This window comes from Canis lupus, chromosome 17 (assembly GCF_048164855.1).
Source record: "Canis lupus baileyi chromosome 17, mCanLup2.hap1, whole genome shotgun sequence".
Taxonomy (NCBI): Eukaryota; Metazoa; Chordata; class Mammalia; order Carnivora; family Canidae; genus Canis; species Canis lupus.
In genome coordinates, this window is record NC_132854.1 from 61,812,628 (window position 1) to 61,884,716 (window position 72,089).

At 45.9% G+C, this 72,089-nt stretch overlaps 1 long non-coding RNA gene across 4 annotated transcripts; it reads right to left on the reverse strand.

Moving 5' to 3' along the window:
• Nucleotides 1-1,729: 1,729 nt before the first annotated feature.
• LOC140608451 (uncharacterized) lies at nt 1,730-36,341 on the reverse strand. 4 transcript variants are annotated; one of them, XR_012010485.1, is made up of 4 exons: nt 36,266-36,341; nt 24,170-24,906; nt 3,126-3,262; nt 1,730-2,062 (listed from the first exon to the last, which is right to left on the reverse strand). It is a non-coding gene; the product is annotated as an uncharacterized lncRNA (long non-coding RNA). The 4 variants fall into 4 exon arrangements; XR_012010486.1 differs by having other exon boundaries at nt 24,170-24,901; nt 36,266-36,317; XR_012010487.1 differs by lacking the exon at nt 24,170-24,906 and having other exon boundaries at nt 36,266-36,338.
• Between the last annotated feature and the right edge of the window lie 35,748 nt (nt 36,342-72,089).

A 72,089-nucleotide genomic window follows, 5' to 3' on the forward strand; every position in this document is an offset into this window, starting at 1 on the left:
ACATCTAACCTAAGCCTAACCACCAACTGCCTCCCCTCCCGACCCTACCATTCATTCTACCCATTCACTTACCCTGTGGTTCTGAGTAGTCCCTTCTGATGTGGAGGTGACCCCCAACAGCGCCTCCAGAGTCCTCCAGGGGGTCCTGAGGAAGCAGGGCTCCTGTGAGTATGGACATGGCCCCAATTGTTCCTGAGTCATAGTCAGAGGGTCCTGAGGATGCTGGGTCTCCTGTCACTGTGGACTATGCCTCACATCGTCTGGAAGCCTCACAGCAGGTCCTCAGGTGGCCCGGGGCTCCTGTCAGCCTGGACATGGCCACACGTCCCCCAGAAAACTCACCACACGTCCTGAGGAGCTGTGGGCTCCTGTCAGCATAGACGCAGCCCCATATTTCCCGAAGCCAAAGTGCATGTCCTGAGGAGGACGGGGGTCCTGTTAGTGTTGAGGTGGCCCAACATTTTCCTCAAGCCTCACCAGAAGACCTGAGGATGCTGGGGGCTCCTGTCAGCATAGATGTGGCCCCAAATCTTCTCAAACCTTCACAGTGGGTCCTGAGGAGGCTGGAGACTCTTGTCAGTGTGGATGCGGCACCCACATTTTTCTTAGGCCTCACCACAGGCCCTGACAAGCCTGGGGTCTTCTGTCCGCATGGATGCATCCCATATTTCCCCAAGTCAACACCAGGGATCCTAAGGATTCAGCATCCTGTTGTGTCGATGTGACACAACGTCCTCCCGAAGCATCACCGAGGGTTCTGAGGAGGCCGGGGCTCCTGCCACCATTAATGCGGCCCGCAGCTTCCAGAAGCCTCAACTTATGTCCTGAGGTGGCCCAGGGGCTCCTGTCAGCGTGGATGCGGGCCCACATCTTCCTGAAGCTGTGGCTCATCAGCGTGGACGTGTCCCCACGTCCTCCTCAGGCCTCCCCAGCACAGGCTGGCTCCTGTTAGTGCAGGCAGAGGAGGCCTACTGCACATTCATGCCCGCTGGGTGGGGCCTGGGCTCGGGCGCCCCCTGCAGGACGCTCAGGCGCTGCAGGAGGCTGTGCAGAAGGAGGCAGGCGCTCCAGGGGCTGCACCTGCCTCCTTCCAGGCTCCTGCTGTGGCCTGTTAGCTTTAGAAACGTCTCACTGAAACGGAGCCCAACACCTGGCTTCCCCAGAAATACTTAAGGACAAGGAATTGGAGCCCACAGGATGCAAAATGAAATGTGGACCAGGGTTTTACCACGTCCCGCAAAACCCACCCAACCCTCTTCCACTGTGGGCGGGATTGCGGGCTGGTGCAGCCACCCTGGAAACAGTGTGGAGGCTCTGCAGGGCGACTCTATTTGTAACATCCTGTGAACAGCAGGTGAACGGCCTGATTTCACTCCGAAGATACAGATGCAGTGAGACTTGGGACACCTGCACCCCAATGTATACAGCAGCCGGGTCCACAGTAGCCACACTGTGGGAGGAGCCTCGGTGACCTGTGGCAGATGATGGATAAAAAGGATGGGAGATAGATGATGGTCATAGAGAGAGGAATGGAACTCAGCTATCAAAGAGAAGGAAATATTGTCATTTGCAATGACGTGGATAGAACTAGAGGGATCATGTTAAATGAAATAAGTCAGTCAGGAAAGAGAATGACCGTGTGGTGTCATTCATAGGTGGAATTAAAAAGCAAAGCATATAACAACTGTGAAGGGAAGGAAAAACAAATAAGATGAAAACAGTTGCAGGAAATACAGACTCTTTTTTTTAATTTTTATTTATTTATGATAGTCACAGAGAGAAAGAGAGAGGCAGAGACATAGGCAGAGGGAGAAGCAGGCTCCATGCACCAGGAGCCCGATGTGGGATTCGATCCCGGGTTTCCAGGATCGCGCCCTGGGCCAAAGGCAGGCGCCAAACCGCAGCGCCACCCAGGGATCCCCGAAATACAGACTCTTAATGATAGGAAACAAAATGATGGTCGTTGGAGGCGGGGAGGTTAACAGAGGACCTGCATGAAGGAGGTCACGTGATGTCACGAGCACTGCTGTTATCTCCAACTGGTGAATCCCTGATTCTTCCTCTGAAAGTATAATACACTATCCGTTAATTAATTGGGTTTAAATTAAATTAAGTTAAAAAAATCCATTGTATCAGAGCACATTTCCTTCTGGACTCTCTGTTTTGCTCCTTCAGCTTATGCCCGAACCACCCCCCATGGGACTGGTTTGCCTAAGTAGGCTCCACGCACCGTCCATGGCCCAGCCCAGGGCTAGAACTCATGACCCCTGAGATGAGTACCGGAGGTGAGGTCAGGAGTCAGATGCTTAACCAACGGAGCCAGCTGGGGGCCCGAGAACCACACTGCTTTATCCTTTGTGTCTGTGACATCGTTTGAAATAGGAAAGTGCTGCGTCCCACTCTCTCCTGCTCCTCCAGTACTGATTTGCTGTCCGGGGTCATTTGTGGGGGCAGATTGATGTTATGGTTTTTTTTTTGTTTTTTTTTTTTTTTTTTGCTATTTCTAAGATATGCCACCATGATTTTGATAGGAATGACTTTGAAACTGAGGGTGGCTTCAGAAACTGTGGACATTTTCACAAGATGAGGCTCCCACCCCTCGAACCCAGGACGGCCTCCCAGAACAGAGCCATGTATGGCTCAGTGAACAAGTCTTGTGCTCCTATGGTTCAGTCTCATTATTTATTCTCCTTGATGCTCCTGAGAAGGGAGTCACGTCCTTCCTTTCCTTCCTGAGTGCTCATTGTCGGGACAGAGCAAGGCTACTCTGCTCTGTAGGGTCAGTTTGTGTCCGTGACTTTACTGAACTCACTCCTTAGTTCTAACAGGTTTTGGTGGAGGCTCCCAGGTTTCCTGTTTCCAGTATCGCGTCTTCAGCATATAGGGACAGTGTGACGTCCCCCTTCCAGGTGTGGAACCTTTTCTGTTTACAGCTTAATGTCCTAGAAAGCCCCACAATAGAATCAAAACTGAGCCCAGGCCAAGGGCAGGAAGCCCCTATTAGAATGAGAACAGAGCTCAATGCCCTTGAAGGCCCCATATAAAAATGTACACAGAACTTGAGGAATTGCTCTAGCCCTTCTGGAGGTCCCCGAGACAAGCCCTTATCCTAAGCAAAAACTCACCTCGGGATCGAAGTCCCTGCTCCGCATTGTCAGGTATACTTGGACACAAGCTCGAGCTTGTAAATAAACCCTCGTGTGTTTGCTTCGGTGTGGGCTTCTCCATGGTTTTTCGGATTCGCAATCTTGGGCACAACAGTCTGAGATAAAAAAAACAAAACCAAAAGCATTTCGGACGCGGGCAAAGTGAAAGCAGGGTTCTGAGAGATGCGCTTGGGGGCTCTTCTGTGGAGGGCTTGCAGACTGGGTGGTGGGATGCTTAGCCCCAGAACCAGAGGACCCAGTGTCCCCTCCCAAATCACGCCAAACAGCGCCAATCTCAGGGAGCACCACTGCGCCACCTGCTGGAGGCCAGAGGCGCTGAAGACCACCCCAACCCTGACACCGCAGGTGCATCTCCCAGGCAGATGTGCACCTGACAATCAGCACCATGGGCCATCCCCAGACCCCACACAGACCATTCGCTGCCACCAAGTTGTCAGACCCAAGAGGCTGCAGAGCTTCAGCGCTGCCTGGAAAGAAGGGTCTAGCTTCCTTTGTATTTTGTGCTTTATTTTCATTTATTTTTTTTATTCTATTTTATTAATTGCCTTATTTTATTTTTTATGTATGTACCTTATATATTTCTTATTTTTACTTTCATGGAACATTAATTGTGTTTGTTATTTTGGGATTTAGAATCTTTTTACAAGGAGGCCAAAATAATCTAGTGGTTTTTTTGGGGGAGGGCAGTTGTTATTGTTTTTCTTGGTTTTTCTTTTTCTTCCTACTTTCTTTTCTGGAAAATATAATGAGATCGAGAAATTCACCTCCATAAAATAACATGAGGTAGTATTCACAGCCATGAAGTCCATCAAAACAAATATATGATGTCTAAATACAGTTTAGGGATCCCTGGGTGGCGCAGCGGTTTGGCGCCTGCCTTTGGCCCAGGGCGCGATCCTGGAGACCCGAGATTGAGTCCCACGTCGGGATCCCGGTGCATGGAGCATGCTTCTCCCTCTGCCTATGTCTCTGCCCCTCTCTCTCTCTCTCTGTGTGTGTGTATGTGACTATCATAAATAAATTATTAAAAAATAAATAAATAAATAAATAAATAAATAAATACAGTTTAAAACAATGATTATAAAGATAGCAGCTGGGCTGGAAAAAGAGCACAGAAGAAAACTAGAGAATCCCTTACTGTAGAAATAAAAGAACTAAATTTTAGTCAGGCGAATGTTAAAAACAGTATAACTGAGATGCAGTCCCAAGTGGAAGCCTTAAAAACAAAGAAAGTTATGGACCACAGACGCAGATTTAGGGAACTCAGCCACTTATTAAAACAATAACATTCATATCATAGGAGACTCAGAAGATGAAGAGAGAGAAAAGGTGGGCCTTACTCATCCAATAGAAACCACAAATACCCACCATTGCTTCAATGTGGATGTAACTGGAAGGTATTATGCTGAGTGAAGTAAGTCAATCAGAGAAGGACAAACATTGTATGTTCTCATTCACTTGGAGAATATAAATAATAGTGAAAGGGAATATAGGGGAAGGGAGAAGAAATGTGTGGGAAATATCAGAAAGGCAGACAGAACATAAAGACTCCTAACTCTAGGAAGCTAACTAGGGGTGATGGAAGGGGAGGAGGTCAGGGATCTGTATGAATGGGTGACGGGCACTGAGGGGGGCACTTGACGGGATGAGCACTGAGTGTTATTCTGTATGTTGTCAAATTGAACACCAATAAAAAGTGAATATATTATTTAAAAAAAAAGAAAGAGGGAAAGAAAGAAATAGTGGCACCTTGGTGGCTCAGTCAGTTAAGCTTCTACCTTAAGTCAGATCATGATCCAGGTCCCAATGTAGGCTCCCTGTTCAGCAGGGAACCTGCTTCTCCCTCTCCCTCTGCCCCTCTCACTCATGGTTTTTCTCTCCTCTCTCTCTCAAATAAATAAAAAACATCTTTGAAAAAGAAACTAAAAAAAAACAAAGCCACAAGAAGAGAAATCTCCCACGTAGAAGAATTTCAAACAATTTGTGCAGACATTCCACCCTCAAGTTGATGAGCATAGCTTCCCACTCTTACGTGTGGAATACACATAGTAACTTCCTTCTACAAAATATATTATGAAAAACTTAAAATAATAATGATAATAATAATAATAAGAAGAAGAAGAAGAAGGAGGAGGAGGAGGAGGAGGAGAAGAATCACTTAACTACGGAGAAAGATGACAAACACTACCTCAGCAAGATGATCAGATCGATACCAAGACTGATAAATCATGTTGAAAGTATCTATCCTTTATATGATATAATGAAAATGGCAGTATATCTTTGTATATAATCCACAAAAACAGTTCAATCATGAGATAAACGAAAGACATGTCTCAACTGAGGGAAATTTTCAAAATACTCTACTTCTCAAAGTATTCCAGTGCAACAACAAGGAAAGGCTGAAAGACTGTCACAATCCAGAGGAGCCTAAGAAAACAGGAGGACAAATGGAATGTGATATGAGGGATGGTAACTTAGCAAAAACTAAGGAAATCTGAATAAAGTATGGTCCTTGGTTAATGCAACTATTTTAATATTGATTCATTAGCTAATATTTGTACCATACTGATATAAGATATCAATAATTGGAGAAATTGAGTGCAAGTGCATGCGAATGCTCTGTACTATCTTCTCAATTTCCCTATAAATCTTTCTTTTTTTTCCTAATAAATAAGATTTATTTTGAAAATTGACTTAAATGAATCAGGCTCCAAGTGTGAAGACATTTTAAGAATAGTTAAATTAACTTTTGCCTTATTCTTAAAGACTTCCTTCGATGGGAACAAAGTAATAATTTTATATCAGAAGGAAAGAAAAACACTTATGAACACGTATAATGTCTCCTCAACCTGAAAAGCAGGAACGGATAATAAATAGCAAAAATCAGATAAAAAATACTTCTATTATAATAGACACCAAATTGCAAGGGCATTTAAAATTAGCAATGCATAACATTTATTTCCTTGACATTTGTCTTCCAAAGAGTTCACAGTGTTTCAGTGTCAGTTGAAACAGGGGAAGAATCTCAGGGAAGAATCCTTCACATAATAATAGGACCACTGGTAATAATATATCTCAGTTCTTTCCAAATCCATAAAGATGCAATTCCTGAGGAGTGACTGAGCTGTGAAGAAAAAGATGAGAAACCCTCATCCCTCTGAATTACTTGTGTCAGAATATTTTAACCATAGTACTATGGATAGTAGTAAATTATCCTTATTAACAGGAAATACGTCTCAGATTGGAATCTGAGCAATCAGAAGGGCAGAGAAAAAACACTTTGAATCGCTCTTCATCTTATAAAGAGAAAGGACAGCTTTTTTATGTACGAAGTCAGTTGTCAAGATAGCCTTAGAGAATAAGATTCTGCAGCATGGAATCCCGCTGCACAGCTGGGACGCCCACGCCCCAGGTCTTCCTGATCCCAAATCCCTGGGCCTGTCCCCCACACAGGCTGCCAGGCTGAGGTCATTTGCAATTGCTCTCTTAGGAGCTCCGGGGAAGGGGGAAGGAGCTAAATAGGATGGGAAGGGATGCAAGGAGGCCAAGAAAATGAAGGCCTTTCCACTTTAAGTTCAGCGTTCGAACACGTCCAGCCATCCCAGGCCCCCGTGAAGAAGAGATGAAATTTACATTACTTCATTTACAGGAAAAAAACAAAAGTTTACAGCTTAATGCCCTGGAAAGCCCCACAATAGAATAAGAACTGAGCCCACGCCAAGGGCTGAAAGCGCCTATTAGAATGAGAACAGAGCTCAATGCCCTTGAAGGCCCCATATCAAAATGTAAACACAACTTGAGGAATTGCTCCAGCCCTTTTGGAGGTCCCCAAGACAAGCCCTTAAAAGCAAAACACCACCTTGGGGTCCAAGTCCCTGCTCTGCTGTGTCGGGTGTACTTGGACGCAAGCTCGAGTTTGGAAATTAACCCTTGTGTGTTTGCATCAGTGTCAGCTCCGTAGTGGTTTCTCGGATTCACAATCTTGGGCACAACACCCCCATGTCCCCTCCCACCTGGGGCTGAACCACTATCCCCTCCCATCCAGGCTGACACTCAGTCACCTCCCCGCCCACAACAGCTGGGCACAGGCCCTCACACAGGTGTCACGGGCACGGTGGACCCTTTCATCATGCCTGGCCTCCCAGAGGAAAGAAAGAGGTTTCGGCAGGACACACTCCCATGGTGGCCCCAGGGCTCCCTGCCCAGCACAGCAGCTCCTGACAGGTTGGGGTCTGTGTCCCTGACGCCTGCTCCTCCTCCCCGGGTTTCCCACAGGAAATGAAGGAGGAGGCCCTGGTCTCCTCCAGGGACATCTTGGAGGTAGACTTGGATGTCACCAGGATGTTCGGCAGCCACACCATATTTTGGGATGGCTAGGGGGTCGGGTGAGGCTGCTGGGCCAGGGGTCTTCGGGACACCAAGGGAGGCCCGGGGCCTTCTGGGTAGGGAAAACGGGGCTACTGAGGCCGGGGGAGCAATAGCAGCCAACAACACACTGCTCCACGGTAGGATGCTGGGGCTGACACCCGTGCCCACACTCCCGGTGCCTCGGGGATGAGGAGGCCACTAGGATGGGGCCTCCAGGGGTAGCCATGGGAGCTGAAGACCAAAGAGGAGAGGGACGGCTCCCTGAGAAGCAGGGAATGGGGTGGGGGATGTGGGGGCAGGAACTGGACCTGGGGGCCAGGCTGCATAGCCACGGCAGGAGCAGGACCACATCGATCCCATGAGGGTCGGACGGGTCAGAGTGACACCCACTCTCGGTGCTTTATATTATTCTAAATTTTATGCATTTAATTTGAGACAATTTGCAATTTGAAAGCATATATAGTAAAATGACCCCCAGAAAATGCCCCCGGTCCAGCCAGGGCCCTGCAATGACCACACGGAGCCCCAGGGGCAGGTGTCACTGCAAACCCCAGACTAGTCGCCTTTAACTGTAGATGTCTCCTTAGCATCATAGAGGAAGGAGATTTCCTGTGTCCGCAGGCCCCCCACGACATCCCCCACATTTCCCACTCTCACACCATCCTCCTACATCATCATCCCCAATGGTATCCCACCTACACATCCCCCTCACACCCACACAGCCCCACACAATCCGCACTCACACTATACCCCAACACCATCACCCCTACACAATCCCCCACACTCCACCACCATCATACCCCTGCCCCCACACCATCCACCACCACACCATTGGCCCCCAGCAATGACCCAATGCAGGTGCCCCCTGTGGGACATGCTCAGCCTCCCCGGGGTTCTCTGGATACCCTAATCCCATCAGAAGCCCGGGTGTCCCATAGAGTACTCAGGGGTTGCAGGGAGGAGGGAAGACAGGAAGCCCCCGACAGGGTGGGTGCAGTTGAGTGATGCAGAGGACCCACTGTGCCCTGCCTCCACCCACTGTCCCTCATTTAGGGCAGTAAACACTGCACAGGACACCAGTCCCTAACCCATGGGGATCTGGGCTGGCCTGGCCCTGGGCTCTGTGAGGGCTGGGGTGATTTGAGCCCCCAACACAGGCCCAACACAAAGACTAATGGGATCCAGCACACACAGCCCTGGATAGCCCTGGATTCTGGCCCCAGGCTGAGCCAGCCCTCTCACAGCTGGATGGTGGGCCCCACCTGCACCCACACCAGGAGGCTGGCTCCTACAGGTGCTGGGGCCCCAGGGAGCCTGAGGCCAGGGTCCAGCTGCCCTGCAGAGACCCAACACAGAAGCCCATGAGCTGCAGGTCCAGGTCAGGTCAGCTCTGCTGTCCTCAGAACCGTCTCTCAGACTGAAACCTCAGGACACACGCCCCCACCCAGAGTCCACACATGCTTCCAGGTGGGGGACTCCGGCATCCGTCCCCAACCCATGTCATTCTTGCCCTTCCCTAAGGGACAGAAAGGTCTCCATCCCCAGGGGAAGACGTGCACCCTCGGCTCTGAGCCCGTTTACTTTAGAAAGTCAATAAAGTGTTGTGGTGTGAAAATGCACAGCCAGCCCACTTCTGTGTCTCCCAGAACACTGTTCACGGGGCATGGAGAGACCCCCAGAGAGGAGGAGGGGGTACCACCTAGGCCCCACATACCCCTGCAGGGGCGCCGCCAGGAACACCCGGCTGACGTCCCCACGTGCCTTCCACGGGTGGCCAGATGCCGGGGTCAGGACCCAATGGACTTTACTGGGACTCAGGCTGTGCCCCGAGGGGCAGGAGGGCCTGGGACAGAGTGACACCAGGAAGCCTCAGGTCACCAGGGTCTATGCAAAGCGACCCAGAGGTCTGTGCTCCCTCTTTCCAGGAGGCCGTGGCTGGCCGGGTACGGGGCACTTCCTCCCCTCCCCGCATCCCTGTGCCTGTGTGGCTGGGGCAGAGAGGGCCTGCCGGGCGGTCAGCATGGTCCTAGAAGGGATGTTAAGGACAGTACGCCTTTGAGTTGTGCCCAAGATTGTGAATCCGAGAATCCACTGAGGAGCCAACACCGATGCAAACTCCCAAGGGTTCCTTACAATCTGGAGCTTGTGTCCTAGTGCACCTGACACAGCGGAGCAGGGATTTGGACCCTGAGACTAAGAGGAGTAGCAGCTTTATAGGGGCCATTGGCCCATGGGATACACAGAAAGTTGCACAGTCGTGTCGGTCCACATGCAGGTGGCCGATTGAATTACACCTTACCCTATAGGATCCACTTGACCTGGCCTATTTCTTTGGTCAGAATCGGCGTGCAGTTTTGGTGGGCACAAAGCAGGGTTACATTGTTATGAGCCGATTTACGATTACGGTGTGCCCAGCGGCTTGACTGGGTTGGGGCAATGCCTTAAGACATAAGCAGGTCATGTGGGGGTCATAGGGGAGGTGGCGGTTGTAGCACAAAATGGAATCAGTCCTGCTCTGCTTGTCCAGGGGTAGGCGATTTTTGATAAATTTCCTGGGCCCCACACTTGCAGATCATGCACCTGGGCCACCCTCACCAGGTGGACTCACTGTGCATACCTTGTGGTGCTGGATCTCTCACACCAGTGTGTAGAGGGCACCCTCCTCGCCCTAGTGAGTAGGGGCTGGGTGAGCATGGGGCTTGGCCCGAAGGCCAGGCAGCAGAGGACCGAGGAACACCAGCCCCATCACCACCCCTACTCCCACACACAGGCTGCCCCATGGCTCCCTGTAATGGGCACCCGGCACCTCTGGAGATCCACCTAGTGTGGCCCCGAGGTCCGGCTCCCTGCTGGAGAGGCATCGGGGAGAAGAGAAGCAGGCGGCGCTTGGGGAGACCCACTGCCGGACATTGGATTGTGGCCGAGCCAGACCTTCCACCTCAGCTGACCCTCCAGCTGAAATTCACCTCAGGAGCGAGCCCTGGGTCAGCCAGGAGAGCCCAGCTAGCCACCCAGCATCAGCACCAGAAATGATGTTGTACCAACCATTTCGGCATTTGGGTGACCCAGCTGGAAGATCTGATAGCTGCATGTGACAGCTTCATGTGATAGACACACACACACACCCCACAACCAACAAAAGTCAGAATCCCCCCAATGTTGTCAAACAGCAGCTGGATGGTTACATACACGACGCCGTGGTCCCCAATAGGATACCTGGAAGATGCTATAAACCATGACTGCAGAGGTGCTGGAGGCACGGAGATGTGCCTGCTGTGTTCCAAAAAGGAGTGCAGAGGTGCAGGAAGCATCCTACAGAGGGGGGGGGGCCCTCCTAGGAAAGGACACCAGGACCCTGTGAAGCCCACGGATGGTGAAATCATTCCTCTTCTCTTTCAGCTTCTGCTTTTCCTACTAAATGCCATTTTCCACAATCATAATAGCAAAAATTTATTTTATGTTTTCATATTTCTTTTTATTGGAGTCCAATTTGTATGAATTCTTGCTTCAGCAAGGGTGTCATTCAGGATAGAAAGAGAGAGAAAGATTTTCCCAGACAGGCAAAGTATAAAGGAGTTCATGACCACTAAACCAGTCCAGTAAGGAATTTTCAGAGGGACCATTCTAGTGGGGGAAAAAAGAGACCAAAATCAACAAAGACTAGAAAGGACCAGAGAACGTCATCAGAAACACCAACTCTACTGGTAACACAAAGGCACAAAGTTCATATTTTGAATAAGCACTCTGAATGCTGATACTAAATGCTCCAATCAAAAGATATAGGGTATCAGAGTGCCTTAAAAAACAAGATCCGGGATGCCTGGGTGGCTCAGGGTTTGAGCCTCTGCCTTTGAATCAGGATGTGATCCTAGAGTCTGGGATCGAGTCCCATATTGGGCTCCTGGTGGGAAGCCTGCTTCTCTCTGGGCCTAATTTTCTGCCTCTCTCTCTCTCTCTCTCTCTCTCATGCTCTCAAAAATAAACTAGTCATTAAAAAAACAAGGTCCATAGGTATGCTGCCTACTAGATGCTCACCTTAGACCTATAGACACCAGCAGATTGAAAGTCAGGGATGGAAAATCATCTATCACGCTAATGGTTATGAAAAGAAAGTTGGAGGACCAATGCTTATGTTAGAAAAACTAGATTTGAAACCAAACCCTGGGGGACACCTGGTGGGTCAGTGGTTGAGCATCTGCCTTTGGCTCAGGGTGTGTTCCTGGGATCCCAGGATCGAGTCCCACATCGGCATCCCTTTGGGGAGCCTTTCTCTCCCTCTGCCTATATTTCTGCCTCTGCTTCTCTGTGTATCTCTCATGAATAAATAAATTAAATATTCAATCTCAAAAAAGAAAGAACAAATACTATAAGAAGTGATGAAGAAGGGCATTATTTCATAGTTAAAAAGACTCTCTATCAGGATCAAACAACTAAATATTTATGCTGCCAACATGGGAGTACCTAAATATGGAAAACAATTACGAACAAATGTACAGGAACTCACTGATAATAATACAATGACGGGATTTTAACACCCACCCACTTATGGCAATGGACCGATTGTCTATGCAGGAAATCAACAGGGGAACAATAGCCTTGACACACTGGACCACAGGGACCCAACAGATAGTCTGAACATTTCTTCCTAAAGCAGAATACACATTACTTTCTTTTTTTTTTTTAAAGATTTTATTTATTTATTCATGATAGTCACACACAGAGAGATAGAGGCAGAGACATAGGCAGAGGGAGAAGCAGGCTCCAAGCAGGGAGCCCGATGTGGGATTTGATCCCGGGTCTCCAGGATTGCGCCCTGGGCCAAAGGCAGGCGCCAAACCGCTGCGCCACCCAGTGATCCCAGAATACACATTCCTTTCAAGTGCACATGGGACATTCTCCAGAACAGATCATATCATAGGCCACAAATCAGCCCTCAAGAGGTACAACAGGTTCAAGAAGTTTGATATCACACCCTGTATATATTTTTTTAATTTTTATTTATTTATGATAGTCACACAGGGAGAGAGAGAGGCAGAGACATAGGCAGAGGGAGAAGCAGGCTCCATGCACCGGGAGCCTGACGTGGGATACGATCCTGGGTCTCCAGGATCGCGCCCTGGGCCAAAGGCAGGCGCCAAACCGCTGCGCCACCCAGGGATCCCCACCCTGTATATTTTTGACCACGATGCTATGAAACTTGAAGTCGGCAGTAAGAAAAAATTTGGACAGACCAAAAATACGTGGAGATTATGAACATCCTACTAGAGAATGAATGGAGCAACCTGGAAATTAAAGAGGAAATTTAAAACAAATGAAAATGAAAACATGTTTCTCCAAACCTCTGGGATGTAGCAAAGGCAGTCCAAAGAGGGAACTACATAGCAATACAGGCTTACCTCAGGAAACAAGAAGTCGGGGATCCCTGGATGGCGCAGCGGTTTGGTGCCTGCCTTTGTCCCAGGGCGTGATCCTGGAGACCCGGGAACGAATCCCACATCGGGCTCTTGGTGCATGTAGCCTCCTTCTCCCTCTGCCTATGTCTCTGCCTCTCTCTCTCTCAGACTATCATAAATAAATAAAAATTAAATAAAATGTTTAAAAAAAAGGAAACAAGAAGTCTCTAATACACAACCTAACCCTACACCTAAAGGAGCTGGAAAAGGCATAGCAAACAAAGCCTAAAGCCTACAGAAGAAGGGAAAAAATTAAGATGAGAGCAGAAATAAACAATACAGAAATAAAAAAACAGTAGAATGGAATAACAAAACTAAGAACCGGTTCTTCAAAATAATTAATAAAATGGATCAAGCCCTATCCAGGCTTATGAATGAGAAAAGACCTAAATAAATAAAATCACAAATGAGAGAAGAGTGATCACAATCAACACCAGAAAAATAAGACAATTATAAGGGAATACTATGAAAGAATATATGTTAACAAACTGGGAGACCTGGAAGAAATGGACAAATCCCTAGAAATGTGCAAATGAGCAAAACTGAAATAGGAGAAATAGAAAATGTGAACATACCCATAACTAGCAAAGGAATTGAATCAGCAAGGCCCCTGGGTGCCTCAGTTGTTGAGCATGTGCTTTGGCTCAGGTCATGATCCTGGGGTCCTGGGGAATCAAGTCCCACATCAGACTCCCCGCATGGAGCCTCATGTTCCCTGTGCCTATACCTCTGCATCTCTGTGTCTCGCATGAATACATAAATAAAATCTTTAAAAAAGAAAAAAGATAAAAAGATGAGAAAGGACCCAAATAAAATCAGAAATGAGAAAAGAGAAATAAAAACCAACACTAGAGAAATATAAAAGATTATAAGAGAATATGATGAAAAATTATATGCCAGCAACCTAGAACCTGGAAGAAATAGATCAATTCCTGGAAATATATAACATAGCAAAAATTAAAAATGAAGAAATAAGAAATTTGAACAGACAGTTGACCAGCAAAGAAATTGAATCAGCAATCAGGGTTCTACCAATAGGAGATGCTTAGATCAATAGAACAGAATGGAAAGTCAGAACAAGATACAAACATGTATCTATGACCCATAATGGACAACAAGGCAGGAAGGAATATCCAATGGCAGAAAGACAGTCTCTTCAACAAACCCTAACCCTGACTGCAGGATAAGAACAAATGGTGTTGGGAAAACCAGGCAGCCACATGCAGAAGAATGAAACTGGACCACTTTCTTACACCATATATATAAAAAATAAATTCAAAATGGATGAAAGACCTAAATGTGAGACCAAAAAACATATAAAGAAGAAAAGATAGGCAGCAATGACTTTGACATTGGCCATTGGATCTTCTTTCTAGATATGCCTCTGAGGTGAGGGAAACAAAAGCAAATATCCTATTGTGACTTCATCAAATTGAAAAGCTTCTGCAAAGTGAAGGAAAGAACCAAAGCTAAAAGGCAACATACAGGAGCAGGGGCAAGATGGCGGAAGAGTAGGGTCCCCAAGTCACCTGTCCCCTCCAAATTACCTAGATAACCTTCAAATCATTCTGAAAATCTTCGAATTCTGCCTGAGATTTAAAGACAGACCAGCTGGAATGCTACAGTGAGAAAAGTTCGCGCTTCTATCAAGGTAGGATGACAGGGGGGAAAAAGAAGTAAAGAAACAAAAGGCATCCAAGGGGAGGGGCCCCACGAGGAGCCGGGCTAAGGCCAGGCGGTGTGCCCCCTGGTCAGGAGAGCTTTGTCCCAGAGAAGCAGGATCGGCACCAATCTTCCTGGGCAGAATGGCGCCCACAGGGATTCAGAGCAGGACCCCAGGAGGGCGGGGATACCCTCATGCTCCCTGGGACACTAAGAGACACCTGCACTCCCAGGAGAGTGCACCAAGCTCCCTAAGTGCTGCAGGGCACGTGCACTGACTTGGGAGCAGCTCAGAGGGGTTCGGGCAGGGCTCTGCGTGGAGCAGGTTGCATGCCCCGGGAGCAGCTTGGTGGCAGTGCCTCAAGCAGAGGAAGTGGCTCCGTGCAGAGGGGGCTGTGCGGCTCCAGAAACAACTCGGAGGTGTTCAGGCGGTGGCTCCCTGAGGGGGCTGCCCGACCAGGAGCAGCTCAGAGGGGCTGGGTGGCAGCTGTGGGGAGAGAAAGCTGTGCAGACAGGAGCGTGAATCCAACAGCGCAGGCCCCAGAGCACAGGGCGCCAGGACACAGCCCAGGATTAGGCCTCCCCGGGGACAGGCAGAGGCCCGGATGGCCCAGGACAGCAAGGACGCTCCTGCCCAGAGCTGAGCAGATCAGCGGTCCCGACCCAGAGCCTCCAGGCAGTGAAGATGGACTGCTCTGGAGTTACTGTGGGGGTTGAATACAGGTATCCAGAGCTGGCCGCTGCCACTGGGGTTGTTCCTCCTGAGGCCTCACGGGGTAAACTACGCCCACTGAGCCCTGCACCAGGCAGTGGACAGAGCAGCTCCCCCAAGTGCTAACATCTGAAAATCAGCACAACAGGCCCCACCCCAGAAGTCCATCTAGACGGACAAGTTCCAGGGGAAGTCAAGGGACTTAAAGTATACAGAATCAGAAGATACTCCCCCATGTTTTTTTTTATTTCTGATTGCTTCGCCCTCCCTTTTCCCCCTTCTTTCCTTTTCTTTCTCTTTTTATTCTCTTTTTTCTTCTATCTTCCTTTATTCTTTTTTCTTTTTCTATTCTTTCCTTCTTTCTCTCCTCTCTTTTTCTCCTTTTCCCAATAAAATTTGTTTTTGGCCACTGCACTGAGCAAAATGACTAGAAGGAGAAGCTCACCTCAAAAGAAAGAATCAGAAACAGTCCTCTCTCCCACAGAGTTACAAAATCTGGATTAGAATTCAATGTCAGAAAGCCAATTCAGAAGCACTATTATACAGCTACTGGTGGCTCTAGAAAAAAGCATAAAGGACTCAAGAGACTTCATGACTGCAGAATTTAAATCCAATCAGGCAGAAAGTAAAAATCAATTGAATGAGATGCAATCCAAACTAGAAGTCCTAACGATGAGAGTTAACAAGGTAGAAGAACAAGGGAATGAAATAGAAGACAAGTTGATGGCAAAGAGGGAAACTGAGGAAAAAAGAGACAGACAATTAAAAGACCAGAAAGACAGATTAAGGGAAATAAACGACAGTCTGAGGAAGAAAACCTACGTGTAATTGGGGTTCCCGAGGGCGCCAAAATGGACAGAGGGCCAGGATAAGTATTTAAACAAATACTAGCTGAAAAATTTCCTAATCTGGGAAGGGAAACAGGCATTCAGATCCAGGAAATAGAGAGATCCCCCCCCCCTAAAATCAATAAAAACCGTCCAACACCTTGATATTTAATAGTGAAGCTTCCAAATTCCAAAGATAAAGAGAAGATCCTTAAAGCAGAAAGAGACAAGAAATCCCTGACCTTTATGGGGAGGAGCATTAGGGTAACAGCAGACGTCTCCACAGCGACCTGGCAGCCCAGAAAGGGCTGGCAGGATATATTCAGGGTCCTCAATGAGAAGAACATGCAACCAAGAATACTTTATCCAGCAAGCTCTCATTCAAAATGGAAGGAGAGATAAGGAGCTTCCAAGACAGGCAGGAACTGAAAGAATATGTGACCTCCAAACCAGCTCTGCAAGAAATTTTAAGGGGGACTCTTAAAATTCCCCTTTAAGAAGAAGTTCAGTGGAACAATCCACAAAAACAAGAACTGAATAGATATCATGATGACACTAAACTCATATCTATCGATAGTAACTCTGAACATGAACAGGCTTAATGACTGCGTCAAAAGGCCCAGGGTTTCAGACTGGATAAAAAAGCAGGACCCATCTATTTGCTGTCTACGAGAGACTCATTTTAGACAGAAGGACACCTACAATCTGAAAATTAAATGTTGGAGAATCATTTACCATTCAAATGGTCCTCAAAAGAAAGCAGGGGTAGCCATCCGTATATCAGATAAATTAAATTTACTTCAAGGACTGTAGTGAGAGATGAAGAGGAACACTAAATGATACTTAAGGGATCTATCCAACAAGAGGACTTAACAATCCTCAATATATGCCCCGAATATGGGAGCTGCCAAATACTTAAACCTATTAATAACCAAAGTAAAGAAATACTTAGATAATAATTGTCTTATACTTGGTGACTTCAATCTAGCTCTTTCTACCCTCGATAGGTCTTCTAAGCACATCTCCAAAGAAACGAGAGCTTTAAATGATACACTGGACCAGATGGATTTCACAGAAATCTACAGAACTTTACATCCAAACTCAACTGAATGCACATTCTTCTCAAGTGCACATGGAGCTTTCTCCAGAATAGACCACATACTGGGTCACAAATCGGGTCTGAACCGATACCAAATGATTGGGATCGTCCCCTGCATATTCTCAGACCATAATGCCTTGGAATTAGAACTAAATCATAATAATAAGTTTGGAAGGAGCTCAAACACGTGGAGGTGAAGGATCATCCTGCTAAAAGATGAAAGGGTCAACCAGGAAATTAAGGAAGGATTAAAAAGATTCATGGAAACTAATGAGAATGAACATACAACCATTAAAATATTTGGCTTGCAGCAAAAGCAGTCCTAAGGGGGAAATACATCACAATATAAGCATCTATTCCAAAGGCGAAACTACTCAAATACAAAAGCTAACCTTACACATAAAGAGGCTAGAGGAAAAAAAAGCAGATAGATCCTACACCCAACAGAAGAATAGAGTTAATTAACATTCGAGCAGAACTCAAGGAAATTGAGACCAGAAGAACTGTGGAACAGATCAACGGAAGGAGGAGTTGGTTCGTTGAATGAATTAATAAGATAGATAGACCATTAGCCAACCTTATTAAAAAGAAGAGAGAGAAGGGATCCCTGGGTGGCGCAGTGGTTTGGCGCCTGCCTTTGGCCCAGGACGCGATCCTGGAGACCCGGGATCGAGTCCCACGTCAGGCTCCCGGTGCATGGAGCCTGCTTCTCCCTCTGCCTGTGTCTCTGCCTCTCTCTCTCTCACTGTGTGCCTATCATGAATAAATAAAAAAAAATTTAAAAAAAAAAAAAGAAGAGAGAGAATATTCAAATTAATAAAATCATGAATGAGAAAGGAGATGTCACTACCAACACCAAGGAAATACAAAGGATTTTAAAAACATATTATGACCAGCCATACACCAATAAATTAGGCAATCTAGAAGAAATGGACGCATTCCTGGAGCCAGAAACTGCCAGAACTGGAACAGGAAGAAATACAAAACCTGAACAGGCCAAAAACCAGGTAGGAAATTGAAGCAGTCTTTCAAAACCTCCCAGGACACAAACGTCCAGGGCCAGATGGCTTCCCAGGGGAATTCTATCAAACGTTTAAAGAAGAAACCATACCTATCCTACTAAAGATGTTTGGAAAGTTAGAAAGAGATAGAGTACTTCCAAATTCATTCCATGAGGCCAGCATCACCTTAATTCCAAAACCAGACAAAGACCCCACCAAAAAGGAGAATTACAGACCAATAGCCATGATGAACATGGATGCAAAAATTCTCAACAAGATACTAGCCAATAGGATCCAAAAGTACATTAAGAAAATTATTCACCATGACCAAGTAGGATTTATCCTCGGAACACAGGCTGGTTCAACACTCTTCAAACAATCAATGTGATTCATCATATCAGCAAGAGACAAACCAAGAACCATATGATCCTCTCATTAGATGCAGAGAAAGCATTTGACAAAATAGAGCATCCATTCCTGATCAAAACACTTCAGAGCATAGGGAGAGAAGGAACATTTCTCGTCATCTTAAAAACAATCTAGGAAAAGCCCACAGCAAATATCATTCTCAGTGGGGCCGCACTGGAGGCCTTTTCCCAAAGATCAGGAACAAGACAGGGATGTCCACTCTCCCACTGCTATTCAACATAGTACTGGAAGTCCCAGCCTCAGCAGACAGCAAAAAGACATTAAAGGCATTCAAATTGGCAAAGAAGTAGTCAAACACTCCCTCTTCTCAGATGACATAATACTTTACCTAGAAAACCCAAAAGCCTCCACCCCATGATTGCTAGAACACATACAGCAATTTGGTAGCGTTGCAGGATACAAAATCAATGCCCAGAAATCAATGGCATTTCTATACACTGACAATGAGACTGAAGAAAGAGAAATTAAGGAGTCAATTTCATTTACAATTGCACCAAAAAGCTTACGATACCTAGGAATAAACCTAACCAAGGAGGTAAAGGATATACCCTAAAAACAATAGAACACTTCTGAAAGAAATTGAGGAAGACAAAAGAGATGGAAAAATATTCCATGCTCATGGATTGGCAGAATTATCATTGTGAAAATGTCAATGGTACCCAGGCAATGAACACGTTTAATGCAAACCCTATCAAAATACCATGGACTTTCTTCAGAGAGTTAGAACAAACTATTTTAATATTTGTGTGGAATCAGAAAAGACCCCGAATAGCCAGGGGAATTTAAAAAAGACAACCTTATATGGGGACATCAGAATGCCAGATTTCAGGTTGTACTACAAAGCTGTGGTCATCAAGACAGTGTGGTACTGGCACAAAAACAGACAAATAGATCAATGGAACAGAATAGAGAACCCAGAAGTGGACCTTGAACTTTATGGTCAACTAATATTCGATAAAGGAGGAAAGACTATCCATTGGAAGAAAGACAGTCTCTTCAATAAATTGGGCTGGGAAAATGGACATCCACATGCAGAAGAATGAATCTAGACCGCTCTCTTTCACCATACACAAAGATAATCTGAAAATGGATGAAAGATCTAAATGTGAGACAAGAGTCCATCAAAATCCTAGAGGAGAACACAGGCAACACCCTTTTTGAACTTGGCCACAGTAACTTCTTGCAAGATACATCCACGAAGGCAAAAGAAACAAAAGCAAAAATGAACTGTTGTGATTTCATCAAGATAAGAAGCTTTTGCACAGCAAAGGATACAGTCAACAAAACTAAAAGACAACCTACAGAATGGGAGAAGATATTTGCAAATGATGTATCAGATAAAGGGCTAGTTTCAAAGACCTATAAAGAACTTCTTAAAATCAACACTAAAGAGACAAAGAATCCAATCATGAAATGGGCAAAAGACATGAAGAGAAATCTCACAGAGGGAGACACTGACATGGCCAACATGCACATGAGAAAATGCTCTGCATCACTTGCCTCAGGGAAATAGAAATCAAAACTACAATGAGATACCACCTCACACCAGTGAGAATGGGGAAAATTAACAAGGCCGGAAACCACAAATGTTGGAGAGGATGCGGAGAAAAGGGATCTTACACTGTTGGTGGGAATGTGAACTGGTGCAGCCACTCCGGAAAACTGTGTGGAGGTTCCTCAAAGAGTTAAAAATAGACCTGCCCTATGACCCAGAAATTGCACTCTTCCCTATTTACCCAAAATATTCAGATGCAATGAAACGCCGGGACACCTGCACCCCGATGTTTTTACCACGAATGTCCACAATAGCGACACTGTGGATGGAGCCATGGTGTCCATTGAAAGATGAATGAATAAAGAAGATGTGGTTTATGTATACAATGGAATATTCCTCAGCCATTAGAAACGACAAATACCCACCATTTGCTTCAACGTGGATGGAACTGGAGGGTATTATGCTAAGTGAAGTAAGTCAATCGGAGAAGGACAAATGTATGTTGTCATTCAATGCGTTAATATAAATAATAGTGAAAAGCAATATAAGGGAATGGAGAAGAAATGTGTGGTAAATATGAGAAATGGAGACAGAACATAAAGACTCCTAACTCTGAGAAAGTAACTAGGGATGCTGGGAGGGGAGGAGGGCACGGGGTGCGGGTGAATTGGTGACGGGCACTGAGGGGGGCACTTGCCGGGATGAGCATGGGTGTTATTCTGTTTGTTGGTCAATTGAACACCAATAAAAAATAAATTTACTAAAAAAAAAAGTTCAAACAGCTAAACATTTATGCTGCCAACATAGGAGTACCTAAATATAGAAACCAATTAACAACAAACATACAGGAAATCACTGATAATAATACAATGACAGGGGATTTTAACACCCACTTATGGCAATGGACAGATCGTCTATGCAGAAAATCAACAGGGGAACAATAGCCTTGACACACTGGACGAAAGGGACTCAACAGATATAGTCTGAACATTTCTTCCTAAAGCAGAATACACATTCCTTTCAAGTTCACATGGGACATTCTCCAGAAAAGATCATATCATGGGCCCTCAACAGGTACAACAGGTACAAGAAGGTTGATATCACCCCTTGTACATTTTCGGACCACAATGCTATGAAACTGGAAGTCGACAGTAAGAAAAAAAATTGGACAGACCAATAATACATGGAGATTATGAACATCCTACTAGAGAATGAATGGAGCAACCAGGAAATTAACAAGGAAATCTAAAACAAATGAAAATGAAAACATGTTTCTCCAAACCTCTGGGATGTAGCAAAGGCAGTCCTAAGAGGGAAGTACATAGCAATACAGGCCTAAAGAAACAAGAAGTCTCCAATACACAACCTAACCCTACACCTAAAGGAGCTGGTAAAGGAATAGGAAACAAAGCCTAAATCCTACAGAAGGGAAAAAATAAAGATGAGAGAAGAAATAAACAATGCAGAAAAAACAAAACATTAGAATGGAATAACGAAACTAAGAGCTGGTTCTTCAAAAATTAATTAATAAAATGGATCAAGCCCTAGCCAGCCTTATCAACGAGAAAAGAGAAAACCTAAATAAATAAAATCACAAATGAGAGAAGAGAGATCACAATCAACACCAGAAAAATAAGATGATTATAAGTGAATACTATGAAAGATTATACACTAACAAACTGGGAGACCTGGAAGAAATGGACAAAACCCTAGAAATGTGCAAACAAGCAAAACTGAAATAGGAAGAAATAGAAAATATGAACAGACCCATAACTAACAAAGAAATTGAATCAGTAAGGCACCTGGGTGCCTCAGTGGTTGAGCATCTGCCTTGGCTCAGGTCATGTTCCCGGGGTCCTGGGGGATCACGTCCTACATCAGACTCCCTGCATGAAGCCTCATTTTCCCTCTGCCTATAACTCTGCCTCTCTGTGTCTCTCATGAATACATAAATAAAGGTGAAGCCACTGTGGAAAACAGTCTGGAGGGTCCTCAAGAAATTAAAAATAGGGGATCCCTGGGTGGCGCAGTGGTTTGGTGCCTGCCTTTGGACCAGGACGTGATCCCTGAGACCCGGGATCGAATCCCACTTCGGGCTCCCAGTGCATGTAGCCTGCTTCTTTCTCTCCCTGTGTCTCTGCCTTTGTCTCTGTGACTATCATAAAAAAAATTTTAAAAAAGACGTTAAAAATAGAGCTACCCTACGATTCCAAAATTGCACAGCTAGGTATTTACCCCGAGGATACAAAAGTAGTTTAGTAGATTTTAAGAGGAACATGCAGCCCAGTGTTGGTAGCAGCGTTATCAACAACAGCGAAACTGTGTATAGAGCCGAGATGTCCATCGACAGATGAATGGGCAGAGACGATGTGGTAAATATACACACTGCGACATCACTGGGTCATCAGAAGGGATGAAATGAAGCCATTTACAATGACGTGGGAGAAGTGGAGGGGACTTATGCTAAATGAACTCAGTCAGTCAGAGAATACAGATTCCAAATACCATACAATTGCATTCACATGTGAATTTTAAGAAACCAAACAAACTGGCAAAGGGGCAAAGGGTGAGATGAGACATGCAAACCAAGAAACACACTCTTAACCACAGAGAATAAACTAATAAATACCAGAGGAAGGTGGGGGGTGTGAAATCAGGGGATGGGGATAGTGGAGGGCACCTCTGACCAGTACCAGGCGTTGTATTCAAGGGTTGAATCACTATGTGGTAAACCTGAAACTATATCATACTGTGTTTACAAAGAGGAATTCAAGTAAAACTTTAAAATAATAATTGGTAGTATAGAGAAAACATGTGCACACAAGAGATAAAATCAGAAAGGCAACTGAAAATCCAAACAAAGAGTCTTTAGAGCCACAAATCCCCTCCTTCGCTCAGCTCACGAGAATCCTGCCATGCCTATTCTCACCCCAGAGAAGACTGGATTTTGATTCTCTGGGGAAGCCACTGACTTGGTGGAATCAGGCTATCTTTGAAACCAAAACCTAAATAGAGTGCATAAAACTAAACTGCCCAAGATGCTAGGAGTCCCAGTGCAGGCACATGCCAAGACACAAACTCTAACCATACACAGACATAACCCTTACCCTACACTTAAGCCTAATGTTAACCTAACACTTAAACAAGAACTATCACTAATCAAAAACCAAACACAAACCCCAAGACCAAACCACATTCACTGAACCTACCTGCCAAGCCACACCCTAACTCCTAAACCTATTCTGAGGTTTCCTTAACTCTGACCCTTACCTTAAATCTAACCGTAACCCTAACCTCTAACCCTAACTTAATGTACTCAAATCCTATTCCTAACCTTAATTTGTACCCTAACCCTAACCCTCTAATACTAACCCTATCTCATACCCCAAACTGTACACTACCCATACCCTAAAACTAATCCCTAACCCACTGCCTAACCCTATCTCTTACCCTTTTCCAAAACCATACCCTGACCCTACCCTGAACCCTGACCTGACCCTATCCCTAACCCCTAACCAAACACTAACCCTAGCACTAAACCCTATCCTAAGCCTAACCCTCACCCTAACCCTAAACCTAGGCCTAACTTTAACTCTAACCCTTAACGCTAACCCCTAACCCTAACTCACACCCTAACCCCTAACCCTAACTGCAAACCTAATCACAACCCTAACACCAACCATAACCCTAACCCCAACTCCTAACATCCTGCCCTAATCCCTAAGCCTAAACCCTAACCCTAACTCTAAATCTGTCCCTAACACTAACCCTAACCCCTTTCCCTAATCCCTAACCCCCAGCCTAACTCCTAACCATTGACCCTTACCCTTATCCCTCACGCTATCCTCTAATCTGTAACCATAAGCATAATCACTAAACCCTAACATCTAACCTAACTTAACCACCAACTGCCTCCCCTCCCCTGACCCTACCATTCATTCTACCCATTCACTTACCCTGTGGTTCTGAGGAGTCCCTTCTGATGTGGACGTGGCCCCCAACGGCACCTCCAGAGTCCTCCAGGGGGTCCTGAGGAAGCCAGGATCCTGTGAGTGTGGATGTGGCCCCACGTGTTCTTGGGTCATAGTCAGCAGGTCCTGAGGACACGGGTCTCCTGTCACTGTGGACTATGCCTCACATCCTCTGGAAGCCTCACAGCAGGTCCTCAGGAGGCCGAGGGCTCCTGTCAGCCTGGACATGGCCCCATGGCCCCCAGAAAACTCACTGCGCGTCCTGAGGGGGCTGTGGGCTCCTGTCAGCATAGACGCAGCCCCATATGTCCTGAAGCCAAAGTGCTGATCCTAAAGAGGCTGGAGACTCCTGTCAGTTTGGATTCGGCACCCACATTTTTCTTATGCCTCACCACAGGCCCTGATAAGGCTGGGCTCTTCTGTCTGCATGGAAGCATCCCCATATTTCCCGAAGTCTACACCGGGGGTCCTGAGGACGTCAGCGTCCTGTTGTTTGGGCGTGGCCCCCAGTCCTCCCATAGCCTCACTGTGGATTCTGAGGAGGCCAGGGCTCCTGACACCATGGATGCGGCCCCCACCTTCCAGAAGACTCAAATTATGTCCTGAGTGGCCCGGGAGCTCCTGCCAGAGTGGACGCAGCACCACAGCTTCCTGAAGCCTCCCTGCAGGTCCTGAAGCGGCCCAGGTGTTCCTGTCAGGGTGGATGTGGGCCCACATCTATCCTGGGAATATGAGCAATCAGATGGGCAGAGAAAAAAACACTTTGACTCGCTCTTTGTCTTATAAAGAGAAAGGACAGCTTTTCTATGTACAAAGTCAGTTGTCAAGATAGCCTTAGGGAATAAGAGTTGCAGCATCAAATCCCGCTGCATAGCTGGGACGCCCGAGCCCCAGGTCTTCCTGATCCCAAATCCCTGGGCCTGTCCCCTTACACAAGCTGCCAGGCTGAGATCATTAGCAATTGCTCTCTTAGGAGCTCTGGGGAAGGGGGAAGGAGCTAGATAGGATGGGAAGGGACACAAGGAGGCCGAGAAAATGAAGGCCTTTCCACTGTAAGTTCAGCGTTCGAACACGTCCAGCCATCCCAGGCCCCTGTGAAGAAGAGCTGAAATTTACATTACTTCAGTTAGAGGAAAATAACAAAAGTTTACAGCTTAATACCCTGGAAAGCCCCACAATAGAATAAAAACTGAGCCCAGGCCAAGTGCAGGAAGCCCCTATTAGAATGAGAATAGATCTCAATGCCTTTGAAGGCCCCATATCAAAATGTAAACAGAACTTGAGGGGGATCCCTGGGTTGGCACAGCGGTTTGGCACCTGCCTTTGGCCCAGGGCGCGATCCTGGAGACCCAGGATCGAATCCCACATCGGGATCCCGGTGCATGGAGCCTGCTTCTCCCTCTGCCTGTGTCTCTGCCTCTCTCTCTCTCTCTGTGACTATCATAAAAAAAATAAAATATTTAAAAAAAAAAGAAGTTTAAAAAAAAAAAAAGAACTTGAGGAATTGCTCCAGCCCTTCGGGAGTACCCCGAGACCAACTCTTAAAACTAAGCTAAAACCCACCTCAGGGTCCAAGTCCCTGCTCCGCTCTGTCGGGTATACTTGGACACAAGCTCAAGCTTGTAAATAAACTCTCATGTGTTTGCCTTGGTGTCAGCTTCTCGGTGGTTTCTCGGATTAGCAATCTTGGGCATAACAGTCTGAGATAAAAAAACAAAACCAAAAGAAGCTCGGACACAGGTAGAGTGAACGCAGGGTTCTGAGAGAAGCCGCGGAGACCTGGGGGCTTGGCCGCTCTTCTGTGGAGGCCCCAGCAGACTGGGGTGGGGGATGCTCTGCCCCAGAGCCAGAGGACCCAGAGACCCCACCCGCATCCGCCTATCAGGGCCAGGTCTCAGGAACAGGGCAGCACAGCCCACTGAGCCCAGAGGCGCTGACCCCCACCCCGCCTCTGACCCGCGCAGGTGCATCTCCCAGGCAGATGTGCACCTGACAATCAGCGCCATGGCCCATCCCCAGACCCCACACAGAGCATTCGTTGCCACCAAGTTGTTGGACCACAGTGGCTGCAGAGCTAAAGCTCTGCCTGGAAAGTAGGGTCTAGATTCCTTTGTACTTTGTGCTCTTTTTTCATTTATTTTCTTTGATTCTTTTTTATTAATTGCCTTATTTTAATTTCTATGTATGTACCTTATATATTTCTTATTTTTGCTTTCATAGTACTTTAATTGTGATTCTTTTTTAAATTTTTTTCAATTTATTTATGATAGTCACAAACAGAAAGAAAGAGAGAGAGAGAGAGAGAGAGGCAGAGACACAGGCAGAGGGAGAAGCAGGCTCCATGCACTGGGACCCCGACGTGGGATTTGATCCAGAGTCTACAGGATTGTGCCCTGGGCCAAAGGCAGGCACTAAACCGCTGTGTCACCCAGGGATCACTTTAATTGTTTCTATTTTGGGATTTAGAATCTTTTAACAAGCAGGCCAAAATAATCTGGGTTTTATTTTGTTTTGTTTTGTTTTTTTGGGGGGAGGGCAGTTGTTATTGTTTTTCTTGTTTTTTCTTTTTCTTCCTTCTTTCTTTTCTGGAACAAATAATGAGATGGAGAAAATCACCTCAATAACATGAGGTCTACTCACAGCCAGGAAGTTCATCAATACACATATATGATGTCTAAATACAGTTTAAAACAATGATTATAAAGACAACAGCTGTGCTAGAAAAAGAGCACAGAAGAAAACTAGAGAAACCTTTACTGTAGAAATAAAAGAACTAAAATCTAGTCAGGCCAATGTTAAAAATGGTATAACTGAGATGCAGTCCCAAGTGGAAGCCTTCAAAACAAGAATGGTTATGGACCACAGAGACAGACGTAGGGAAGTCATCCACTTATTAACAATAACATTCATACCATAGGAGACTCAGAAGATGAAGAGAGAGAAAAGGTGGGCCTTTCTCAGACATTAGAAACAACAAATACCCACCATTTGCTTCAACGTGGATGGAACTGGAATGTATTATGCTGAGTGAAGTAAGTCAATCGGAGAAGGACAAACATTGTATGTTCTCATTCATTTGGGGAATATAGATGATAGTGAAGGGAATATAAGGGAAGTGAGAAGAAATGTGTGGGAAATATCAGAAAGGGAGACAGAACATAAAGACTCCTAACTCTGGGAAATGAACTAGGGGTGATGGAAGGGGAGGAGGGTGGGGGTGGGGGTGAATGTGTGACGTGTACTGACGGGCTGAGCACTGGGTGTTATTCTGTATGTGGGCAAATTGAATACCAATAAAAGTAAATTTATTACTAAAAAAAGAAAAAGAAAGAAAAAGTGGCATCTGGGTGGCTCAGTCACATAAGCTATTGTCTTAGGCTCAGATCATGATCCAATTCCCAAGGCAGGCTCCCTGTTTGCAGGGAACCTGCTTCTCCCTCTACATCTGCCCCTCTCGCTATTGGTTTTTCTCTCCTCTCTCTTTCAAATAAATAAATGACATCTTTAAAAAGAAACAAAAAAACAAACCCAGAAGGAAGAGAAATCTCCCATGTAGAAGAATTTCAAAGAAGTTGTACAGACATTCCACCCTCAAGTTGATTAGCATAGCCTCCCACTCATATGTATGGAATACACATAGTAACTTCCTTCTACAAAATAGAATATGAAAATGTGTATATAAAAATGATAATATAATAATAATAATAATAATCACTTTACTACGGAGAAAGCTGACAAACACTACCTCAGCAAGATGATCAGATTGATACCAAGACTGATAAATCATGTTGATAATATCTATCCTTTATATGATATAATTAAAATGGCAGTATATCTCTTTATATAATCCACAAAAAGAGTTTAATCATGAGATAACAGACATTTCCTAACTGAGGTAAATTTTACAAAATACTCTACTTCTCAAAGTGTTGCAGTTCAACAACAATAAGGAAAGGCAGAAAGACTGTCACAATCCAGAGGAGCCTAAGAAAACATGAGTACAAATGGAATGGGATATGAGGGATGGTAACTTAGCAAAAACTAAGGAAATCTGAATAAAGTATGGTCTTTGGTTAATGAGAATATTTTAATATTGATTCAAGGCTAATATTTGTACCTTCCTAATATACCACCAACATCATATCCCTGCCCCACAACATCCACCCCCACACCATCGGCCCCCAGCAAGGACCCAGGGCAGCTGCCCCCTGTGGGACATGCTCAGCCTCCCTGGCGTTTTCTGGATACCCTGCTCCCACCAGAAGCCTGATTGTCCCATAGAGAACCCAGAGGTTGCAGGGAGGAGGGAAGGCAGAGATCCCCGAAAGGCTGGGTGTAGGTGACTGGTGCAGAGGATACATTGGGCCCTGCCTCCACCCACTGTCTGTCCTGGAGGGCGGCACACCCTGCACAGGACACCAGCCCCTAACCCAGAGGGACCTGGGCTGACCTGGCTCTGTGCTCTGTGGGGACTAGGTTGAATTGAGCCCCTCCCAGGCCCAACACAAAGACTAATGGGATCCAGGTCCCCATGGTCCTGGCCAGCCCTGGATTCTGGCCCCAGGCTGAGCGAGCCCTCTCACAGGTGGATGTGGCCTCCTGGGCCCTGGGCATGCCCCACAGATCCAGGTCGCTAACCTAGGGCAGACTGGGGGATCCCGGGACACCCCAGGGTAGGGAAAGGATGGATAGGCCGGTTGGCCCCACCCAACCCCACACCAGGAGGCAGACTCTTCCAGGTATTGGGGCCCCAGAGGGCCCAAGGCAGGTGTCCAGCTGCCCTGCAGGGCCCCAGTACAGGAGCCCATGAGCTGCAGGTCCAGGTCATCTCTGCTGTCCTCAGAACAGTCACTCAGGCTGAAATCTCAGGACAAACGCCCCCACCCGGAGTCCACACATGTTCCCACAATGTGGACTCTAGCACCCGCCTCTCCACACCGTGTGATTATTGCCCTCCCCTAAAGGACAGAAAGGTCTCCCTCCCCAGGGGAAGGCGTGCATTACGCTCTGAGCCCCTTTGCTGTAAAAAGTCAATAAAGTGTTGTGAAAAAATGCACAGCCAGCCCGTTTCTGTGTATCCCAGAACTCTGTGCATGGGGCGTGAAGAGACTCCCAGAGAGGAGGAGGGGGCACCATCCAGGCCCTAAATAGCCCCTGCAGGGGCGCCACCAGGTACACAGAGCTGACGTCCCCACGTGCCTTCCAGGGGCAGCCAGACGTCAGGGTCAGGACCCCACAGACTTTACTTAGACTCAGGCTGTGTCCCCCAGGCCAGGTGGGGCTGGGACAGAGTGACAGCCAGGGAGCTTCAGGTCACCAGGGTCTGTGCACAGCGACCTGGTAGGTCTGTGCTCCCTCTGTCCTGGGGGCCAAGGATGGCCGAGTTCCGGGGCACTTCCTCCCGTCCTCGCATCCCCGTGCCTGTGTGCCTGGGGCACAAAGGGCCTGTGGGGCGGTCAGCGTGGCCCTGGAAGGGATGTCAGGACACCAGGCCCTGGTGTTGTGCCCAAGATTGTAAATCAGGGAAACCACCAAGGAGCCAACACCGATGGAAACTCCCGAGGGTTTCTTTACAAGCTGGAGCTTGGGTATAATTTCACCAAACACAGCGGAGCAGGGACATGGATCCCGAGAATAAGAGGCATAACAGCTTTATAGGGGCCAGTGGCCCATGGGATATGCAGAAAGTTGCACAGTCATGATGGTCCACAGGCAGGTGGCCAATTGAATTACACCTTACCAAATAGTATCCACTTGAGCTGGCCTATAACTTTGGTCAGAATCGTCGCACAGTTTTGGGGGGCACAAAGCAGGGAGGGTTACATTGTTATGAGCCGATTTCCGATTAGGGTGTACCTAGCGGCCTGACTAGGGTGGGGCAGCGCCTTAAGCAATAAGCAGCTCATGTGGGGGTCATAGGGGAGGAGGTGGGTGTAGCACAAAATGGAATCAGTCCTGCTCTGCTTGTCCAGGGGTAGGGGATTTTTGTTAACTTTCCTGGGTCCCACACTTGCAGCTCACGAACCTGGGCCACCCTCACCAGGTGGACTCACTGTGCACAGCTTGTGGTGCTGGATCTCTCACACCAGTGTGTAGAGGGCACCCTCCTCACCCTAGTGAGTAAGGGCTGGGTGAGCATGGGGCTCGCCAGAAGGCCAGGCAGCACAGGGGACCGAGAACCCCAGCCCAGACCCCAACTCGACTCCCATACACAGGCAGCAACAGGGCTCCCCGCCATGGGCAGCCAGCTCCTCAGGATCTCCCCCCAGGGCGGCGCTGAGGTCTGGCTCCCTGCTGGAGAGGCATCTGGGAGAAGAGAAACAGCAGGTGCTCAGCGGGACCCCCTGAGGACATGGGAATTTGGCCGAGTTGGACCTTCCAGCTCAGCTGACCCTCCAGTGGGAAGTCACTGCAGGAGCGAGCCCCGAGTCGGCAAGGAAAGCCCAGCTATCTGCCCAGCGCCAGCACCAGAAATGATGTTGTGCCAACCATTTCGGCATTTGGGTGACCCAGCCAGAGGATCAGATACCTGCACGTGATAGCTACATGTGATAGACACACACACACCCCAAAACCAACAGAAGTCGGAATCCCCCCCAATGTTGTCTAACAGGAGCCAGATGGTTACATACACGACGCTGTTGTCACCAGTAGGATACATGGAAGATGCAATAAACCATGACTGCAGAGGTGCTAGAGATACAGAGATATGCTTGCTGGTTTCCAACAAGGAGCACAGAGGTGCAGGAAGAATCCTACGGAGGGGAGGCCCCTTCATGGAAAGGACACCATGTCCCTGTGATGGCTACAGATGGTGAAATCTGTCCTCCTCTCTCTTAGCTTCTGGTTTTCCTCCTAAATGCCATTTTCCTCAATCATAAGACCAAAATTTTATTTTATGTTTTTAAATTCCTTTTTATTGGAGTCCAATTTGTATGAATTCTTGCTTCAGCAAGGGTGTCATTCAGGAGAGAAGGAGAGAGAAAGATTTTCTGGACAGTCAACATATCAAGGATTTCATGACCACTTAACCAGTCCAGTAAGGGATTAAGAGGGACTCTTCTAGTGGGGGAAAAAAAGAGACCAAAAGCAATAAAGACTAGAAAGGACCAGAGAACATCACCAGAAACACCAACTCTTCTGGTAACACAAAGGAACAAAGTTCATATCTGTGAATAATCACTCTTAATGCTGATAGACTAAATTTTCCAATCAAAAGATATAGGGTATCAGAGTGGCTTAAAACACAGGATCTGGAATACCTGGGTCGTTCAAGGGGTTGAGCATCTGCCTTTGACTCAGGCTGTGATCCTGGAGTCTGGGATCATGTCCCATATTGGGCTCCTGGTGGGGAGTCTGCTTCTCTCTCTCCCTAATTTTCGGCCTCTCTCTCTCTCTCTCTCTGATAAATAAAATCATTATTAAAAAAACAAGATCCATCTGTATGCTGCCTACAAGATGCTCACCTTAGACCTATAGACACCAGCAGATTGATAGTCAGGGGAGGGAAAATCATCTACCACGCTAATGGATATCAAAAGAAAGCTGGAGGACCCATACTTATATCAGACAAACGAGATTTGAAACCAAACCCTGGGGGACACCTGGTGGCTCAGTGGTTGAGCATCTGCCTTCAGGCTAGGGTGTGATCCTGGGATCCCAGTATCGAGTCCCACATCACCCTCCCTTTGGGGAGCCTGCCTCTCCCTCTGCCTATGTTTCTGCCTCTGCTTCTCTGTGTATCTCTCAAAAATAAATAAATAATATATTTTAATCTCAAAAAGAAACAACAAATATTGTAAGAAGAGATGAAGAAGAACATTATTTCATAATTAAAAAGACTATCAAGATCAAACAGCTAACTATTTATGCTGCCAACATGAGTACCTAAATATAGAAACTGATTAACAACCAACGTACAGGAAATCACTGATAATAATACACTGACAGAGGATTCCAACACCCACTTATGGCAATGGACCGATCGTCTATGCAGAAAATCAACAAGGGAACAATAGCCTTGACACACTGGGCAACAGGGACTCAACAGATATAGTTAGCATATTAGTTCCAAAAGGAGAATAAACATTCTGTTCAATTGCATATGGGACATTCTCCAGAACAGATCATATCAGGGCCCACAAATCAGCCCTCAACAGGTACAACAGGTACAAGAATGTTGATTTCACACCCTGTTCATTTTCAGACCAAGGCGCTATGAAACTGGAAGTCGACACTAAGAAAAAAATTGGACAGACCAAAAATACGTGGCGTTTATGATCATCCTACTAGAGAATGAATGGAGCAACCAGAAAATTAAAGAGGAAATTTAAAACAAATGAAAATGAAAACATGTTTCTCCAAACCTCTGGGATGTAGCAAAGGCAGTCCTAAGAGGGAAGTACATAGCAATACAGGCCTACCTCAAGAAACAAGAAGTCTCCAATACACAATCTAACCCTACACCTGAAGGAGCTGAAAAAGGAATAGTAAACAAAGACTAAAGCCTACAAAAGAAGGGGAAAAAATTAAGATCAGAGCAGAAATAAACAATACAGAAACAACAAAACAGTAGAATGGAATAACAGAACTAAGGTCTAGTTCTTTAAAATAAGTAATAAAATGGATCAAGCCCTAGCCAGCCTTATGACGAGAAAAGAGAAAAGACCTAAATAAATAAAATCACAAATGAGAGAAGAGAGATCACAATCAACATCAGAAAAATAAGACAATTATAAGGGGATACTATGAAAGATTATACGCTAACAAACTGGGAGACCTGGAAGAAATGGACAAATCCCTAGAAATGTGCAAATGAGCAAAACTGAAATAGGAAGAAATAGAAAATGTGAACAGACCCATTACTAGCAAAGGAATTGAATCAGCAAGGCACCTGGGTGCCTCAGTGGTTGAGCATGTGTTTGGCTCAGGTCATGATCCCGGGGTCCTAGGGGTTCAAGTCCCACATCAGGCTCCCCGCATGGAGCCTCATTTTCCCTCTGCCTATACCTTTGTATCTTTGTGTCTCTCATGAATACATAAATAAAATATTTAAAAAAGAAAAAAGATAAAAAGTTGAGAAAGGACCCAAATAAAATCAGATGAGAAAAGAGAAATAAAAAACAACACTAGAGAAATACAAACGATTATAAGAGAATATGATGAAAAATTATATGCCAGCAACCTAGAACCTGGAAGAAATAGATAAATTCCTAGAAATATATAACATAGCAAAAATTAAAAATGAAGAAATAAGAAATTTGAACAGACAGATAACCAGCAAAGAAATTGAATCAGCAATCAGGGTTCTCCCAACAGGAGACGCTTAGATCAATAGAACAGAATGGAAAGCCAAAACAAGATACAAACCTGTATCTATGACCCATAAAGGATAACAAGGCAGCAAGGAATATCCAATGGCACAAAGACAGTCTCTTCAACAAACCCTAACCCTGACCCCAGGATAAGAATAAATGGTGTTGGGAAAACCAGGCAGCCACATGCAGAAGAATGAAACTGGACCACTTTCTTACACCATATATATAAAAAATAAATTCAAAATGGATGAAAGACCTAAATGTGAGACCTGAAACCAATCAAAGAAGAAAAGATAGGCAGCAACGTCTTTGACATTGGCCACTGATTTTTCTTTCTAGATATGCCACTGAGGTGAGGGAACAAAAGCAAAAATGCTACTGGGACTTGATCAAAATGAAAAGCTTCTGCAAAGTGAAGGAAACAACCAAAGCTAAAAGGCAACATACAAAATGAAAGGAGATATTGGTAAACAACACATCCAATAAAGAGTTAGTATGCAAAACACATAAAGGAAATATAAATCTCAAGATCCTAAAAACAAATTATGCAACTAGAGATGGGCAGAAAAATGAATGGACTTTGTCTCTGACAAGACAGCCAGATGGCACCAGACTCACAGAAAGACACAAAGCGTCACCCATCATCAGGGAAATGCAAACCAAAACCACAATGATATGTCACCTGAGAGCTGTCATAATGGCTAAAATTAACAACACAAGAAGCAACAGGTGTTGGTGAGGTGTGGAGAAAGGGTAGCCTCCTTACATTCCTGGTGGGCATGCGAACACATTTAGCCACTGTGGAAAACAGTGTGGAGGGTCCTAGAGAAGTTAAAAAAATTGGATCCCTGGGTGGTGCAGTGGTTTGGTACCTGTCTTTGGCCCAGGGTGCGAACCTGGAGACCCGGGATTGAATCCCACTTTGGGCTCCAGGGCATGGAGCCTGCTTCTCCCTCTGCCTGTGTCTCTGCCTCTCTCTCTGTGACTATCATAAAAAAAATTTTAAAAAAGAAGTTAAAAATAGAGCTACCCTACGATTCCAAAATTTCACAGGTAGGTATTTATCCCGAGGATAGAGAAGTACTTTAGTAGATTCGAGGAAGGACACGCAGCCCACTGTTTGTAGCAGCGTTATCAACAACAGCCAGACTATGGATACAGCCCAGATGTCCATCGACTGATGAATGGGCAGAAAGATGTGGTAAATATACACACGCAACATCACTCGGTCATCAGAAGGGATGAAATGAATCCATTTACAGTGACGTGGAAGGAGTGGAAAGGATTTATGCTAAATGAACTCAGTCAGAGAAAGACAGATACCAAATACCATACAATTGCATTCACATGTGAATTTTGAGAAACCAAACAAACTGGCAAAGGGGCGGAGGAGGCATGAGAGAAGCAAACCAAGATACACACTCTTAACCACAGAGAATAAACTAATAAATACCAGGGGAAGGTGGGGAGGATGGTGAATCAGGGGATGGGGATAGTGGAGGGCACCTGTGACCAGTACCAGGCGTTGTATCCAGGGGTCTAACCACTATGTGGTAAACCTGAAACTATATCATACTGTGTTTACAAACAGGAATTCAAGTAAAACTTTAAAATAATAATTGGTAGTATAGAGAAAACATGTGCACACAAGAGATAAAATCAGAAAGGCAACTGAAAATCCAAATAAAGAGTCTTTAGAGCCACAAACCCCCTCCTTAGCTCAGCTCGGGAGAAACCTGCCATGTCTATTCTCACCCCAGCAGAAGCCAGGATTTTGATTCTCTGGGGAGGCCACTGACTTGGTGGAGTCAGGCTATCTTTGAACCCAAAACCTAAATAGAGTGCATAAAACTAAACTGCCCAAGATGCTAGGAGTCCCAGTGCAGGCACATTCCAAGACCCAAACTCTAACCATACACAGACATAAGTCTAACCCTACGCTTAATCTTAATGTTAACCTAACCCTTAAACAAGACCCATCACTAATCGAAAACCAAACACAAACCCCAAGACCAAAACACATTCATGGAACCTTCATGCCAACCCTCACCCTATATCCTAAACCTATTCTAAACCCTTAACCCTGACCCCTACCTTAAATCTAACCCTAACCTCTAACCCTAACCTTAACTTAATGTACTCAAATCCTATCTTAACCTTAACCTGTACCCTAACCCTAACCCTCTAATACCAATCCTATCTCATACCCCAAACTTTACTCTAACCTGTACCCTAAAACTAAATCCTAAACCACTCCCTATACCTATCTCTTACCCTTTTCCAAAACCATACCCTGACCCTGACCTGACCCTAAACCCTAAATAAATACTAATCCTATCCCTAGCCCTAACCCCTATCCTATACCTAACCCTTGCCCTAACCCTAAACCTAGCCCTAAATTTTACCCTAACCCCTAACCCTTACCCCTAACCCTAACTCACACCCTAACACCTCACCCTAACTGCAAACCTAAACCCAACCCTAACTGTAACCATAACCCTAAACCCACCTCCAAACCTCCTGCCCTAAACCCTAAAGCATAACCCTAACCCTAACTCTAAATACTGTCACTAACCCTAACCTCATTCCCTAATCCCTAACCCCCATCCTAACTCCTAACCACTGACCCTTACCCTTATCCCTCACCCTAACCTCTAATCCGTAACCATAAGGTTAATCACAAACACCTAACATCTAACCTAAGCCTAACCACCAACTGCCTCACCTCCCCTGACCCTACCATCCATTCTACCCATTCACTTACCCTGTGGTTCTGAGGAGTCCCTTCTGATATGGACGAAGCCCCCAATGTCTTGTGCTCTTTTTGTTCAGTCTCCTTATTTATTTTCTGTGATGCACCTGAGAAGGGAGTCACATCCATCATTTCCTTCCTGAATGCTCACTGTCAGGACACAGCAAGCCCACAATAGAATAAAAACTGAGCCCAGTCCAAGGGCAGGAAGCCCCTATTAGAACAGATCTCAATGCCCTTGAAGGCCCCATATCAAAATGTAAACAGAACTTGAGGAATTACTCCACCCTTCAGGAGTTCCCCGAGACCAACTCTTAAAAATAAACTAAAACCCACCACGGGGTCCAAGTCCCCGCTCCACTGTGTTGGGTATACTTGGACACAAGCTCGAGCTTGTAAATAAACCCTCATGTGTTTGCATTGGTGTTGGCTTCTCGGTGATTTGTGATTTCTCAGATTCACAGATTCACAATCTTGGGCACAAGAGCCTGAGATAAAAAAAGAAAACCAAAAGAAGCTCGGGTGCAGGTAGAGTGAACGCAGGGTTCTGAGAGAAGCTGCGGAGACCCGGGGGCTTCGGGGTTCTTCTGTGGAGGCCCCAGCAGACTGGGGGGTGGGATGCTCAGCCCCAGAGCCAGAGGACCCAGCGTCCCCACCTGCATCCCGCCCATCAGGGCCAGGAATCAGGGAGCAGCACAGTGCCTCCCGCTGGAGCCCAGATTCGCTGACGCCCACCCCGACTCTGACCCCCACAGGTGCAACTCCCAGGCAGATGTGCACCTGACAATCAGCGCCAAGACCCATCCCCAGACCCCACACAGACCATTCGCTGTCACCAAGTTGCCAGACCACAGAGGCTGCAAAGCTTCAGCTCTGCCTGGAAAGTAGGGTCTAGATTCCTTTGTACTTTGTGCTCTATTTTTAATTATTTTCTTTGATTCTTTGTTATTAATTGCCTTATTTTAATTTAATGTATGTACCTTATATATTTCTTATTTTTACTTTTATGGTAGTTTAATTGTGTTTCATATTTTGGGATTTAGAATGTTTAACAAGCAGGCCAAAATAATCTGGTGGTTTTTTTTTGGAGGGCAGTTGTTATTGTTTTTCTTGATTTTTCTTTTTCTTCCTTCTTTTTTTCTGGAAAAAATAATGAGATAGAGAAATTCTCCTCCATAAAATAACATGAGGTAGTACTCACAGCCAGAAAGTTCATTAATACACATATATTATGTCTAACTACGGTTTAAAACAATGATTATAAAGATAGCAGCTGGGCTGGAAAAAGAGCACAGAAGCAAACTAGAGAATCCCTTACTGTAGAAATAAAAGAGCTAAAATCAAGTCAGTCCAACGTTTAAAATGCTATAACTGAGATGCAGTCCCAACTGGAAGCCTTCAAAACAAGAAAGGTTATGGACCACAGAGGCAGACGTAGGGAAGTCAGCCACTTATTAAAACAATAACATTCATATCATAGGAGACTCAGAAGATGAAGAGAGAGAAAAGGTGGGCCTTACTCAGCCATTAGAAACAACAAATACCCACCATTTGCTTCAAGGTGGATGGAACTAGAAGGTATTATGCTGAGTGAAGTAGGACAATCAGAGAAGGACAAACATTGTATGTTCTCATTCATTTGGGGAATATAGGTAATACTTAAAGGGAATATAAGGGAAGGGAGTAGAAATGTGTGGGAAATATCAGAAAGGGAGGCAGAACAAAAGACTCCTAACTCTTGGAAATGAACTAGTGGTGATTGAGGGGAGGAGGGCAGGGTTGAGGGTGAATGGGTGACGGGCACTGAGGGGTCACTAGATGGGATGAGCACTGGGTGTTATACTGATTTGGCAAACTGAACACCAATAAAAAATAAATTTATTATTTAAAAAAAAAGAAAGAAAGAAAGAGTGGCACCGGGGTGGCTCAGTCAGTTAAGCTTCTACCTTAAGTCAGATCATGATCCAGGTTGCAAGGAAGGCTCCGTTTTCAGCAGGGTACCTGCTTCTCCCTCTCCCTCTGCTTCTCTCACTCATGCTTTTTCTCTCTTCTCTCTCTCAAATAAATAAACATCTTTGAAAAAGAAACAAAAAAAAGAAACCCACAAGGAAGAGAAATCTCCCTTGTAGAAGAATTTCAAACAATTTGTGCAGACATTCCACTCTCATGTTGATGAGCATAGCTTCCCACTCTTACGTGTGGAATACACATAGTAACTTCCTTCTACAAAATATATTATGAAAGACAAAATAACATGATGATGATAACAATAATTAATAATAATGAAAAGAATCACTTAACTATGGAGAAAGATGACAAACACTACCTCAGCAAGATGATCAGATCGATACCAAAAATGATAAATCATGTTGATAGTATCTATCCTTTATATGATATAATAAAAATGGCAGTATATCTCTGCATAAAATCCACAAAAACAATTCAATCATGAGATAAACAACAGACATGTCCCAACTGAAGGAAATTTTACAAAATACTCTACTTCTCAAAGTGTTCCAGTGCAACAACAAGGAAAGGCTGAAAGACTGTCACAATCCAGAGGAGCCTAAGAAAACAGGAGGACAAATGGAATGTCATATGAGGGGTGGTAACTTAGCAAAAACTAAGGAAATCTGAATAAAGTATGGTCTTTGGTTAATGAGACTATTTTAATATTGATTCATTAGCTAACATTTGTACTGTACTAATATAAGATATCAATAATTGGAGAAATTGAGTGCAAGTGCATGCGAATGCTCTGTACTATCTTCTCAATTTCCCTATAAATCTTTGTTTTTTTCCTAATAAATAAGATTTATTTTGAAAATTGACTTAAATGAATCAGGCTCCAAGTGTGAAGACATTTTAAGAATAGTTTAATTAACTGTTGCCTTATTCTTAAAGAGTTCCTTTGATGGAAACAAAGTAAAAATTTTAGATCAGAAGGAAAGAAAAACACTTATGAACACGTATAATGCCTCCCTAACCTCAAAAGCAGGAACGGATAATAAATAGCAAAAATCAGATAAAAATACTTTTAGTATAATAGACACCATATTGCAAGTGCAATTAAAATTAGCAATGCATAACAATTATTTCCTTGACTTTTGTCTTCAAAAGAGTTCAGTGTTCCAGTGTCAGTTGAAACAGGGGAAGAATCTCAGGGAAGAATCCTTCACATAATAATAGGACCATTGGTAATAATGTCTCTCAGTTCTTTCCAAATCCATAAAGATGCATTTCCTGAGGAGTGACTGAGCTGGGAAGAAAGAGACGAGAAACCCTCATCCCTCTGAATTAATTGTGTCAGAATATTTTAACCATAGTACAATGGATAGTAAATTATCCTTATTAACAGGAAATACATCTCAGATTGGAATCTGAGCAATCAGATGGGCAGAGAAAAAAGGCTTTGACTCACTCCTCATCTTTTAAACATAAAGGACAGCTTTTCTATGTAAAAGTCAGTTGTCAAGATAGCCTTAGGGAATAAGAGTCTGCAGCATCGAATCCCGCTGCACAGCCGGGGTGCACGCAACCCAGGTCTTCCTGATCCCAAATCCCTGGTCCTGTCCAACACACGCTGCCACACTGAGGTCATTTGCAATTGCTCTCTCAGGAGGTCCGGGGAAGGGGAAAGGAGCTAGATAGGATGGGATGGGATGCAAGGAGGCTGAGAAAATGAAGGCCTTTCCGCTTTAAGTTCAGCATTCGAACACGTCCAGCCATCCCAGGCCCCTGTGAAGAAGAGATGAAATTTACATTACTTCAGTTACAGGAAAAAAACAAAAGTTTACAGCTTCATGTCCTAGAAACCCCCACAATAGAATAAGAACTGAGCCCACGCCAAGGGATGGAGGGGCCTATTATAATGGGAACAGAGGTCAATGCCTTTGAAGGCCCCATATCAAAATGTAAACAGAACTTGAGGAATTACTCCAGCCCTTCTGGAGGTCCCCGATACAAGCCCTTAAAACTAAGCAAAAACCCACCTCGTGGTCCAAGTCCCTGCTCCGCTGTGTCGGTGTACTTGGACGCAGGCTCGAGTTTGGAAATTAACCCTTGTCGTTTGCATCAGTGTCAGCTCCATAGTGGTTTCTCGGATTTGTAATCTTGGGCACAACATCCCCATGTCCCCTCCCACCTGGGCTGAACCCTTATCCCCTCCCACCCAGGCTGACCCTCAGTCACCTCCTCGCCCACAACAGCTGGGCACAGGCCCTCACACAGGTCCTACGGGCATGGTGGGAACTCCCGCCATGCCCGGGCTCCCAGGGGAAGGAAGGAGGTTTCGGCAGGACACACTCCCATTGTGGCCCCAGGGCTCCCTGCCCAGCATGGCAGCTCGTGACAGGTGGGGGTCTGTGTCCCTGATGCCTACTCCTCCTCCCCAGTTTTCCCACAGGAAATGAAGGAGGAGGTCCTGGTCTCCGCCAGGGACATCACCCAGGTAGACTTGGACGTCAACAGGACATTCGGCAGCCACACCGTATTTTGGGATGGCTAGGGGGTCGGGTGAGGCTGCTGGGCCAGGGGGCTTCAGGGCCCCGAGGGAGGCCCGGGGCCTTCTGGGTAGGGAAAACGGGTTTCTGAGGCCGGGGGGAGCAATAGCAGCCAACAACACACTGTTCCATGGTAGGATGCTGGGGATGACTCCAGTGCCCACACTCCCAGTGCCTCGGGGATGAGGAGGCCAGTAGGATGGGGCCTCCAGGGGTTGCCATGGGAGCTGAATGCCAAAGGGGAGAGGGACGGCCGCCTGAGAAGCAGGGGATGGGGTGGGGGTCGTGGGGAGCAGGAACCGGACCTGGGGGCCAGGCAGCATGGCTGCGGCTGGAGCAGGACACACATTGATCCCATGAGGGTCGGACGGGTCAGGGTGACACCCACTCTCGGTGCTTTATATATTTCTAAATTCTTTGCATTTCATTTGAGACAATTTGCAATTTGAAAACATACATAGTATAATGACCCCCAGATAACGCCCCCAGTCCAGCCAGGGCCCTGCACTGACCACACGGTGCCCCAGGGGCAGGTGTCACTGCAAACCCCAGACTAGTCGCCTTTAACTGTAGATGTCTCCTTGTGCATCTTAGAGGAAGGAGATGCCCTTTTTCCACAGGCCCCCCACGACATACCCATCATTCCCCACTCCCACTCCATCTGCCTACATCATCATCCCCAATGGCATCCCACAGACTCCATCCCCGACAAAACCACGCAGCCCCACACAATTCCCACTCACACCATACCCCAACTCCATCACCCCTACACCATTCCCCACTCTCCACCACCATCATACCCCTGCCCCCACACCATCTACCACCACACCATTGACCCCCAGCAAGGACCCAGTGCAGGTGCCCCCTGTGGGACATGCTCAGCCTCCCTGGGGTTCTCTGGATACCCTGATCCCATCAGAAGCCCGGGTGTCCCATAGAGTACCCATGGGTTGCAGGGAGGAGGGAAGACAGGGAGCCCCCAACAGGGTGGGTGCAGGTGAGTGGTGCAGAGGACCCACTGTGCCCTGCCTCCGCCCACTGTCCCTCATTGAGGGCGGCACACCCTGCACAGGACACCAGCCCTTAACTCATGGGGATCTGGACTGGCCTGGCCCTGGGCTCTGTGAGGGCTGGGGTGATTTGAGCCCTCACCCTAGGCCCAACACAAAGACTAATGGGATCCAACCCACATGGCCCTGGCCAGCCCTGGATTCTGGCCCCGGACTGAGGGAGCCCTCTCACAGCTGGATGTTGACTCCTGGGCCCTGGGGTAGGATGGTGGGCCCCACCCGCACCCACACAAGGAGGCAGGCTCCTCCAGGTGCTGGGGCCCCAGGGATCCCGAGGCCGGGGTCCAGCTGCCCTGCGGGGCCCAGCACATAAGCCCATGAGGTGCAGGTCCAGGTCAGCTCTGCTGTCCTCTGAACTGTCTCTCAGACTGAAATCTCAGGACACACGCCCCCACTCAGAGTCCACACCTGTTCCCAGGTGGGGGACTCCAGCACCCGCCCCCCAACACATGTCATTCTTGCCCTCCCCTAAAGGACAGAAAGGTCTCCCTCCCCAGGGGAAGGTGTGCACCCTCGACTCTGAGCCTGTTTACTGTAGAAAGTCAATAAAGTGTTGTGGTATGAAAATGCACAGCCAGCCCGTTTCTGTGTCTCCCAGAACACTGTTCACGGGGCACGGAAAGACACCAAGAGAGGAGGAGGGGGTATCACCTTGGCGCCACCAGGAACACCCAGCTGACGTCCCCACGTGCCTTCCACAGGTGACCAGATGCCGGGTTCAGGACCTGACAGACTTTACTGGGACTCAGGCTGTGCCCCACGAGCCAGGAGGGCCTGGGACAGAGTGACAGCCAAGATGCCTCAGGTCACCAGGGTCTGTGCAAAGCGACCCGGATGTCTGTGCTCCCTCAGTCCAGGAGGTCGTGGCTGGCCAGGTACGGGGCACTTCCTCCCCTCCCCACATCCCCTTGCCTGTGAGCCTGGGGCAGAGAGGGCCTGCAGGGCAGTCAGCATGGCCCTAGAAGGGATGTCAGGACAGTAGTCCCTTGTGTTGTGCCCAAGATTGTGAAACCGAGAAACCACTGAGGAGCCAACACCGATGCAAACTCCCAAGGCTTTCTTTACAAACTGGAGCTTGTGTCCAAGTGCACCCGACACAGCGGAGCAGGGACTTGGACCCTGAGACTAAGAGGCATATCAGCTTTATAGGGGCCAGTGGACCATGGGATATGCAGAAATTTGCACAGTCATGTCAGTTCACACGCAGGTGGCCGATTGAATTGCACCCTACCGTATAGTATCCACTTGAGCTGGTCTATTACTTTGGTCAGAATCGGCGCACAGATTTGGTGGGCACAAAGCGGGGTTCACTGTTATGAGCTGATTTCTGATTAGGGTGTGCCCAGCAATCTGACTAGGGTGGGGCAGCACCTTAAGCCATAATCAGGTGATGAGGGGGTCATAGGGGAGTTGGCGGGTGTAGCACAAAATGGAATCAGTCCTGCTCTGCTTGCTCAGGGGTAGGAGATTTTTGTTAAATTTCCTGGGTCCCACACTTGCAGCTCATGCACCTGGGCCACCTGCACCAGGTGGACTCAGCGTGCACACCTTACGGTGCTGGATCTCTCACACCACCGTGTGGAGGGCACCCTCCTTGCTTGAGTGAGTAGGAGCTCGGTGAGGATGGGACTCAGCCTGAAGGCCAGGCAGCACAGGGTCTGAGGAACCACATCCCCATCCCCACCCCGACTCCCACACACCGGCAGCCCCAGGGCTCCCCTCCATGTGCACCCGCCTCCTCAGGAGCACCCCCCAGAGCGGCCCTGAGGTCTGGCTCCCTGCTGGAGAGACATCAGGGAGAAGAGAAGCACATGGTGCTTGGCAGGACCCACTGCAGGACCTAGGAATGTGGTCAAGCCGGAACTTCCATCTCAGCAGATACTCCAGTGGAAAGTCATTGCATGAGCCAGCACAGGGTCGGTAGGAGACCCCAGTAGCCACCCAGCTCCAGCACCAGAAATGATGTTGTGCCCACCATTTTGGCATTTGGGTGACCCAGCCGGAGGATCCGAGAGCTGCACGTGATAGTTGCATGTGATAGACACACACACACCCCAAAACCAACAAAAATCAGAATCCCCCCAATGTCAAACAGCAGCCAGATGATTCCATACACGACGCTGTGGTCCCCAAAAGGATACATGGAAGATGTTATAAACCACGACGACAGAGGTGTCAGAGGTACAGAGATGTGCCTGCTGGGTTCCAACAAGGAGGGCAGAGGAGCAGGAAGCATCCTATGGAGGGGGGGCCCTCCTAGGAAAGGACACCAGGTCCCTGTGAAGGCTACGGAGGGTGAAATCTGTCCTCCTCCCTTTCAGCTTCTGGTTTTCCTCCTAAATGCCATTTTCTTCAATCATAACACCAAAAATTTATTTTATGTTTTTAAATTTCTTTTTATAAGAGTCTAATTTTTATAAATTCTTTCTTCAGCAAGGGTGTCATTCAGGATAGAAGGAGATATAAAGATTTCCCAGACAGGCAAAATATAAAGGAGTTCATGACCACTTAACCAATCCAATATGGAATTTTAAGAGGGACTCTTCTAGTGGGGGAAAAAAAGAGACCAAAAGCAAAAAACTAGAAAGGACCAGAGAACGTCACTGGAAACACCAACTCTACCGGTAACACAAAGGCAGTAAGTTCATATCTTTCAATAATCACTCTGAATGCTGATAGACTAAATGCTCCAATCAAAAGATAGAGGGTATCAGAGTGCCTTAAAAAACAGGATCTGGGATGCCTGGGTGGCTCAGGTGTTGAGCCTCTGCCTTTGACTCCGGGTGTGATCCTGGAGTCTGGGATTGAGTCCCATAGTGTGCTAGTAGTGGGGAGCATGCTTCTCTCTCTGCCTAATTTTCTGCCTCTCTCTCTCTCTCTCTCTCATGCTCTCAAATATAAAATCGTTATTAAAAGAACAAGATCCATCAGTATGCTGCCTACTAGATGCTCACGTTAGACCTATAGAAACCAGGAGATTGAAAGTCAGGGGATGGAAAATCATCTATCACGCTAATGGTTATGAAAAGAAAGCTGGAGAATCCATACTTATATCAGACTAACTAGATTTGAAACCAAACCCTGGGGGACACCTTGTGGCTCAGTGCTTGAGCATCTGCCTTCGGCTCAGGGTGTGATCCTGGGATCCCAGGATTGAGTCCCATATTGGCATCCCTTTGGGGAGCCTGTCTCTCCTTCTGCCTATGTTTCTGCCTCTGCTTCTCTTTGTATCTCTCAAAAATAAATAAATAAAATATTTAAATCTCAAAAAAGAAAGAATAAATACTGTAAGAAGAGATGAAGAAGGACATTATTTCATAATTAAAAAGACTCTCTATCAGGATCAAAGAACTAAATATTTATGCTGCCAACATGGCAGTACCTAAATATGGAAACCAATTAACAACAAACATACAGGAACACACTGATAATAATACACTGACAGGGGATTTCAACACCCACTTATGGAAATGGACTAATTGTCTATGCACAAAATCAACAGGGGAAAAATAGCCTTGACACACTGGACCACAGGGAATCAACAGATATAGTCTGGACATTTCTTCCTAAAGCAGAATACACATTCCTTTCAAGTGAACATGGGACATTCTCCAGAACAGATCATATCATGGGCCACAAATCAGCCCTCAACAGGTACAACAGGAACAAGAAGGTTGATATCACACCCTGTACCTTTTCAGACCACGACTCTATGAAACTCGAAGTCAACAGTAAGAAAAAATTTGGACAATCCAATAATACGTGAAGATTATGAACATCCTACTAGAGAATGAATGGAGCAAACAGGAAATTAAAGAGGAAATTTAAAACAAATGAAAATGAAAACATGTTTCCCCAAACCACTGGGATGTAGAAAGGCCAGTCCAAAGAGGGAAGTACATAGCAATACAGGCCTACCTCAAGAAAGAAGAAGTCTCTAATACACAACCTATCCCTACACCTAAAGGAGCTGGAAAAGGAATAGCAAACAAAGCCTAAAGCCTACAGAAGAGGGAAAAATAAAGATGAGAGCAGAAATAAACAATACAGAAATTAAAAAAACAGTAGAATGGAATAACGAAACTAAGAGCTGGTTCTTCAAAATAATTAATAAATGGAATCAAGCCTTATCCAGCCTTACAAATGAGAAAAGAGAAAAGACCTAAATAAATAAAATCACAAATGAGAGAAGAGTGATCACAATCAACACCAGAAAAATAAGACAATTATAAGGGAATACTATGAAAGAATATATATTAACAAACTGGGAGACCTGGAATAAATGGACAAATCCCTAGAAATGTGCAAAAGAGAAAAATTGAAATAGGAAAAAATAGAAAATGTGAACAGACCCATAACTAGCAGAGGAATTGAATCAGCAAGGCACCTGGGTGCCTCAGTGGTTGAGCATCTGCTTTGGCACAGGTCATGATCCCGGGGTCCTGGGGAATCAAGTCCCACATCAGGCTCCCCGCATGGAGCCTGATTTTTTCCCTCTGCCTATACCTCTGCCTCTCTGAGTCTCTCATGAATATATAAATAAAATATTTTAAAAAGAGAAAAGATAAAAAGATGAGAAATTACTGAAATAAAATCACAAATGAGAAAAGAGAAATAACAACCAACACTAGAGAAATACAAACGATAATAAGAGAATATGATGAAAAATTATATGCCAGCAACCTAGAACCTGGAAGAAATAGATCAATTCCTAGAAATATATAACATAGCAAAAATGAAAAATAAATAAATAAGAAACTTGAAAAGACCGATAACCAGCAAAGAAATTGAATCAGCAATCAGGGATCTCCCAACAGGAGATGCTTAGATCAATAGAACAGAATGGAAAGCCAAAACAAGATACAAACATGTATCTATGATCCATTAATGGACAACAAGGCAGGAAGGAATATCCAATGGCACAAAGACAGTCTCTTCAAGAAACCCTAAACCTGACCCCAGGATAAGAACAAATGGTGTTGGGAAAACCAGGCAGCCACATGCAGAAGAATCAAACTGGACCACTTTCTTACACCATATATATAAAAAATAAATTCAAAATCGATGAAAGACCTAAATGTGAGACCTGAAACCATACAAAGAAGAAAAGATAGGCAGCAACATCTATGACATAGGCCATTGGATCTTGTTTCTAGATATGCCTCTGAGGTGAGGGAAACAAAAGCAAAAATGCTATTGGGACTTCATCAAATTGAAAAGCTTCTGCACAGTGAAGGAAACAACCAAACCTAAAAGGCAACATACAGGAAGAAGGGCAAGATGGCGGAAGAGAAGAGTCCCCAAGACACCTGTCCCCACGAAATTACCTAGATAACCTTCAAATCATCCTGAAAATCTAGGAATTCGACCTGAGATTTAAACATATATCAGCTGGAATGCTACAGAGAGAAAAGTTCGCGCTTCTATCAAGGTAGGAAGACCAAAAAAGGAGTAAAGAAACAAAAGGCATCCTAGGGGGAGAGGCCCCCGAGGAGCCGGGCTAAGGTCAGGGCGAATGCCCCCCGGTCAGGAGAGCTCTGTCCCAGAGATGCAGGAGCTGCACCAATCTTCCAGGGTGGAATGGCGCCCGCAGGGATTCAGAGCAGGACTCCAGGAGGGTGGGGATACCCTCGGGGTCCATGGGAAACTAACAGACACCTGCACACCCAAGAGAGTGAACCGAGCTCCCTAAGGGCTGCAGGGCACATGCATTGCCTCAGGAGCAGCTCTGAGGGGCTCAGGTGGCGGCTGTGTGTGGAGGGGGCTGCGGGTTCCTGGGAGCAGCTAGGTGGCGGCACCTAGGGCAGAGGAAGAGGCTCCATGTGAGGGGGCTGCGCAGCTCCTACAGCAGCTCAGAGGGGCTAGGGCGGCAGCTCCGTGGAGAGGTGGCTGCATGGCTGGGAGCGAGAATCCAACAGCACAGGCCCCGGAGCACAGAGCGCCATGACACAGCCCAGGATTCGGCCTCCCCCAGGACAGGCAGAGGCCCGGAGGGCCCAGGACAGGCAGAGGCCCGGAGGGCCCAGGACAGCAATGACGCTCCTGCCAAGAGCTCAGCAGATCAGCAGCCTCACCCTGGAGCCTCCAGGCCCTGCAGATGGACTGTTCTGGAGTTACTGTGGGGGCTGAATACCAGTTTTTAGACCTGGCCACTGCCACTGGGGTTGTTTCTCCTTGGGCTTCATGGGGTAAACTACCCTCATTGAGCGCTTCACCTGGCAGGGGGAGAGGAGCTCTCCCAAGGGCTAACACCTGAAGATCAGCACAACAGACCCCTCCCCCAGAAGACCATCTAGACGGACAAGTTCCAGGGGAAGTCAAGGGACTTAAAGTATACAGAATCAGAAGATACTCCCCCATGTTTTATTTATTTCTGATTGCTTCCCCCACCCTTTTTCTCCCCCGTTCTTTCTTTTTCTTTCTCCTTTTATTCTCTTTTTTTGCTTTTTTTAGTCCTTTTTCCTTTTTTCTTTTTCTCTTCTCTTTCCTTTTTTCTATCCTCTCTTTTTCTCTTATTCCCAATACACTTGTTTCTGGCCACTCTGCTTTGAGCAAAATGACTACAAAGAAAAGCTCACCCCAAAAGAAAGAAACAGTCCTCTCTCCAACAGAGTTACAAATCAGGATTACAATTCAACATCAGAAAACAAATTCAGAAGCACTATTATACAGCTACTGGTGGCTCTAGAAAAAAACATAAAGGACTCAAGAGACTTCATGACTGCAGAATTTAGATCCAATCAGGCCAAAATTTAAAAGTCAATTGAATGAGATGCAATAGAAACCAGAAGTCCTAAAGATGATGGTTAACGAGGTGGAAGAACGAGTGAGTGACATAAAAGACGAGTTGATGGCAAAGAGGGAAACTGAGGAAAAAAGAGACAGACAATTAAAAGACCAGGAAGACAGATTAACGGAAATAAACGACAGTCTGAGGAAGAAAAACCTATGTGTAAATGCGGTTCCAGATGGCGCCAAAAGGGATAGAGGGCCAGAATATGTATTTGAACAACTCCTAGCTGAAAACTTCCCTAATCTGGGAAGGGAAACAGGCATTCAGATCCAGGAAATAGAGAGATCGCCCCCCCTAAAATCAATAAAAACCGTCCAACACCTCGACATTTATTAGTGAAGCTTGCAAATTCCAAAGATAAAGAGAAGATCCTTAAAGCAGCAAGAGACAAGAAAATCCTGACCTTTATGGGGAGGAGCATTAGGGTAACAGCAGACGTCTCCACAGCAACCTGGCAGGCCAGAAAAGGCTGGCCGGATATATTCAGGGTCCTCCATGAGAAGAACATGCAACCAAGAATACTTTATCCAGCAAGGCTCTCATTCAAAATGGAAGGAGAGATAAAGAGCTTCCAAGACAGGCAGGAACTGAAAGAATATGTGAACTCCAAACCAGCTCTGGAAGAAATTTTAAGGGGGACTCTTAAAATTCCCCTTTAAAAAGAAGTTCAGTGGAACAATCCACAAAACAAGGACTGACTAGATATCATGATGACACTAAACTCATATCTGTTGATAGTAACTCTGAACGTGAACGGCCTTAATAACCCCCTCAAAGGCTCAGGGTTTCAGACTGGATAAAAAAGCAGGACCCAACTATTTCCTCCCTCAAGAGACTCATATTAGACAGAAGGACACCTACAATTTGAAAATAATGGGTTGGAGAACAATTTACCTTTCAAATGGTCCTCAAAAGAAAGCAGGGGTAGCCATCCTTATATCAGAAAAACTAAAATTTACCCCGAAGACTATAGTGAGAGATGAAGATGGACACTAAATCATACTTAAAGGATCTATCCAACAAGAGGACTTAACAATCCTCAATATATACTCCCCAAATATCGGAGCTACCAAATATTTAAACAAATTAATAACGAAAGTGAAGAAATACTGGTGACATCAATCTAGGTCTTTCTACCCTCATAGGTCTTCTAAGCACAACATCTCCAAAGAAACGAGAGCTTACAATGATACACTGGAGCAGATAGATTTCACAGATATCTACAGAACTTTATATCTAAACTGAACTGAATAAACATTCTTCCCAAGTGCACATGGAACTTTCTCCTGAATAGACCACATGCTGGGTCACAAATAGGGTCTGAACCGATACCAAAAGATTCAGATCGTCCCCTGCATATTCTCAGACCATAATGCCTTGAAAGTAGAACTAAATCACAACAAGAAGTTTGGAAGGACTTCAAACACATGGAGGTTAAGGACCATCCTGCTAAAAGATGAAAGGGTCAACCAGGAAATTGAGGAAGAATTAAAAAGATTCATGGAAACTAATTGGAATGAAGATACAAACGTTCAAAATCTTTTGCATGCAGCAAAAGCAGTCCTAAGGGGGAAATACATCACAATACAAGCATCCATTCAAAAACTGGAAAGAAAAAAAAAAAAACTGGAAAGAACTCAAATACAAAAGCTAACCTTACTCATAATGGAGCTAGAGAAAAAAACAGCAGCTAGATCCTACGCTCAAGAGAATAAGAGATTTAATTAAAATTTGAGCAGACCTCAAGGAAATTGAGACCACAAGAAATGTGGAATAGATAAACAAAATCAGGAGTTGGTTCTTTGAAAGAATTAATAACATACATAAACCATTAGCCTGTCTTATTAAAAGAGAGAGAAAACTCAAATTAATAAAATCATGAATGAAAAAAAATAAAATAAAATCATGAATGAGAAAGGAGAGACCACTACCAACACCAAGGAAATACAAACGATTTTAAAAACATATTATGAACAGCTATATGGAAATAAATTAGGCAATCTAGAAGAAATGGAGGCATTCCTGGAAAGCCACAAACTACCAAAACTGGAACAAGAAGAAATAGAAAACCTAAACAGGCCAATACCCAGGGAGGAAATTGAAGCAGTCATCAAAAAACTCCCAAGTCACAAAAGGCCAGGACCAGATGGCTTCCCAGGGGAAATCTATCAAACGTTTAAAGAAGAAACTATACCTATCCTACTAAAGCTGTTTGGAAAGATAGAAAGAGATGGAGTACTTCCAAATTCGTTCTATGAAGCCAGCATCACCTTAATTCCAAAACCAGACAAAGACCCCACCAAAAAGGAGAATACAGATCAATATCCCTGATGAACATGGATGCAAAAATTCTCAACAAGATAAAGCCAATAGGATCCAACAATACATTAAGAATATTATTCACCATGACCAAGTAGGATTTATCCCCGGGACACAAGGCTGGTTCAACACTCATAAAACAATCAATGTGATTCATTATATCAGCAAGAGAAAAACCAAGAACCATATGATCCTCTCATTAGATGCAGAGAAAGCATTTGACAAAATAGAGCATCCATTCCTGATCAAAACACTTCAGAGGGTAGGGATAGAGGGAACAATCCTCGACATCTTAAAAGCCATGTAGGAAAAGCCCACAGCAAATATCATTCTCAATTGGGCAGCACTGGGAGCCTTTCCCCTAAGATCAGGAACAAGACAGGGATGTCCACTCTCACCAGTGCTATTCAACATAGTATTGGAAGTCCTAGCCTCAGCAATCAGACAACAAAAAGACATTAAAGGCATTCAAATTGGCAAAGAAGAAGTCAAACTCTCCCTCTTCGCCAATGACATGATACTCTACCTAGAAAACCCAAAACCCTCCCCGTGAAGATTGCTAGAACTCATACAGCAATTTGGTAGCAAGGCAGGATACAAAATCAATGCCCAGAAATCAATGGCATTTCTAGATACTAACAATGAGACTGAAAAAAGAGAAATTAAGGAGTCAATTTCATTTACAATTGCACCCAAAAGCATAAGATACCTAGGATTAAACCTAACCAAGGAGATAAATGATCTATACTTAAAAACTATAGAAAACTTCTGAAAGAAATTGAGGAAGACACAAAGAGATGGAAAATATTACATGCTCATGGATTGGCAGAATTAATATTGTGAAAATGTCAATGTTACCCAGGCAATGTACACGTTTAATGCAATCCCTATCAAAGTACCATGGACTTTCTTCAGAGAGTTAGAACAAATTATTTTAAGATTTGTGTGGAATCAGAAAAGACCCCGAAAAGCCAGGGGAAGTTTATTTTATTTTATTTTATTTTTAATTTTTATTTATTTATGATAGTCACACATGGAGAGAGAGAGAAGCAAAGACACAGGCAAAGAAAGAAGCAGGCTCCATGCACAGAGAGCCCTATGTGGGACTTGAAACCGGGTCTCCAGGATGGCGCCCTGGGCCAAAGGCAGGCGCCAAACCGCTGCGCCACCCAGGGATCCCAAGCCAGGGGAATTTTTAAAAAGAAAACCATATCTGGGGGCATCACATGCCAGATTTCAGGTTGTACTACAAAGCTGTGGTCATCAAGACAGTGTGGTACTGGCAGAAAAACACACATAGATCAATGGAACAGAATAGAGATCCCAGAAGTGGACCTTGAACTTTATGGTCAAGAAATATTCAATAAAGGAGGAAAGACTATCCATTGGAAGAAAGACAGTCTCTTCAATAGATGGTGCTGGAAAATTGGACATCCACCTTCAGAAGAATGAAACTAGACCACTCTCTTTCACCATAAACAAAGATAAACTCAAAATGGATGAAAGATCTAAATGTGAGACAAGAGTCCATCAAAATCATAGAGGAGAACACAGGCAACACCCGTTTTAAACTTGGCCACAGCAACTTCTTGCAAGGTACATCCATGAAGGCAAAAGAAACAAAAGCAAAAATGAACTATTGTGACTACATCAAGATAAGAAGCTTTTGCACAGCAAAGGATACAGTCAACAAAACTAAAAGACAACCTACAGCATGGGAGAAGATATATGCAAAAGACGTTTTAGATAAAGGGCTAGTTTCCAAGATCTATAAAGAAATTCTTAAAATCAACACCAAAGATACAAACAATCCAATCATGAAATGGGCAAAGACATGAAGAGAAATCTCACAGAGGAAGACATTGACATGGCCAACATGCACATGAAAACATGGTCTGCATCACTTGCCCTTAGGGATATACAAATCAAAACCACAATGAGATATCACCTCACACCAGTGAGAATGGGGAAAATTAACAAGGCAGGAAACCACAAATGTTGGAGAGGATGCGGAGAAAAGGGAAGACTCTTACACTGCTGGTGGGAATGTGAACTGGCGCAGTCACTCTGGCAAACTGTGTGGAGATTCCTCAAAGAGTTAAAAATAAAGCTGCCTGACGACTCAGCAATTGCACTGTTGGGGATTTACCCCAAAGATTCAGATGCAATGAAACGCCGGGACACCTGAACGCTGATGTTTATAGCAGAATGTCCACAATAGCCAACTGTGGCAGGAGCCTCGGTGTCCATCAAAAAATGAATGGATAAAGAAGATGTGACTTATGTATATAATGGAATATTACTGAGACATTAGAAACGACAAATACCCAACATTTGCTTCAACGTGAATGGAACTGGAGGGTATTATGCTGAGTGAAGTAAGTCAGTCGGTGAAGGACAAACAGTGTATGTTCTCATTCCTTTGGAGAATATAAAGAATACTGAAAGGGAATATAAGGGAATGGAGAAGAAAGGTTTGGGAAATATCAGAAAAGGAGAGAGATCATAAAGACTCCTAACTCTGGGAAAAGAACTAGGGTTGTTGGAAGGGGAGGAGAGAGGGGGGTGGGGGTGAATGGGTGACGGGCACTGAGGGGGACACTTGACAGGATGAGCACTGCGTGTTATTTTGTATGTTGGTCAATTGAACACAAATAAAAAATAAAATTATTTTTAAAAAAAGATCAAACAACTACATATTTATGCTGCCAACATGGGAGTACCGAAATATAGAAACCAATTAACAACAAACGTACAGGAACACACTTATAATAATACAATGACAGGGGATTTTAACACCCACTTATGGCAATGGACCGATCGTCTATGCAGATAATCAACAGGGGAACAATAGCCTTGACACACTGGACCACAGGGACTCAATAGATATAGTCTGAACATTTCTTCCGAAAGCAGAATACACATTCCTTTCAAGTGCACATGGGAAACTCTCCAGAATAGATTATATCATGGACCACAAATCAGCCCTCAACAGGTACAAGAAGGATGGTATCACACCAGTACATTTTCGGACCATGAGGCTATGAAACTCGAATTCGACAGTAAGAAAAAATTTGGACAATCCAAAAATTCATGGAGATTATGATCATCCTACTAGAGAAGGAATAGAGCAACCAGGAAATTAAACAGGAAATTTAAAACAAATGAAAATGAAAACATGTTTCTTCAAACCTCTAGGATGTAGCAAAGACAGTCCTTAGAGGGAAGTAGATAGCAATACAGGCCTACCTCAAGAAACAAGAAGACTCCAATACACAACCCAACACTACACCTAAAGGAGCTGGAAAAGGAATAGGAAACAAAGCCTAAAGCCTACAGAAGAAGGGAAAAATAAAGATGAGAGCAGAAATAAACAATACAGAAACAACAAAACAGTAGAATGGAATAATGAAACTAAGAACTGGTTCTTCAAAATAACTAAGAAAATGGATCAAGCCCTAACCAGCCTTATCAACAAGAAAACAGAAAAGAACTAAATAAAGAAAATCACAAAAGAGAGAAGAGTGATCACAATCAACACCAGAAAATAAGACAATTATAAGGGATACTATGAAAGATTATACGCAAACAAACTGGGAGACCAGGAAGAATTGGAGAGATCCCTAGAAATGTGCAAACGAGCAAAACTGAAACAGGAAGAAATAGAAAATGTGAGTAGACCCATTACAAGCAAAGGAATTCAATCAGAAAGGCACCTGGGTGCCTCAGTGGTTGAGCATCTGCTTTGGCTCAGGTCATGATCCCGGGGTCCTGGGGAATCATGTCCCATATCAGGCTCCCTGCATGGAGCCTCATTTTACCCCTGCCTATACCCCTGCCTCTCTGTGTCTTGCATGAATACATAAATAAAATCTTTAAAAAAGAAAAAAGATAAAAAGATGAGAAAGGGGATCCCTGGGTGGCGCAGTGGTTTGACGCCTGCCTTTGGCCCAGGGCGCGATCCTGGAGACCCGGGATCGAATCCCACATCGGGCTCCCGGTGCATGGAGCCTGCTTCTCCCTCTGCCTGTGTCTCTGCCTCTCTCTCTCTCTCTCTCTCTCTGTGACTACCATAAATAAAAAAAATCTTTAAAAAAAAAAAAAAGATGAGAAAGGACCCAAATAAAATCACAAATGAGATAAGAGAAATAACAACCAAAACTAGAGAAATACAAACGTTTATAAGAGAACATTATGAAAAATTATATGCCAGCAACCTAGAACCTGGAAGAAATAGATCAATTCCTGGAAATATATAACATAGCAAAAATGAAAAAGGAAGAAGTAAGAAACTTGAACAGATAGATAACCAGCAACGAAATTGAATCAGGAATCAAGAATCTCCCAACAAGAGATGCTTAGATCAATAGAATAGAATGGAATGCCGAAACAAGATACAAACCTGTAACTCTATGATCCATTAATCGACAACAAGGCAGCAAGGAACATCCAATGGCACAAAGACAGTCTCTTCAACAAACCCTAACCCTGACCCCAGGATAAGAACAAATGGTGTTGGGAAAATCAGGAAGCCACATGCAGAAGAATGACTGGACCACTTTCTTACACCATATATATAAAAAATAAATTCAAAATGCATGAAAGACCTAAATGTGAGGCCTAAAACCATACAAAGAAGAAAAGATAGGCAACAACGTCTTTGACATTGGCCATTGGATCTTCTTTCTAGATATGCCTCGGAGTTGAGGGAAACAAAAGCAAAAATACTATTGGGACTTCGTCAAATTCAAAAGCTTCTGCAAAGTGAAAGAAACAACCAACGCTAAAAGGCAACATACAAAATGAAAGGAGATATTTGTAAACAACACATCCAATAAACAGTATGCAAAATACGTAAAGCAAATATATATCTCAGCATCCTAAACACAAATTATCCAACTGCAGATGGGCAGAAGAAATTAATGGACTTTGTCTCTGACAAGACATCCAGATGGCCACCAGACATCGAAAGACACTCAGCGTCACCCATCATCAGGGAAATGCAAATGAAAACCACAATAAGATGTCACCTGACAGCCATCAGAATGGCTAAAATTAACAACAGAAGAAACAACAGGTGTTGTTGAGGCTATAGAGATGAGGAAGCCCCCTTACACTCCTGGTGGGCATGCGAACAGGTGCAGCCACTGTGGAAAACACTGTGGGGGGTCCTCGAGAAGTTAAAAATAGGGGATCCCTGGGTGGTACCGGGGTTTGGCACCTGCCTTTGGCCCATGTCACAATCCTGGAGACCCAGGATCGAATCCCATGTCGGACTAACCGTACACGGAGCCTGCTTCTCCCTCTGCCTGTGTCTCTGCCTCTCTCTCTGTGACTATCATAAAAAAAATTTTAAAAAGAAGTTAAAAATAGAGCTACCCTACGATTCCAAAATTGCAGAGCTAGGTATTTACCCCAAGGATACAAAAGTCGTTTAGTAGATTCCAAGTGGGACAAACAGCCCATTGTTTGTAGCAGCGTTATCAACAACAGCCAAACTGTGGATACAGCCCAGATATCCATCGACTGATGAATGGGCAGAGACGATGTGGTAAATATACCCACTGCGACATCACTGGGTCATCAGAAGCGATGAAATGAAGCCATTTACAATGACGTGGGAGAAGTGGAAAGGACTTATGCTTAATGAACTCAGTCAGACAAAGATACCAAATACCATACAATTGCATTCACATGTAAATTTTAAGAAACCAGACAAACTGGCAAAGGGGCAGAGGGGGGATGAGAGAAGCAAACAAAAAAACACACTCTTAACCACAGAGAATAAACTAATAAATACCAGAGGAAGGTGAGGGGGATGGGGAATCAGGGATTGGGGATAGTGGAGGGCACCTGTGGCCAGTACCAGGCGTTGTATCCAAGGGTTGAATCACTATGTGGTAAACCTGAAACTATATCATTCTGTGTATACAAACAGGAATTCAAGTAAAACTAAAATAATAATAGGTAGTATTGATGAAACATGTATGCACTAGAGAAAAAATCAGAAAGGCAACTGAAAAATCCAAATAAAGTCTTTAGAGCCACAAATCCCCTCCTTAGCTCAGCTCCGGAGAAGCCTGCCATGTCTTTTCTGACCCCAGCAGAAGCCTGGATTTTGATTCTCTGGGGAGGCCACTGACTTGGTGGAGTCAAGCTATCTTTGAACCCAAAACCTAAATAGAGTGCATAAAACTAAACTGCCCAAGATACTAGGAGTCCCAGTGCAGGCACATGCCAAGACCCAAACTCTAACCATTCACAGACATAACCCTAACCCTACACTTAATCCTAATGTTAACCTAATCCTTAAATAAGACCCATCACTAATCGAAAACCAAACACAAACCCCAAGACCAAAACACATTCACTGAACCTACCTGCCAAACCTCAACCTAACTCCTAAACCTATTCTAAACCCTTAACCCTGACCCCTACCTTAAATCTAACCCTAACCCTAACCTCTAAACCTAAACTTAACTTAATGTACTCAAATCCTATTCCTGACCTTAACCTGTACCCTAACCCTAACCCTCTAATACTAATCCTATCTCATACCCCAAACTTTACCCTAACCCATACCCTAAAACTAACCCCTAGCCCACTCCCAAAACGTATCTCTTACCCTGTTCCAAAACCGTACCCTGACCCTGACCCAGACCTGTCCCTAACCCTAACCAAGCAATAACCCTAACCCTAGTCTTAACCCCTATCCCAACCCTAACACTCGCCTTAATTCAAAACCTAGCCCTAACTATAACCCTAACCCCTCACACTAAACCCTGACCCTAACTCACTCCCCAACCCGTAACCCTAACTGCAAACCTAAACCCAACCCTAACTCTAACCATCACCCTAACCCCAACTCCTAACCTCCTGCCCTAAACCCTAGAGCCTAACCCTAACCCTAACAGTAAATCCTGTCCCTTACCCTAACCCCCATCCTAACTGTTAAATACTGACCATTACCCTTTTGCCTCACCTAACTTCTAATCTGTAACCATAAGCATAATCACTAACACCTAACATATAACTTAAGGCTAACCACCAACTGCCTCCCCTCCCCTAACCCTACCATTCATTCTATCCTTTCACTTACCCTGTGGTTCTGAGGAGTCCCTTCTGATGTAGACGTGGCCCCCAATGGCTCCTCCAGAGTCCTCCAGGTAGTCCAAGCGAGCCGGGCTCCTGTGAGTGTGGACATGGCCCAACGTGTCCTTGAGTCATAGTCAGCAGGTCCTGAGGACGCCGGGTCTCCTGTCATTGTGGACTATGTCTCACATCCTCTGGAAGCCTCACAGCAGGTCCTCAGGAAGCTGGGGGCTCCTATCAGCCTGGACATGACCCCACGTCCCCTAGAAAACTCACCGTGGGTCCTGAGGGGGCTGTGGGCTCTTGTCAGCATAGACGCAGCCCCATATGTCCTGAAGCCAAAGTGCTGGTCCTGAGGAGGATGGGGTTCCTGTCAGGGTTGACGTGGCCCCACATTTTCCTCAAGCCTCACCATAAGACCTGAGGAGGCTTGGGGCTCCTGTCAGCATGGATGTGGCACATAATCTTCCCAAACCTTCACAGTGGGTTCTGAGAAGGCTGGAGAATCCTGTCAGTGTGGATGCGGCACCCACATCTTTCTTAGGCCTCAACACAGGCCCTGACAAGGCTGGGGTCTTCTGTCCCCATGGTCGCATCCCCACATTTCCCCAAGTCTACACCGGGGGTCCTGAGGAAGTCACCGTCCTATTGTGTCGATGTGGCCCCAAGTCCTCCCGAAGTGTCACCAAGGGTTCTGAGGAGGCCAGGGCTCCTGTAACCATGAATGCGGCCCCCAGCTTCCAGAAGCCTCAACTTATGTCCTGAGGGGTCTGGGAGCTCCTGCCAGAGTGGATGTTGCACCACATCTTCCTGAAGCCTCCCCGCAGGTCCTGAGGTGGCTCAGGGGCTCCTGTCAGCGTGGATGCGGGCCCATATCTTCCTGAAGCCTCCCCGTGGGTCTTGAGGCTGCTGAGGGGCTCCTGTCAGCGAGGATGCAGGCCCACAATTTTCTGAAACCTCCCCGCGGGTCCTGAGGTGGCTCAGGGCTCCTGTCAGTGTGGACGTGGGCCCACATCTTCTTGAAGACTCCCCGCTGGTCCTGAGGCAGCCCAGGGGCTCCTGTCAGGGTGGATGTGGGCCCACATCTTCCTAAAGCCTCACCGCGGGTCCTGAGGAGACTGGGGCTCCTGTCAGCATGAACGCGACCCAATTTCCCCCTGAAGACTTCCTGAGGGTCCTGTGGAGGCTGCAGCTCATCAGCGTAGATGCGTCCCCACGTCCCCCTCAGGCCTCCCCAGCACAGGCTGGCTCCTGTTAGTGCAGGCAGAGGAGGCCTACTGCACATGCCTGCCCCATGGGAGGGGCCTGGCTTGGGCGCACCCTGTGGGACACTCAGGCACTGCAGGAGGCTGTGCAGGAGGCAGTGCAGGAGGCAGCGGGTGCTACATGGGCCCCACCTGCCTCCTTCCAGGCTCCAGCTGGGGCCTGTTAGTTTCGGAAACATCTCACTGAAAAGGAGCCCAACACCCTGCTTCCCCAGAAATACTTAAGGACAAGGAATTGGAGCCCACGGGTTGCAAAATGAAATGTGGACCAGACTTTTACCACGTCCTGCAAAACTCACTCAACCCTCTTCCACTGTGGGCGGGACCGTGGGTTCGTGCAGCTGCCCTGGAAACAGTGTGGAGGCCCCTCAGGAAGTTACAAATAGAGCCGCCCTGTGACCAGCAGGTGAAAGGCCTGGAGCTCACTCCGAAGATACAGATGCAGTGAGACTTGGGACACCTGCACCCCAATGTCCACTGCAGCTGGGTCTACAGTAGCCACACTGTGGGAGGAGACTCGGTGCCCTGTGGCAGATGATGGATAAAGAGGATGGGAGATAGATGATGGTCATAGAGAGAGGAATGGTACTCAGCTATCAAAGAGAAGGAAATCTTGCCATTTGCAATGTTGTGGATAGAACTCAAGGGAAAATGTTAAGTGAAGTAAGTCACTCGGGAAAGAGAATGACCGTGTGGTGTCATTCACAGGTAGAATTAAAGAAGCAAAGCAGATGAACATCAGTGAAGGGAAGGAGAAACAAATAAGATCAAAACAGATGCAGGAAATACAGACTCTTAATGATATGAAATGAACTGAGGGTCGCTGGAGGGGTGGGGGCATAACAGGGGAAATAGGAAAGTGCTGCGTCTCACTCTGTCCTGCTTCTCCAATACTGGTTTGCTGTCAGGGGTTATTTGTTGAGGAAGATGGATGTTATGGGTTTTTTTTTTCCTATTTCTAAGGTCTGCCACCATGATTTTGATAGGAATGACATTGAAACTGAGGGTGGCTTCAGGAACTGCGGACATTTTCACAAGATGAGGCTCCCACCCCACGAGCCCAGGACGGCCTCCCAGAGCCTGGTATGGCTCAGTGCACAAGTCTTGTGCTCCTTTGGTTCAGTCTCATTATTTATTCTCCTTGATGCTCCTGAGAAGGGAGTCACATCCGTCATTTCCTTCCTGAGGGCTCATTGTCGGTACACAGCAAGGCTACTCTGCTCTGTAGGGTCAGTTTGTGTCCCATGACTTTACTGAACTCACTCCTTAGTTCTAACAGGTTTTGGTGGAGGCTCTGGGGATGCCTGTTTCTAGTTCTGCATCTTCAGCATATAGGGACAGTGTGACGTCCCCCTTCCAGGTGTGGAACCTTTGCTGTTTACAGCTTAATATCCTTGAAAGCCCCACAATTGAATCAAAACTTAGCCCAGGCCAAGGGCAGGAAGCCCCTATTAGAATGAAAACAGAGCTCAATCCCTTGAAGGCCCCATATCAAAATGTAAACAGAACTTGAGGAATTGCTCTAGCCCTTCTGGAGGTCCCCGAGACCAGCCCTTAAAACTAAGCTAAAACCCACCTCAGGGTCCAAGTCCATGCTCTGCTTGTTGGGTACACTTGGACACAAGCTCAAGGTGGTAAATAAACCCTCGTGTGTTTGCATCATTGTTGGCTTCTCGGAGGTTTCTCAGATTCACAATCTTGGGCACGACAGTCTGAGATAAAAAAAGAAAACCAAAAGAAACTCGGACGCCTGTAGAGTGAACGCAGGATTCTGAGAGAAATGGCGGAGACCCGGGGACTTGAGGGATCTTCTGTGGAGACCCCTGCAAACTGGGGGGCAGTATGCTAAGCCCCAGAGCCAGAGGACCCAGAGACCCCACCCACATCCCGCCCATCTGGACCGGGTCTCTGGGAGGAGCACAGCGCCACCCGCTGGAGGTCAGACGCGCTGACGCCCACCCCGCCTCAGACCCCGCAGATGCATCTCACAGGCAGATGTGCACCTGACAATCAGCGCCATGGCCAATCCCCAGACCCTGCACAGACCACTCGCTGCCACCAAGGTGTCAGACCACAGAGGTTGCAGAGCTTCAGCTCTGCTTGGAAAGTAGGGTCTAGCTTCCTTTGTACTTTGTGCTTTATTTTCATGTATTTTCTTTGATTCTATTTTATAAATTGCCTTATTTTAATTTTTATGTATGTACCTTATATATTTCTTATTTTTATTTTCATGGTACTTTAATTGTGTTTCTTATTTTGGTATTTAGAATCTTTTAACAACCAGACAAAAATAATCTGGTAGTTTTTTTTGGGGAGGGCAGTTGTTATTGTTTTTCTTGGTTTTTCTTTTCCTTCCGTCTTTCTTTTCTGGAAAAAATAATGAGATGGAGAAATTCACCTCCATAAAATAATATGAGGTAATACTCACAACCAGGAAGTCCATCAATACAAATATATGATGTCTAACTACAGTTTAAAACAATGATTATAAATATAGCAGCTGGGCTGGAAAAAGAGCACAGAAGAAAACTAGAGAATCCCTTACTGTAAATAAAAGAATTAAAATCTAGTCAGGCCAATGTTAAAAATGCTATAACTGAGATGCAGTACCAAGTGGAAGCATTAAAAACAAGGAAGGTTATGGACCATAGAGGCAGATTTCGGAACTCAGCCACTTATTAAAACAATAACATTCATATCATGGGAGACTCCCAAGATGAAGACAGAGGAAAGGTGGGCTTGCTCAGCCATTAGAAACGACAAATAACCACCTTTTCCTTCAACATGGATGGAACTGGAAGGTATTATGCTGAGTGAAGTAAGTGAATCAGAGAAAGACAAATATTGTATGTTCTCATTCACTTGGGGAATATAGATAATAGTGAAAGGGAATATAGGGGAAGGGAGAAGAAATGTGTGGGAAATATCAGAAAGGGAGACAGAACATAAAGACTCCTAACTCTGGGAAATGAACTAAGGGTGATATAAGGGGAGGAGGGCGGGGGTGGGGGTGAATGTGTGACGGGCACTGAGGGGGGCACTTGACGCGATGAGCACTACTGGGTGTTATTCTGTATGTTGGCAAATTGAACACCAATAAAAAGTAAATTTATTTTTAAGGAAAAAAGAAAGAAAGAAAGAAAGAAAGAAAGAAAGAAAGAAAGAAAGAAAGAAAGAAAGAAAGAAAGGAAGGAAGAAAGAAAGAAAGAAAGAAAGAAGAGAAAGAAAGGAAGGAAGGAAGGAAGGAAGGAAGGAAGGAAGGAAGGAAGGAAGAAAGAAAGAAAGAAAGAAAGAAAGAAAGAAAGAAAGAAAGAAAGAAAGAAAGAAAGAAAGAGTGGCACCTGTGTGGCTCAGTTAGTTAAGCTTCTGCCTTAGGATCAGATCATGATCCAGGTCCCAAGGAAGGCTCCCTCTTCCGCAGGGAACCTGCTTCTCCCTCACCCTCTGCCCCTCTAGCACATGTTTTTCACTCCTCTCTCTCTGAAATGAATAAATATCATCTTTCAAAAAGAAACAAACAAACCCAGAGGGAAAAGAAATCTCCCATGTAGAAGATTTTCAAACAATTTGTGCAGACATTCCACCCTCAAGTTCCTGAGCATAGCTTTCCACTCTTAGGTGTGCAATGAACATAATAACTTCTACTACAAAATATATTATGAAAAACTTAATAATAATAATAATAATAATAATAATAATAAAGAATCACATTACTACGGAGAAACCTGACAAACACTACCTCAGCAAGATGATCAGATCAATACCAGGACTGATAAATCATGTTGATAGTATCTATCCTTTATATGATATAATAAAAATGGCATTATATCTCTGTATATAATCCACAAAAACAGTTCAATCATGAGATAAACAACAGATATGTCCCAACTGAGGGAAATTTTACAAAATACTCTACTTCTCAACGTGTTCCAGTTCAACAACAACAAGGAAAGGCTGAGAGACTGCTACAATCCAGAGGAGCCTAAGAAAACATGAGGACAAATGGAGTGTGGTATAAGGGATGGTGATTTAGCAAAAACTAAGGAAATCTGAATAAAGTATGGTCTCTGGTTATTGCGAAAATTTTAATATTGATTCATTAGCTAATATTTGTACCGTACTGATATAAGATATCGATTATTGGGGAAACTGAGTGCAAGTGCATGAGAATTCTCTGTACTATCTTCCCAATTTCCTTATAAATCTTTGTTTTCTTTCTAAAAAATAGGATTTAATTTGAAAATTGAACACGTATAATGCCTCCTCAACCTGAAAAGCAGTAAAGGATAATAAATAGCAAAAATCAGATAAAAATACTTCTAGTACAATAGACACCATATTGCAAGTGCATTTAAAATTAGCAATGTATAACATTTATTTCCTTGACATTTGACTTCCAAATAGTTCAAAGTGTTTCAGTGTCAGTTGAAATAGGGGAAGAATCTCAGGGAAGAATCCTTCACATAATAATAGGAACATTGGTACTAATGTCCCTCAATTATTTCCAAATCCATAAAGATGCATTTCCTGATGAGTGACTGAGCTGTGAAGAAAAAGATGAGAAACACTCATCCCTTTGAATTACATGTGTCAGAATATTTTAACCATAGTATTATGGATAGTAAATTATCCTTATTAACAGGAAATATGTCTCAGAGTGGAATCTGAGCAATCAGATGGGCAGAGAAAAAATGCTTTATCTCGCTCCTGCACTTTTAAAGACAAGGGAGAACTTTTCTATGTACAAAGTCAGTTGTCAAGATAGCCTTAGGGAATAAGAGTCTGCAGCATGGAATCCTATTGCACTGCCGGGACGCCTGTGCCCCAGGTCTTCCTGATCTCAAATCTCTGGGCCTGTCCCACAAAACAGGCTGCCATGCTGAGGTCATTTGCAATTTCTCTCTTAGGAGCTCCAGGGAGGGGGGCATGAGCTAGATAGGACGGGATGGGATGCTTGGAGGCCGAGAACATTACGGCCATTCTACTTTAAGTTCAGTATTAGCACACGTCCAGCAATCCCAGGCCCCTGTGAAGAAAGCTGAAATTTGCATTACTTCACTTACTGGAAAAAAACAAGTTTACAGCTTAATTTCTTAGAAAGCCCCACAATAGAATAAAAACTGAGCCTAAGCAAAGGGCTGGACACCCCAATTAGAATGAGAGGAGAGCTCAATGCCCTTGAAGGCCCCATATCAAAATGTAAACAGAACTTGAGGAATTGCTCCAGCTCTTCTGGACGTCCCCGAGACCAGCCCTTAAAACTAAGCTAAAACCTTCCTCGGGGTCCAAATTCCTGTTCCACTGTGTGGCTTGTACTTGAACACATGCTCGAGTTTGTAAAACAACCCTTGGGTGTTTGCATCAGTGTTGGCTCCTTAGTGGTTTCTCAGATTCGACATCTTGGGCACAACACCCCCATGACCCCTCCCCACCTGGACTGGCCTCCTGTCCCCTCCCACCCAGGCTGACCCTCAGTCACTTCCCCGCCCACTACAGCTGGGAACAGGCCCTCACACAGTTCCACAGGCACGGTGGGCACTCCCGCCGTCCCCAGCCTCCCAGGGTAAGGAAGGAGGTTTTGGCAGGACACACTCCCATGGTGGCCCCAGGGCTCCCTGCCCAGGAGAGCACCTGGTGACAGGTCGGGGTCTGTGTCCCTGACACCAGCTCCTCCTCCCCGGTTTTCCCACAGGAAATGAAGGAGGAGGCACTGGTCTCCTCCAGGGACATCACGCAGGTGGACCTGGACGTCAACAGGACGTTCAGCAGTCACATCATAGTTTGGGACTACTACGGGATAGGGTGAGGTTGAGGGGCCAGGGGGGATCAAGACCCAGGAGAGTACCGGGGGATTCTGGGTAGGGAAAACGGGGATTCCGAGTCGGGGGGCAGAACAGCAACCAACAACACACCGCTCCATGGTAGGGTGTTGGGGATGACCTCTGTGCCCCCACCCCCGGGGCCTCAGGGATGAGGAGGCCACTAGGATGGGGTCTCCAGGGCTTGCCATGGGAGCTGAACCCCAAAGGGGAGAGGGACGACCCCCTGAGAAGCAGGGGATGGGTTGATGGTGTGGGGGACAGGAACCGGACCTGGGTGCCAGGCAGAATGGCCGCAGCGGAGCAGGACACACTTCGATCCCATGAGGGTCAGACGGGTCAGAGTAACACCCACTCTCAGTGCTTTACAGGTTTCTAAATTGTATGCATTTAATTTGAGACAATTTGCAATTTGAAAACACACATAGTATGATGAACCCCAGATAATGCCCCCGGTCCTGCCAGGGTCGTGCACTGACCACACCACGCCCCAGGGGCAGATGTCACAGCAAACCCCAGACTGGAGTCTCCTTTAAGTGTAGACGTCTCCTTGTGCATCTTAGAGGAAGGGGATGCCCTGTGTCAGCAGGCCCCCCACGACATCCCCCTCATTCCCCACTCCCACTCCATCCCCCTACATTATCATTCCCCATGGCATCCCACCTACACCATCCCCCTCAAACCCACACAGCCCCACACAATCCCCACCCACACTATACCCCAACACCATCCCCCCTACACCATTCCCCATAATCCACCACCATCATACCCCTGCACCCACACCATCCACCCCCACACCAACAGCTCCCAGCAAGGACGCAGTGCAGGTGCCCCCTGTGGGACATACTCAGCCTCCCCAGGGTTCTCTGGAAACCCTGCTCCAATCAGAAGCCTGGGTGTCCCATAGAGTACCCAGGGGTTGCAGGGAGGAGGGAAGACAGGGAGCCCCTGAAAGGGTGTGTGCAGGTGAGTGGTGCTGAGTATGCACTGTGCCCTGTCTCCGCCCACTGTCCCTCCCAGAGGGCGGCTTACACTGCACAGAACACCAGCCCCTAACCAGGGGTATCTGGACTGGCCTGGCCCCAGGCTCTGTGAGGGTGGGTGTGATTTGAGCCCCCGCCCCAGTCCCAACAAAAAGACTAATGGGATCCAGCCCCCCATTGCCCTGTCCAGCGCTGGATTCTGGCCCCATGCTGAGCGAGCCCTCTCACAGCTGGATGTGGCCTCCTGGGCCCTGGGGGTGCCCCACAGATCTAGGTCGCTGACCTGGGGCCGCCCTGGGGATCCCGGGACACCCAAGGTTGGAGAGAACAGAGGTGGGCCAGTGGGGCCCACCCGAACCCACACCAGGAGGCAGGCTCCTCCAGGTGCTGGGGCCCCAGGGGCCAAGTGGCTGGGGTCCAGCTGCCCTGCGGGGACCCAGCTAGGAACCCATGAGCTGCAGGTCAAGGTCAGCTCTGCTGTCCTCAGAACCGTCTCTCAGGCTGAAACCTCAGGACACATGCCCCCACCCGAGGTCCACACGTGCTCCCAGGTGGGGGACTCCAGCACTCACACCCCACCCATGTGATTCTTGCCCTCCCCTAAAGGACAGACATTCCCTCCACAGGGGAAGGCGCACACCCTCCACTCTAAGCCCGTTTGCTGTAGAATGTCAATAAAGTGTTGTGGTGCGAAAATGCACAGCCAGCCCATTTCTGTGTCTCCCAGAACTCTGTGCACGGGGCGTGGACAGACCCACAGAGAGGAGGAGGGGGCACCACCCAGTCCCCAAACAGCCCCTGCACGGGCACTGCAAGGCACACAAGCTGACGTCCCCACGTGCCTTCCAGGGGCGGCCAGATGCCAGGGTCAGGACCCCACAAACTATACTGGGACTCAGCCTGTGCCCCCGGGCCAGGAGGGCCTGGGACAGAGTGATGGCCAGGGAGCCTCAGGTCACCAGGGTCTCTGTAAAGGGACCTGGGATGTCTGTGCTCCCTCTGTCAAGGGGGCGGGGGCTGGCTGGTTTCTGGGGTACTTCCTCCTCTCCCCGCATCTCTGTGCCTGTGTGCCTGGGGAACAGAGGGCCTGTGGGGCCATCAGCGTGACCCTGGAAGGGATGTCAGGACAGTAGGCCCTTGTGTTGTGCCCAGGATTGCAAATCCAAGAAACCACAGATGAGCCGACATCGATGCAAACTTCCAAGGATTTCTTTACAAGCTGGAGCTTGAGTCCAAGTGCACCCAACACAGCGGAGCAGGGATTTGGACCCTGAGACTAAGAGGCGTAGCAGCTTTATACGGGCCAGTGGCCCATGGGATACACAGAAAGTTGCACAGTCGTGTCGGTCCACGTGCAGGTGGCCGATTGAATTACACCTTACCCTATAGGATCCACTTGACCTGGCCTATTACTTTGGTCAGAATCGGAGTGCAGTTTTGGCGGGCACAAAGCAGAGTTACATTGTTATGAGCCGATTTCTGATTAGGGTGTGCCCAGCGGCTTGACTGGGTTGGGGCAGCGCCTTAAGACATAAGTAGGTCATGAGGGGGTCATAGGGGAGGTGGCGGGTGTAACACAAAATGGAATCAGTCCTGCTCTACTTGTCCAGGGGTAGGGGATTTTTGTTATATTTCCTGGGTCCCACACTTGCAGATCACGCACCTGGGCCACCCTCACCAAATGGACTCAGTGTGCACACCTTGTGGTGCTGGATATCTCACACCAGTGTGTAGAGGGCACCCTCCTCACCCTAGTGAGTAGGGACTGGGTGAACATGGTGCTCGGCCTGAAGGTCAGGCAGCACAGGGCACTGAGGAACCCCAGCCCCATCACCACCCCTACTCCCACACACAGGCTCCCCAAGGCTCCCCATAATGGGCACCCGGCGCCTCTGGAGATCCCCCCAGGGCAGCCCCGAGGTCCGGCTCCCTGCTGGAGAGGCATCGGGGAGAAGAGAAGCAGGCGGCGCTTGGGGAGACCCACTGCTGGACATGGGAATGTGGCCCAGCCAGACCTTCCACCTCAGCTGACCCTCCAGCTGAAATTCATGACAGGAGCGAGCCCCGGGTCGGCCAGGAGAGCCCAGCTAGCCAACCAGCATCAGCACCAGAAATGACGTTGTACCAACCATTTCGGCGTTTGGGTGACCCAGCCAGAGGATCCGATAACTGCACGTGATAGCTTCATGTGATAGACACACAAACACCCCAAAACCAACAAAGTCAGAATCCCCCCAGTGTTGTCAAACAGCAGCTGGATGGTTACATACACAACGCTGTGGTCCCCAATAGGATACCTGGAAGACGCTATAAACCATGACTGCAGAGGTGCTGGAGGCACGGAGATGTGCCTCTTGTGTTCCAAAAAGGAGAGCAGAGGGGCAGGAAGCATCCTCCGGAGTGGGGGGCCCTCCTAGGAAAGGACACCAGGTCCCTGTGAAGGCCACGGATGGTGAAATTTTCCTCCTCTCTTTCAGCTTCTGCTTTTCCTCCTAAATGCCATTTTCCTCAATCATAATAGCAAAAATTTATTTTAAGTTTTTAAATTTCTTTTTATTGGAGTCCAATTTGTATGAATTCTTTCTTCAGCAAGGGTGTCATTCAGGATAGAGAGAAAGATTTTCCCAGACAGGCAAAGTATAAAGGAGTTCATGACCACTAAACCAGTCCAGTAAGGAATTTTCAGAAGAACTATTCTAGTGGGGGAAAAAAGAGACCAAAAGCAACAAAGACTAGAAAGGACCAGAGTATGTCACCAGAAACACCAACTCTACCGGTAACACAAAGGCACAAAGTTCATGTCTTTGAATAAGCACTCTGAATGCTGATGCTAAATGCTCCAATCAAAAGATATAGGGTATCAGAGTGCCTTAAAAAACAGGATCCGGGATGCCTGGGTGGCTCTGGGTTTGAGCCTCTGCCTTTGACTCAGGGTGTGATCCTAGAGTCTGGGATCGAGTCCCATATTGGGCTCCTGGTGGGGAGCCTTCTTCACTCTTGGCCTAATTTTCTGCCTCTCTCTCTCTCTCTCTCTCTCTCTCTCATGCTCTCAAAAATAAAATCGTTATTAAAAAAACAACTCCGTCGGTATGCTGCCTACTAGATGCTCACCTTAGACCTATAGACAACAGTAGATTGAAAGTCAGGGGATGGAAAATCATCTATCACGCTAATGGTTATGAAAAGAAAACTGGAGGACCAATACTTATATTAGAAAAACTAGATTTGAAACCAAACCCTGGGGGACACCTGGTGGCTCAGTGGTTGAGCATCTGCCTTCGGCTCAGGGTGTGTTCCTGGGATCCCAGGATCGAGTCCCACATCGGCATCCTTTTGGGGAGCCTGTCTCTCCATCTGCCTATGTTTCTGCCTCTGCTTCTCTGTGTATCTCTCATGAATAAATAAATAAAATATTTAATCTCAAAAAAGAATGAACAAATAATGTAAGAAGTGATAAAGAAGGGCATTATTTCATAGTTAAAAAGACTCTCTATATCGATCAAAGAACTAAATATTTATGCTGCCAACATGGGAGTACCTAAATATGGAAACCAAATACCAACAAACGTACAGGAACTGACTGTATTGAAAATAATACAATGACAGGGGATTTTAAAACCCACCCACTTTTGGCAATGGACTGATCGTCTATGCAGAAAATCAACATGGGAACAATAGCCTTAACACACTGGACGACAGGGACTCAACAGATATAGTCTGAACATTTCTTCCTAAAGCAGAATACACATTCCTTTCAAGTGCACATGGGACATTGTCCAGCACAGATCATATCATGGGCCACAAATCAGCCCTCAACAGGTACAACAGGTACAAGAAGTTGATATCACACCCTGTATATTTTTGACTACGACGCTATGAAACTCGAAGTTGACAGTAAGAAAAAATTTGGACAGACCAAAAATATGTGGAGATTATGAACATCCTACTAGAGAATGAATGGAGCAACCAGGAAATTGCACTGCTGGGGATTTACCCCAAAGATACAGATGCAGTGAAACGTCAGGACACCTGCACCTCAATGTTTATAGCAGCAATGGCCACGATAGCCAAACTATGGAACTGTGGAAGGAGCCTTGGTGTCCAACGAAAGATGAATGGATAAAGAAGATGTGGTTTATGTATACAATGGAATATTACTCAGCTATTAGAAATGACAAATACCCACCATTTGCTTCAACGTGGATGGAACTGGAGGGTATTATGCTGAGTGAAGTAAGCCAGTCGGAGAAGGACAAACATTATATGTTCTCATTCATTTGGGGAATATAAATAATAGTGAAAGGGAATATAAGGGAAGGGGGAAGAAATGTGTGGGAAATATCAGAAAGGGAGACAGAACGTAAAGACTGCTAACTCTGGGAAACGAACTAGGGGTGTTGGAAGGGGAGGTGGGCGGGGGGTGGGAGTGAATGGGTGACGGGCACTGGGGGTTATTCTGTATGTTAGTAAATTGAACACCAATAAAAAATAAATTAAAAAAATTAAAAAAAATTAAAAATAAAAAAAAATAAAATAAAACAAATGAAAATGAAAACATGTTTCTCCAAACCTCTGGGATGTAGCAAAGACAGTCCAAAGGGGGAAATACATAGCAATACAGGCTTTCCTCAGGAAACAAGAAGTCTGGGATCCCTGGGTTATGCAGCAGTTTAGCGCCTGCCTTTGGCTCAGGGCGCGATCCTGGAGACCCGGGATTGAATCCCATGTCGGGCTCTTGGTGCATGGAGCCTGCTTCTCCCTCTGCCTATGTCTCTGCCTCTCTCTCTGTGTGACTATCATAAATAAATAAAAAGTAAATAAAATGTTTTTTAAAAAAAGGAAACAAGAAGTCTCTAATACACAATCTAACCCTACAGCTAAAGGAGATGGAAAAGGCATAGCAAACAAAGCCTAAAGCCTACAGAAGATGGGAAAAAATAAAGATGAGAGCAGAAATAAACAATACAGAAATAAAAAAACAGTAGAATGGAATAACAAAACTAAGAGCTGGTTCTTCAGAATAATTAATAAAATGGATCAAGCCCTAGCCAGCCTTATCAACGAGAAAAGAGAAAAGACCTAAATAAATAAAATCACAAATGAGAGAAGAGAGATCACAATCAACACCAGAAAAATAAGACAGTTATAAGGGAAAACTATGAAACTTATACACTAACATACTGGAAGAAATGGAGGAAATGGACAAATCCCTTGAAATGTGCAAATGAGCAAAACTGAAATAGGAAGAAATAGAAAATGTGAACAGACCCATAAATAGCAAAGGAATTGAATCAGCAAGGCACCTGGCTGCCTCAGTGGTTGAGCATCTGCTTTGGCTCAGGTCATGATCCCGGGGTCCTGGGGGATCACGTCCCACATCAGGCTCCCCACATAGAGCCTCATTTTCCCTCTGCCTCTCTGTGTCTCTCATGAATACTTAAGTAAAGGTGCAGCCACTGTGGAAAACAGTCTGGAGGGTCCTCGAGAAGTTAAAAATAAGGGATCCCTGGGTGGTGCAGCGGTTTGGTGCCTGCCTTTGGCCCAGGGCGTGATCCTGGAGACCCAGGATCGAATCCCACATCGGGCTCCCGGTCCATGTAGCCTGCTTCTCCCTCTGCCTGTGTCTCTGCCCCTCTCTCTGTGACTATCATAAAAAATTTTTGAAAAAAGAAGTTAAAAATAGAGTTACCCTCTGATTCCAAAATTAAACAGCTAGGTATTTACCCTGAGGATACAAAAGTAGTTTATTAGATTCAAAGAGGGACACGCAGCCCGGTGTTGGTAGCAGCGTTATCAACAACAGCCAATCTGTGGATACAGCTAAAATGTCCACCGACAGATGAATGGGCAGAGACGAAGTGGTAAATATACACACTGCGACATCACTGGGTTATCAGAAGGGATGAAATGAAGCCATTTCCAATGACGTGGGAGAATTGGAAAGACTTATGCTAAATGAACTCAGTCAGTCAGAGAAAGACAGATACCACATA